At 44.2% G+C, this 66,142-nt stretch overlaps 2 protein-coding genes across 2 annotated transcripts in view; one reads left to right on the forward strand and one right to left on the reverse strand.

Moving 5' to 3' along the window:
• The first annotated feature begins 2,048 nt into the window (after positions 1 to 2,048).
• Positions 2,049 to 55,377, forward strand: CCND3 (cyclin D3). Its single transcript, XM_068269479.1, has 5 exons — positions 2,049 to 2,362; positions 15,319 to 15,534; positions 18,088 to 18,247; positions 24,106 to 24,242; positions 53,621 to 55,377. The coding sequence occupies exons 1-5, from the start codon at positions 2,165 to 2,167 to the stop codon at positions 53,720 to 53,722; spliced, it is 813 nt and encodes a 270-aa protein (XP_068125580.1). The 5' UTR covers positions 2,049 to 2,164; the 3' UTR covers positions 53,723 to 55,377.
• Positions 55,378 to 64,507: 9,130 nt separating this feature from the next.
• BYSL (bystin like) overlaps positions 64,508 to 66,142 on the reverse strand; it is a 16,855-nt gene continuing 15,220 nt past the window's right edge. Inside the window, exon 7 of the mRNA XM_068269481.1 lies at positions 64,508 to 65,193. Within this exon, the coding sequence (XP_068125582.1) occupies positions 64,851 to 65,193 (343 nt within the window). The 3' untranslated portion in view covers positions 64,508 to 64,850. The remainder of the gene's footprint in view (positions 65,194 to 66,142) is intronic.

The following is a 66,142-nucleotide window of genomic DNA, read 5'->3' on the forward strand; positions in this document are numbered from 1 at the left end:
TCTATCAGACCCTCCCGCTGGACAGACGTTTAGCCGACATTAGCACACGTGTATGCGCTGTCGGCAGACTGATAAGACTGTTTCAGCCTTATCAGTCTGCCGACAGCGCGTACACGCGTGCTACTGTCGGCTGACTGGCTGCCCAGCGGGTGGGTCTGACGGACCCGTCGTTGGCGGTGGTATGGTGTGTGTACATGCCTTTAGATAGATCCCTCTCTGATCGAAATGTGATTAGAGAGGGATTTATTACTGCCGTACAGTTCACAGATTTTCTGCAGATTTCCGCATGCAATGTATTGAAAAATCGATGGAACTGCAGTCACCTGTGGTGCCCCCAGGTCTACACCATCTAATGTGCTCCCCTAGGTCATGCAGTGTTGCAGCGGAGAACTTATATGCCTGCTGGTCCGCTGCCAGCCTGTACCCCTTGACCTGGCGTGGTCACATAACGTAGATGCCATCGGGGTACAGAGTACACGGTCACCGTCAGGGATGAAAAGATGACGCAGGAGGAGTGTGCGGCTGGAAAAGTGAGTGTGTGCTTTACTGCAACCTGCTGCCAGCCTGTTCCCCTTGACCTGGCGTGGTCACATATGCCATTGGGGCACGGAATACAAGGTCACCGGCAGGGATGAAGAGAGGACGCGGAGGAGTGTGTCGGTTGGACAGGTGAGTGTGTGCTTTACTGGCTGCCAACACTCTGCACAGCCTGGGGTAAGCACATTTAAAGGGAATCTGAAGCAAGTAAAATTAAAATAAACACATGACGTAGCTGCAAATGAATATTACATACTAACCTCACCGTCAGTTCCTCTCACAAGCTCACCATTTTCTTCTTACAGTGATCCCTTCCAGTTCTGACAATATTTTGTCAGAACTGAAATATACCAGTTGCTGTCAGTTATATATCAGCAGCTGTCGGTTACAACTGAATGTGCAAAGTAATGTCCATGTTTCCCTAAGGCTCAAGTGGGTGATATTACAGTTTAACAGTGTGCTAACCAGGAAGCTGTTATGGAGTAATGGCCATTTTCAAAATGGAGGACGGAGAATTCCATTCATCACAGTGGACAAATGGGATGCAGGAGAGGAGAAAAGAATTGAGGAGCAGACCACACAGGAGGTAAGTATGCCCTGTGTACGGTTATTTTGACTCTTTATTTTCAGTTCAGGTTCTCTTTAAGATTGGGGTGGGGAGACTGACCGGGGGTCTATTGGTCGTCGCAAAATGGAATGCCGCTATCGCAGCATGGCCGACCACCTCCTTTTAAGTGAGATCTTCACAGCTTGTGCGATTGAATATCCTAGGGAAAATGGACTCGTTCATGGGCTCCATAACATAATTTAGGAGGATTTGGAATGATAATGGACATTAGAAAGCTCTCTCTAGCTGGCATACATATGAAAACGGCACCGGTAGACTTGGGCGCAGGATACAGCTGTTATATGGCTCATCCTGCTTCTGCATAAATCCGGGCCATGTTAATTACTATTCCCCCTCCAGGCCGCCATGGATAGTGGGGGAATGATATAATTCGCCTTCCAGCAATTCCAGCAACGGAGCCAACGTTACTTACTGAGCGCCGCTGTAGAAGTGATTGCCATTATAGTCTATGGCGGCGCTGGATGCGCCCAAATCTAGCAGCGCTGAAAAGCACTGCTCCGTTCTAGCTGTGCTCATCAGAAAGGCTATCATGCATTGTGAGAATTACTGGAAAGTTGTCACACTTTTTGAAAGCACTGAAAAGCTGGTATGTAGTATGGTGAAGAGCTTCATAAAATTGTATGTGATTGGAAAATTTGGAAACAATTTGAAAAGCTAGGAAAATGAATACATATTTTGTAATGATGAGGACACAAAAAGCTACTGAAGTCTGTAACGCTTTATGGAGGAGCAGTGAGCATGAGGAACCGTACAATACGTGAGCACAAGAGAAGGTAGCAATGCAAAACTATTGCTGTACTTGAAAATCGGGAACGGAATTTAAACGTTCTTCTCTGGCATCGGACTGTAAAGACTGTAACGCCACAGTGCCTCAGTCAGTATAGCAACAGTCAGAGGCAGAAAAGCACACCCCCTATTCTAGTCGTTGAGTTGTCAGCTGTATTGGCGTCACCCGCCTCCAGCGCCAGGCTCCTCCGTAAAGCATACATAGGCTGCACCATGGCTTGTGAAGAATGGAGCACAGGGCCACGAGTTGTGAGGACCACGGCTGATCTGCAGCTGCTCCAGGACCCCCGAGTACTGTGGAACCTCTTAGCCCACGAAAAGAGGCAAATGGCGGAAAGGGTTTCTCGCCAGTACCAGCAGTGTGAAATAACGGTGGAGATGCAGAAACTCCTGGCCTACTGGCTGCTGGAGGTAGAGCCCAACCTCGTGGTGGTGGCAGAACGTGGCTCGCTACTATTATCAAGTCATTCAGTTAGCAAACAGATAGATCAGAAATGTAGATAAACGTTTCTGGTCGTCTACCTTCAGCTTTTGCTATGCTTTTTACATCTGCTTTGCATAAGTTTAGCTGTAATTGTCCTTGCACTGGTCTGGGTTAGATAAATCTGAAGCCTCATGCACACGGTAGACTACTCTAGTGTGTGTACTGTTGTCCTCCAGGTCACTTAAAAATCTGGCGTATTGAAATTGATGGAGGAATCCATTGTTCCCCAGTCACTTTGTTTTCCAGGCATCATTGTCCCTTTAGTCTTTCCTCTTAGACACAGAATGCGTTGCTCTGCTGTTGCCCAGTGGTGTGTTTGTACGGTATTGGAACACCACCTGCAGGAGTTCGATCTTGGCGGTTGACAGAAGTTTAAAGGAAATAGCATAGTATATGCATCTTAAAGTGAACCCGAGACGAGAAGCGACCCAGGTTCCATACTTACCTGGGGCTTTCGGGCAGCATTGCTGGTGACAGGAGCCACCCGCAGAAACAGCGAGGGACGAGCGGCATTAAAGGGGTTCTATGGAGGGGTTAAAAAAACAAAAACCGACACTTACCTCGGGCTTCTATCGGCCCCCTGCAGCTGTCATGTCCCACACAGTCCTCCTACGATCCTCGGTTCCCCACCGCCTGTCCTGGTCTAATTATGCATCCAACTAGACTGCGGCTGCGCGCATGCTCGCTCCCGCGTGCGCCATTGGGAGCTTACTGCGCAGGCGCAGTACAAGAAAACTTCGTACTGCGCAGTAAGCTCTTGATGACACGCTGGAGCAAGCACTATTCGTCTAGTTAGACGAATATTGGACTGGCGGCGGGGAACCAAGGATCGTAGGGGGACGGCGCGGGACATGATAGCTGCAGGGGGGCCGATAGAAGCCCCAGGTAAGTGTCGGTTTTTGTTTTTTTAACCCCTCCACAGAACCCCTTTAAGGGGGCTTAAAGAGAGTCTGAAGCGAGAATAAATCTCGCTTCAGACCTCATAGATAGCAGGGGCATGTGTGCTATCCCGCGGCTTAACGGGGGTCCCTGATCTCCCAAATCCTCTCCGTGCAGCGGGGGAGCGCTTCCGCATTGGGGCAGGGCTAACCGCCGCAGCCCTGCCTCCCGCGCGTCTATCAGACACGTACCTCCGCCTCTCCCCCGCCCCTCTCAGTCTTCCTTCACGGGCGGGGGATAGACGCCCTGAGAGGCAGGGCTGCAGCCGTTAGCCCTGCCTCCAGGAAGAGCAGAATTTACGACCAAGTTGATCGTTGATTTTGCAGGGGGGCGTTTAGCCGCGGGATAGCGGCGTTTTAGCAGGGGCACACATGCCCCTGCTAACTGAGCTCTGAAGCGAGATTTATTCTTGCTTCAGAGTCTCTTTAAGGAAGCCCCAGGTAGGTATGGTACCTGAGACAATTTAACTTTTTTAAGACTATAAGGCTCTGGCCCCTTTAAGTAAATACTAACCTAAAGAGTGGGAAGTGTCAGGTACATATTGAAGCGTCCCTCGGTGGTTTGGGGTCCCCCATCGCTGAGTGCGGCCTCTCTCCACATCAGGGCCGCGCAGCTCCTCTTCTAGCAGTGCAATAGACACGTGAACACGACCGCGAATATGCAGTTGCACTTGTGGGTGGGCTTGCGCGGCCACGCAAGAAGAATATGATAAGCAACAATGCCTTGTCACTAATCTTCTGGGGGGCTACAGTCAGCGACAGGGACATCAGAGCAGAGTGGGAAGCTTCAATAGGATCCTGAGGCTTCCCTCTCTTTAGGTAAGTATCTCAATTTGTACCTGAGCTTTGGCTCAGGTACACTTTAACAAGGTGATCTACAGGCTTCCCATGTTGTCCTGGACCCCACCACTGCTTGACGAGACCCTCTTCTAATCTGCCCCTGTGTGAGTCCTGTCCATGCCAGCGCAGTAGCAATGAGGAAAAAGCTGTGCATGAGCAGCACTGTGCTACTGTGCAGGCAACAGTACTTGCACAGGCACTGCGCAGCCACATTCGTGCAAGGAGGGGGCAGCAACAACAAGAGCAAATCCAACAAGCTCTTGTCTGATTTCCTTAGAGGGTCCCAGCACTGGATCGGTGGGTTCAAGGACAGTGGGGAAAGCCTAAGGTAAGTTAGGCATCTAACTTGCATTAAAATTTTTCCTTCAGGTACACTTTAAAGGGAATCTGAAAGTTTCAAAAAAACAAAACAGATACTTACCTCAGGAGGGGGAAGCCTCTTGATGAGTTTTCCCCCGTCCTCCACAGCCTGCCCAATCCAACATTGGCATCCCGGAAAACCCAATAATATTAACAATGGCCTGCTTGTGCAGGCACACAAATGGCTTTCCACTCCTGCTCCAGCAGAAATAGCCAAACCTGATCGAGTCTGCTCTACTGCGTAGGTGCAGATGGCTCACTTGGCTATTTCTACCAGACCCTGAGCGGAACACCGCTAGTGCACCTGAGACAGGGTGACGAGAGAATTTTTACTTACCTGGGGATTCATCCAGCCCCCTGTAGTCTGTCAGGTCTTTTGATGTCCTCCTGGACCGATGCTGCTGCAGTCAAATTGAAATCCACGACCCAGGGGCTTTTGCACATGCGCTGTTATGGGCCCTGCATTTTCTTAGTCATGCTCTTGTGGTCAGTAGTGTTCTACATGTGTGTTGTTACAAGTCTACATGAACTGTGCGATCAAGGAGGCGCAACTACATTTGTATCAACTCAAAAATTTGTATCTCAATGGTTATCTTTGGCAAGTAAGTGTGATGTACAGTACAGACCAAAAGTTTGGACAAAGCTTCTCATTCAAAGAGTTTTCTTTATTTTCATGACTATGAACATTGTAGATTCACACTGAAGGCATCCAAATTATGAATTAACACATGTGGAAGTATAGTACATAACCAAAAAAGTGTGAAACAACTAAAAATATGTCATTCTGTGTAAGGGCTATTTGACCAGGAAGGAGAGTGATGGGGTGCCTTTTGAAGCTCATCAAGAGAATGCCAAGAGTGTGCAAAGCAGTAATCAAAGCATATTTTCAGTTGTTTCACACTTTTTGGTTATGTACTATACTTCCACATGTGTTAATTCATAGTTTGGATGCCTTTAGTGTGAATCTACAATGTTCATAGTCATGGAAATAAAGAAAACTCTTTGAATGAGAAGGTGTGTCCAAACTTTTGGTCTGTACTGTATATAAGGAAAAAATCTTGAGGCAAGGATCACACTTGTCTGCAGGAAATGCAGGCGATTCCTCACTAGCGTTGCACCACACAATATTTGTGTTTTGTCTGTTGTAAAGGGAACCTGAGATGAAAGAAGTCACAGGTTTTTATACTTACCTGAGGCTTCCTCCAGCCCTGGGTCGCTCCTGTCCCCTGCTGGATGGCTCGGTACTCTGGCCCAGCTGCACTCCCATGACTGGAGAAAGCCCCAGGTAAGTACAAAACCTGAGACTTCATTCGTCTCAGTTACACTTTAACTCGTTCATTTTTTACAGTAGCCCTTTTGCATGCGATTTTGCATTGCAGCAAAACACTGGGGAACTGCACAAGTGTGGTCCCTCCCTCATACTTTGCCTAATAAAAGGTATTTACAGTGGTTTGCAAAAGTATTCGGCCCCCTTGAAGTTTTCCACATTTTGTCATATTACTGCCACAAACATGAATCAATTTTATTGGAATTCCACTTGAAAGACCAATACAAAGTGGTGTATACGTGAGAAGTGGAATGAAAATCATACATGATTCCAAACATTTGGGGCTCTTTCACAGTGCGACGTTAAAGTCGCACGTTACAACAACATATAACGCACAGTAACTTACAGCAACGAAAAATCAATGGGCTGTTTACAGTGCAGACGTTGGTGTCTAACGCTGCACGTTAAATGAAAGTGCTGCATGCTATGCGTTATACACGTTTTTAGCTGGGTTAGACTGTTTGCACATGCTCAGTAATGTTTTTTTTTACACATGCGCCGTTTTCGTTCTGTCACTGTGTGACAAAAACAGCGCACCAAACGCAGGGCTAAATAACGTCCAAGTTAGAGTCTTTCAATGCGTTGCGTTAGGGGCACGTTATGCGACCTTAACATTGCATCAAACGCAACATCTTACTGTGTAAGAGCCCTTAAAAAAATAACTGCAAAGTGGGGTGTGCGTAATTATTCAGCCCCCTGAGTCAATACTTTGTAGAACCACCTTTTGCTGCAATTACAGATGCCAGTCTTTTAGGGTATGTCTCTACCAGCTTTGCACATCTAGAGACTATAATCCTTGCCCATTCTTCTTTGCAAAACAGCTCCAGCTCAGTCAGATTAGATGGACAGCGTTTGTGAACAGCAGTTTTCAGATCTTGCCACAGATTCTCAATTGGATTTAGATCTGGACTTTGACTGGGCCATTCTAACACATGGATATGTTTTGTTTTAAACCATTCCATTGTTGCCCTGGCTTTATGTTTAGGGCCGTTGTCTTGCTGTAAGGTGAACCTCCGCACCAGTCTCAAGTCTTTTGCAGACTCCAAGAGGTTTTCTTCCAAGATTGCCCTGTATTTGGCACCATCTATCTTCCCATCAACTCTGACCAGCTTCCCTGTCCCTGATTTTTTTTTTTTTTAACAAATCAATTTTTATTTTAAAACATTGAGAAGAAACATATACAGTGAGAAACACTGAACTCCCACACACGGGAGATTACACTAGAGTTGTAACATCACATTTGGGAATACAGTTACAAGTTGAACAGAAACATATTGTTACCATACGTTATAAAGAAGAGTGTTTATACATTCATATGCACATTGTTAATTATCTCACACCGTATACGTATGGTCCGTCAGTGAGTATTTGAGTTCATACGTCTCACAGATGTGATAGTAAATAAAAGAGTTATGCGCAGGAGACCCAGTAGCTTCTCAAGAAGAGAGGAAAAAGAAAGAGAAAGGAGAGAGAAGAGAGAGAAAAAGAAAAAGAGTAGAGGGAAGAAGACAACTCTGAGTCCACCCCCCAGCCACCACACAAAGATCATCAGCATCAATAGTCCTGATTGTGGATCTGTAGGAAGGGATGAGAAATTAACAAGACCCCAAGTTTGAGCCAGTTGTAGAAATATTGTCACACCATCAGGGCCGGCCCTAGACTTTTTGCCGCCTGAGGCAAAATTAGAAAAAATCGCCGCCCCCCCCCCCCCCCCCCAGCCGTGGGGGGGGGGGGGGGGGGGCGCCAAGCTGGAGGGGTAGCTGGCAGAAAGGGGGTATTGGGCCTAGCGGTGGGGAGGGGGGTCGGACCCCCCCTCCCTCGCCTGGGTCCCCCGATCTGCGCTCTTCCTCCAGCGTTAAGTACCAGCCTGCATATGATGAAAAGGCAACGGGCGGGGGAATCACCTCTTCCGCGTTCCATCGTGCGCTCCACTGACGTCACTTCCTGCAAGGCCGTCCACTTACAATACAGTGGGCGGTGTTGCCGGAAGTGACGTCAGTGGAGCACACGATGGAACGCGGAAGAGGTGAGTGATTCCCCCGCCCGTTTCCTCTTCATCATATGCAGGCTGGTACTTAACGCGGAGGAGCGCAGATCGGGGGACCCAGGTGAGGGAGGGGGGGTCCGACCCCCCTCCCCACCGCTAGGCCCAATACCCCCTTTCTGCCAGCTACCCCTCCAGCTCGGCGGGTGGCCCCCAGCATCCATGGACAGGCGGGTGCCACCCCCCCCCCCAGATCTGCCGCCTGAGGCAAAAGTTTCACCCCGCCTCATGAGCGGGCCGGCCCTGCACACCATGGTGCCCATATTTTGTGAAACCTTAGTGGACAATTGCGATTTTTGTATGTCATTTGGTATAATGGAAGAGCTTGGTTGATGGTACGTTCCCACATATTAATAGAGGGTACATCATCTCCTTTCCATAGCCTTAATATTTATTTCTGTGCATAAAAACATAGTATACGGATCAGGTATTGTGTATATTGTATGTCGATTCTTCGAATAACCGCAATAAATGCAAGCTGAGTGTACACTCAACATATGATTCTAGGATTTCGTTTATAATATCAAATATATTTATCCAAAATGTTTTAATTCTATCACAGCTCCAAAACATATGATAGAACGTGCCATTCTCGGCAGAGCAACTCTGGCAGAGCGCACTATTAGTATTGAAATGTTATGCATTCTTGTAGGGGTAAGATATGTTCTGTGTAAAAATTTTACCTGAATTAATCTATCTCTAGCTGAGATGGGAATTTTCACAAAGTCTTCTAGGATATCCTCCCAATCGGTGTTATCTAAGCCCGGGATGTCCATATTCCATTTTTCTTGGCAACAAAGGATTTTTTCGTTATTTTTAGACTTTAGGACTGAGTAGATCACTGATAAGGATTTGTCTAAATGTTTTGTCAGGAGAGTATTTTCAAGATCATGTACTACCAATACAGGTGCGCCGCTAGGGAACTGCGCCGTGAAGGCGTGCCGAAGCTGTAGATAACGAAAAAACATCTTGTTCGCAATGGAGTATGCGTGTTTCATCTCATTAAATGTTAATAGTGAACTGTCTTTGACAATATGTTGCAAGCTCTTGATTCCTGCCTTAGCCCAAATTTTAGGATCCGGGATCTGAGTAAAATGTGGTAGATTAGGATTGTCCCATATGGGAGTATATCGAGATATTTGCTTTTCTACCCCTAGGTGTTTGACCGCTGCAGACCATACTTTACAAACTGTTTTCATTGGAATAGTACACCGCTCATCATTTGTGGTACCTCTATATAACAGAAGTGTAAGCCTTTCATAGGATCCCAAACATGCCGCCTCAGTCACCACCGCAGGGTTATAAGTATCCTGGTAAAGCCACCATCTAGCTGTGACTAGTTTTGCTGCATAATAATATAATTGCATATTTGGAAGTGCCAAACCCCCTTGATCTATAGCTAATTGTAACGTATTTTGGGGAATTTGGCCTGTCCATATAAACGTTGAGATTAAGGAATGAAGGTTTTTAAAGAATTTTTTTGGAATCATCACTGGTGAATTACGGACTACATATAGGAATCTGGGCAAAAAGATCATTTTAAATATATTTATTTTCCCAATAAGTGAGAGCGGTAAGCGTTTCCAGGATTGGGATTTCCCTCGAAAGGCCTCAACAACTGGCTTAATGTTAAGTGTGGTATAATCATACACACAGTTCGTTACCAGGATACCCAGGTATCTAAATTCAGAAACCCACTGTAGAATATTATAGGATGTTTTGGGCTGGGAACCATCCATTGGCATGATGACAGACTTATCTCGATTGATCCTAAGACCTGAGAATGAACCAAAGGTTGTAATAATATCTAAAGCTGAGGTCAAAGAACTCTCTGGGTCATTTAAATAAAGTAAAGGTATCTGTGATGATTTGCTCAGCTGCCTGTGCAGGCAGCCAGCCTTTTGACCATTGTGTAGGTTTGCATGCTGCAGGACTCTGGAAAGAAGAGCTTCTGTCAGTTTTGCAGCTTGTGCTTGCAGAGGAATTTGCATACGTTGTCATGCAAATTGCCTGGCCACATTCATTGGAGGCGTGTACTATAAGTACTATGTCTTTCCCACAATGCTTCGCTGTTCATAAGGATTTCGTCCTATGTAACACTCCTGGTGAGGTGTCAGCCTTGCTCTCTGTTTGAACATCAGCTTAGAGTAATTCCTAAATCTGCGCTAGGCAGATTTCCCTAGTGCTGTTAGGATTGTATTATCTGTATTGCCTGTTCTGTCTTGTCTTGCCTGTTTGCCATTGTCCTGTCCCTATGGTGGTTGACAGGAAATGGTTCTGATCTCTGTTCTTGGAGTATAGCTGGTGCAGCGGTTGCTACCAGCTATCTCTTCTGTTCTGTCTCCTGGGATCGCACTAGCTACTTTTTGCTAGCGCTCTGGATCCTTCTGTTCTGTCTCCTGGGATCGCACTAGCTACTTTTTGCTAGCGCTGGGGATCCTTCTGTTCTGTCTCCTGGGATCGCACTAGCTACTTTTCGCTAGCGCTGGGGATCCTTCTGTTCTGTCTTCTGGGATCGCGCTAGCCACTTTTCGCTAGCGCTGGGGATCCTTCTGTTCTGCTACTCTGTACTTGGATCGCGCTAGCCACTTTTCGCTAGTGCTGTGGATCCTATCTCTCGCTTGTCCCTGTTTTCGTGTGTCTGTCTGCTACGCTTGCTGGAGGCTCGGTGAGGTAACCGTTAAGCAAGCGCTCGCGTCCTCTGTTTCATGTTTGTCTGTAAATGGTTAGTTAGGCGTGCTTGTCTCTATTGTGCTTATCACGTGGAGACCGCGCATAACCGCGTGCACTGTTGCGAATGAGTGCGGTGTTCGCGGTTAGCTAGCATTTGTTATTTTCCGTATCTCCTCATTGTATTATTTGCTGTGCCTTTGCTAACCTCGTATTCTGTTCTGATCTGCCTTGTGTCTCGTCTGGCGATCGCACCTCTCGCGATCGCGTTCCTATTTCATATCTGCTGTTGTGTGTATGCGGTTGCGGGGTGGCGACTGGATTGGCACACACACATACAACCTGTCCCTTTGCTCATTCTCATTCGCAATCGCCTCTCTTGCGATTGCGTTCTGCGTTTCGTACAATTCCTGTCTGGCATTTGTGGAGGTACAGAGGATTGGTTCCTCTGCACTCCCCAGCGCTATCTGCCGACAGGAATTTTCCCTCTACGGGTGCGTAGCACCTTTTGCTGGGTTCCTGCAAATTATACGCTTGTGGAGGATTTCCGCCGTGTCAGCGCACGCGTTGTGCGCTGATCACGGGGAAAGTTCCACAATCGTTACAGTATCGTCTGCGTATAGTGATATTCTTTCTTCGATGCATCCCACTGGAATCCCTTGGATTTGTTCAGAGTCACGTATTAGGATAGCCATGGGCTCAGTTGCGGGGGCAAAAAGGTACGGGGAAAGTGGACACCCCTGACGGGTACCACGTTGCAGTTGAAAGGATTCAGAAATAGTATTTCCAGTGCGGATTTTTGCTTTGGGAGTTTGGTATAAATCTTAAATCCATTTAACAAATTTAACGACAAACCCATATCGACTCAAGATTTCCCAAAGGTAACGTCATTCCACCGAGTCAAATGCCTTCTCAGTGTCCAACGAGGCAACTACCCTACAGCTGGACACCGAGGAGGACAGGAAGATATTATTAAAAAGGTTAATATCAATGCCTTTATTGGGCTTAAAGCCGGATTGATCTCCATGAATGAGGGAAGTTATTACTGGCTTAACCCTATTCGCTAAAACCTTGTCCAGGATCTTAGCATCTGTGTTGAGTAATGAAATCGTAGTAAATACGAAGGAGGCACTCAATTGGCTTCAAACTTGCGTTTTATCAAATCCCAGTAATACACGACATGTTTCGGGGCATATCCCCTTCATCAGGTGTACATACATTGAATGGCACACAGTGAATAAATACATACTTCTAACCACCACACCCTAAATTGGACCACCTCCATCTTGTCAGCTGACAAGTCAGCTGATCACTGACATCACACAGTCCAAAGTAATGAGTAATGAAATCGGCCTGTAAGACCCGCATTGTGTTGGATCTTTCCCTGGTTTTAAGATAAAAATGATTATGGCCTCCGAGAATGACTCAGGAAGGGGATGTCCCTTAAGGACTTCATTAAATAGAGAACGCAGTTTAGGAGCTAGGATGTCAGAATAGAATAAAATTCAGAGGTAAGGCCATCTGATCCAGGAGTTTTATTGGGTTTAAGCTTAGCTATAGCTTCTTGAATCTCCTCTATGGAGATTGGTTTATCAAGGATTATTTTATTTTGTTCAGATAGGGTTGGCATGTCTATATTATTTAGATAGTTATACAGTTCCTCAAGGGAATAGTGGGCCCTGGAAAAGTATAGAGTTTTATAAAAGGCAGAGAATACTTTATTAATTTGTTCCGGGTCGATCTGAAGAGTGTTACTGTGATCTAGTATAGCAGGAATAGCTGTAGGTATACTGGTGTCTTTGGACAGCCAAGCTAGCAGTTTGCTATTTTTATCACCAAATTCAAAGATGCTTTGCGTTTCATGTAGCAGAGCATTCTTAGTTAAAGATATATGAGCAAGTCTCCATTGCCTAATTAGCTGTTGCCAAGATCTCCAGGATTCGAGATTAGATTGTATAAAGACCTATTCAGCGTCTTTGGCCCTATTTTCAAGGTTTAATATATGTGCTCTAGAGTTTGTTTTATATGCCTTGAGTTCAGTCATGTATTGTCCCCGAATGACCGCTTTTCCCGCATCCCACACGACCGGATCAGAAGTGGAACCAGTATTGTGTCCCAATAATTCCGTAGGGCATGCTATATTTGAGGTTAAATAAGAGGTTCAGTTATATAAAAACGAGATATTTTCCACAGTCTGTCTTTGGGTTTAGTGGAAATAGTCACCGTAAATAAAATAGGAGCATGGTCTGATATACCTGATGGTAATATGTCAATGGATTGCACTTGAGATAACATAGGAGGGGTAGCGAAAGCTAAGTCTATACGGAATATGGAGTGGTGCTTCCCTGTCCCTGCTGAAGAGAAGCACCCCAGAGCATGATGCTGCCACCACCATATTTGACAGTGGAGATGGTGCGTTCAGAGTGATGTGCAGTGTTAGTTTTCCGCCACACATAGCGTTTTGCATTTTGGCCAAAAAGTTCCATTTTGGTCTCATCTGACCAGAGCACCTTCTTCCACATGTTTGCTGTGTCCCTCACATGGCTTGTGGCAAACTGCAAATGGGACTTCGCATGCTTTTCTGTTAACAATGGCTTTCTTCTTGCCACTTTTCATAAAGGCCAACTTTGTGAAGGGCACGACTAATAGTTGTCCTATGGACAGATTCCCTCCACCTGAGCTGTAGATCTCTGCAGCTCGTCCAAAGTCACCATGGGCCTTTTAACTGCATTTCTGATCAGCGCTCTCCTTGTTCGGCCTGTGAGTTTAGGTGGACGGCCTTGTCTTGGTAGGTTTAAAGTTGTGCCATACTCCTCCATTTATGAATGATCGCTTGAACAGTGCTCCGTGGGATGTTCAAAGCTTTGGAAATCTTTTGGTAGCCTAAGCCTGCTTTAAATTTCTCAATAACTTTATCCCTGACCTATCTGGTGTGTTCTTTGGACTTCATGGTGTTGTTGCTCCCAATATTCTCTTAGATAACCACTGAGGCCGTCATAGAGCAGTTGTATTTGTACTGACATTAGATTACACACAGATGCACTCTATTTAGTCATTAGCACTCATCATGCAAAGTCTATGGGCAACTGACTGCACTCAGACCAAAGGTGGCTAAATAATTATGCACACCCCACTTTGCAGTTATTTATTTGTAAAAAATGTTTGGAATCATGTATGATTTTCGTTCCACTTATCATGTGTACACCACTTTGTATTGGTCTTTCACGTGGAATTCCAATAAAATTGATTCATGTTTGTGGCAGTAATATGACAAAATGTGGAAAACTTCAAGGGGGCCGAATACTTTTGCAAACCACTGTACCTCAAGGGCATATATCATTATAGACCCCTTGCACTCATAAACTGCATTCATCCAGCAATCAGTACCATAGGCATTAAATGGAGGACATTATTTATCAAAGCACTGCAGTATTTTTCATCAAGCTGATTCACAGAACGTCAAGGTTTTCTCCAAAGTAATTGATTTAAAGTGTCCCCGAGGCAGTCTAGAAAATTGCATCGTGCTTGTGCCTCAGCAGAAGCCAGGACTACCTCCGCGAAACAGTTGTAAGGCTGTGTATCGCAGGCGCCCACCATCACTCTCCTGACCCCAGCACATGAGTGAAGCTAAGTACCCACTTATGCATATGCTTAATGTTGCATAATCACATTAATCAATGCCTTTGTATGCACTTGCACTGAACTCATAATTAAACTGAATTGTGCCAGGCTTATGCCTGTTCTCTTGTGTTTGAAGAGTTCAAATGAATCTGTCTTATACAACTTTTTCTTTGTACTTTCATCTGTATGTCACAATTTATAAATGAGATTGGCTCACAGTGATCAGGTGGTCAGGGGCCAATGAAATCGGCTCCTGACCGACTCACGGAGCTCTGTTGTCATACCGAGAGCAGGGCGAGAGAGCGGTGGTAGCGTGCATCGGGATAATTGAAATCTACGCCCTGGCAGGGATAACAGGTTCTAAACAGGGCATAGATTTCAATTAGCATTGTCCGGAAGCGGTTAAAAAGAAATTCCACACTGGTAAAAAAAAAATCTTTTACCTGGTCCACTGTCAGACAGTATGTATATATATATGCCTCATGAAGTGCATGTCAGAAGGAGATATGGCACTTGAGGGTGTGGCATAATGACATTATTCCATGCTTGCTGTATGGCCAGAAGACCTGACAGAGGCTGTAAGTATATAAGTGCCTGACCTTTGCCTAGGCTCTGCACTGTATGAGGCTTGCAGGCAACAAAACATGCAGTGCAGGGCCAGCACTCCATAATTGAAAACTGTGCAATTGCCCCAGGGCCCTCGAGCACTTCTTGGCACCCAGCCCCCCCCAACTTAATTTTGGTCCCCTGGGGCCCATGCAGAGTAAAAAGTTTGTCGGTTTCTTTACATCATTCACCACATGTGGCTTTATGGCCCTGAATGAAGCAGATCTGGGACCCTGAAGGGTAAAGTAATGGTTGAACATACTGTGACTAAATTGATGGTAATATGATGAATATTGTTTGTTTGTTTTCAGCAAAAAATTTGGCACAGGTCCGATTTTGCTTATATTAATTGTAACTATTACATTTGGATGCTGGGGAATCTTATTTTAGTTTGGGCCATTGCATCTACTTATAACAGCTTACATTCTGAACCAGGAAACATACTGATTAATATTAATTTTGTGCTTTAAATCCCAGGTGTGCGAGGATCAGCACTGTGAGGAGGGAGTGTTCCCTCTAGCTTTGAGCTACGTACGAATGTGCTTATCCTTGTTTCCCGTGGAGAAAAGAAGTCTGCAGCTACTCGGCACAGTATGCATGCTGCTGGCCTCCAAGATGAGGGATGTGGTGCCACTGAAAGTCGAGACACTAGCATTTTACACAGCTGGCTCTGTCCTTGCATCTCAGATCAGGGTACTTTTTCCCTTTTGCTAATTAGCATTGTAATGTACATTTAGCAAGTTTTGGTTGCTGACATCAAAGCAAGCCTTCTCATTCGCAAAACAACCGAATTTCCTGTAAGCATCTGGATTTTTACCAGTATTTCCAAAACATCTCGGTATCCTTAAAGTGGACCCAAACTAAAAATACAAGATTTCAGAAATAAAATCTATTTTCTAAATTATAATAATAAATAGCAGCCTTTTTTCAGCTGCATGATGATAAATATAAAATATTTTACATTTATTGGAGAAACCCCTCCCTGGCAAATAATCCGGCAAACTGGTGGAGTACATGGTGTCCAGCATAGGAGGAATTGCTAGTGGCTGCCCCCAGTATAACCCTAGTTATGCAAAGAGGAGGGTGAAAAGCATGCACTGAAATGCTCATAGGCTTGAAGGAGTGTTTATTTATATTTGTATGTGTCAGAGTGGTGCAACTAAATATTTTGAATTAAAAAAAATGTTTGGTTTGGGTCCGCTTTAAGCATTGAGAATTACTTTCACTGGAACTAAGGGGCCTAGCTCAACCCCTGAAAATAATCCCACACCATAATCCCCTCTCTACCAAACTTCACACTTAGAATAATGCAATCAGGTATACTGTGTTCCCCTGGCATCTGCCAAATGCAGACACCTGTCCATTGGATTGCCAGGCAGAGAAGCACATGATTTTCACTCTAGAGAACACATGCCCACTGCTCTAGAGTCCAGTGGCAAGGCATGCTTTACACCACTGCATCCGACGCTTTGCATTGCACTTGGTGGTGTAATGCTGGGCGTAGACGGTTAGAGCAGGTGGCTCGATTATCTGCCGGATCAACTCCCGCCGTATCCCCGCTTGTCGCCGCGGCTGCCTGGATCGATTCCCGGTATCGAGCGGGGAATCGATCTGCGCGGTGATCGGACCTGTCGGAAATTATCGATTGATAAGCAAACACACCGTCTATATCCAGCATAAGGCTTGGATGCAGCAACTCACCATGAAAACCCAGTCCATAAAGCTCTTTACACACTGTTCTTGAGCTCATCTGAAGGCCATATGACGTTTAAAGGTCTGTAGCTGTAGAAAGTCTTTAACTTCCACATAATATGCGGCTCAGTATGCACTGATCCCATTCTGTGATTTATCCTGGCTGAGTTGCTTTTGTTCCCAATTACTTCCACATTCTTGAATGGACCTATTTCACTGGTGGCCTCCTATCATGGTACCATAATGGAATTCACTGAGCTGAGAGCGACTCATTCTCTCACAAATGTTTGTTAAAGTAATCTGGATGCCTCTGTTCATGATTGTATACACCTGTGGCCATGGAAGTGATTGTAACACCTGAATTCAAAGATCTGGAGAGGTGTCGCAATACTTTTTGCCAAGCCATGTTGGCAGGGCGTCTGACAGGGCTCTTACACTACATTTTACTGGAGGGTGAGTGAGCCACTGCCTACACGAACGGTTAGAACAGTTTTGGTCCGCTAAACCTAGGTGCGTCCTATGGTCTGGAGGGTCTTATGGTCCGAAAAATACAGTAGTTTCCTCACCCAGTGCTTACTGCAGGAGATGCTTCATTCCCAGAGAACACAGTACTGATGCCATGGGGAAGGGAGAGGAAATACGCCACAGCTATACAATCATTTCACAAAGTGGCTATTAACCCTTTCCACTCTACGGACTCGTTTACATCATTAGCGCAGAATGGCTGCGCAATCGGAATGCAATGCACATGATCGCACGCCATATGCACTGCTCTGCTGATCCCATTCACTACATTGAATTAAGAGTTTTGGTTAGAATACAGGATATACAGGACTCTTGGTTAAGAGTTTTGTCTGGAATACAGGATATACAGGTGAAACTCGAAAAAATAGAATATTGTGCAAAAGTCCATTCATTTAAGAAATTCAACTTAGGTGAAACTAATATGTGAAATAGGAACCCTTTGCAGGTGTTTTTGATTAATTCGCTGATTAGAGTCTGACACTTTGAGCCTAGAATATTGCACATTTTCACAATATTCTAATAGTCTGAGATTTTGATTTTGGGGTTTTCATAAGCTGTAAGCCGTAATCATCAAAATGATAACAAATAAAGGCTTGCAATATCTCGCTTTGCATGTAATGAAAAAAACAGGCCTTCAGGGAGTACCCTGTTAGTGAGCGGTAATTCCCTTCTGGCATCCAGCCAAACCGGAAGTTATGCTCACTTCCTGTTCAGCAACTGCGTTACTATAGATTTACATGACTTTCGGTCCGACACAGATCGCTGCAGGTCGCCGCAGAAGCCACACGGTAATATAGGTATTGAAGCGTGTTAGAGCACTTCCGGCGCAGCGCACCACATTGTGGGGAGTGTGGACTCCCTCATAGACCAACATTAGGCTGAGGTGGGATGCGGTAAATTTACCTCACCGCAGCGCCTCAGTGTGAAAGGGTCCTGAATGTAAGATACTAATGCTAGGATTTTCAGATTGTTGGCTTTCTGGGTTTTATAACGTGATTGTTTTAACATGTATTGCTTTCTCTGCCTTAGGAGTGGGAAGTATTTGTTCTTGATCAGCTGCATTGGGACTTAGCTGTCTTGATAGCCCATGATTTCGTTGAGCAGATTTTGGAAAGATTGTTGTTCTCAGCAGATCGTCGAGCCTTGCTGAGTAGCCACTCTAGGACATATATGAGCGTCTGTGCACTGGGTAGGTATCCCAAATACATAAGATCATCCTTAAAATGCAACTCCACTTTCACCAAATCAGTTTCAAATTATTACACAGGTGTAACCGTGTATCTTCAAAAACTGGCCATGAAATGCACTTAAATCACTTCTTGGCAGCTCAAAAGCTGTTAAGAGGGATAAAATGATATTGCATCCTCTTAGAGCAAGGGTGTCAAAGTCAAATACAAAAAGGGCCGAAATTGTACAATGGGACTAAAGGCTCATACACACATCAGACCATAGTATTTTGAAAATGAAAGATCACAGACCCCTTCCATGTAGTGTGAGAGCCATACCTACACAGTCTATTCTATGGAGCTGAACTCCCCATCAGACAGAAATCTTTGCAAGATGCTGCACACAAAGATGCTGTAGACATTTAAAAGATCAGTATCTGCAAAAGATCTGTTCCTGCAAAAGATCCGTTCCTGCAAAATGCATTCATAGTCTATGATATCTGCAGATCCTCATACACACCTTGTTTAACAGACATTCATCTGCAGATCAGATCCACCAGGATGGATTTTCAGATCTGCAGATGATTGTCTGATCTGCTGATGAATGTCTGTTAAAGGGACTCCGAGCTCAGCCAAAAAATGAAAGTTGTACTCACCTGGGGCTTTCTCCAGCCCAGTGCTGGTCGGGTGGTCCCACGACGGCGTCCTGGCTCCTCTCCATGTCCCCGCTCCGGAATGGCTGACCGGCCGCAGCCCGGGCGACACTCGGCCGAGTGTCGGGCTGCTCCTTCCGCGTATGACGCGGCTGACGTCACTCGCCGGCCGCCTCGCGGGATCACGGCGGCCGGCCTGGCAGTACTGCGCATGCGCGTTTAAAGCGCGTATGCGCCGTACTGCCATGCCGGCCGCCGTGACGCCAGCCGCGACGCCAGCCGCGTCATACGCGGAAGGAGCAGCCCGACACACGGCCGAGTGTCGCCCGGGCTGCGGCCGGTCAGCCATTCCGGAGCGGGGACTTGGAGAGGAGCCAGGACGCCGTTGTGGGACCTCCCAACCAGCAATGGGCTGGAGAAAGCCCCAGGTGAGTACATCTTTCATTTTTTGGCTGAGCTCGGAGTCCCTTTAAACAAGGTGTGTATGATGATCTGCAGATCTCATAGACTATGAATGCAATTTGCAGGAATGGATCTTTGGCAGGAACAGATCTTTTGCAGATACTGATCTTTTGTGTCTGTACAGCATCTGTGTGTGCAGCATCTTGCAAAGATTTCTGTCTGATGGGGAGTTCAGCTCCATAGAATAGACTGTGTAGGTATGGCTCTCATACTACATGGAAGGGGGTAAAATTGGTCTGTGATCTTTCATTTTCAAAAGACTATGGTCTGATGTGTGTATGTGGCCTTAGTTGCGGGCCAACCTCAATGTCTAGTGGCCACCTCCATCCCTGATAAAGTTCCTGGGTGTCTAATGGCCCCCCTCCAACCCATATACAGTTACCTGGTGTCTAGTGGTCCTCCCTCCCCTATACAGTTCACTGGTGTCTAGTGACCCCCTCCCCTATACAGTTCCCTGGGGTCTAGAGCCCCCCACCTTCCCCTATAAAATTCCCTGGTGTCTAGTGACCTGTCACGCTCGGTGGTATATTCTCCACGGTCAGCACATAATGCGTATCCTAACGTGAAGGACACACACACACAAGCACAAGGAACCAGGATATCCCCAGTTTAGTGGAGGAGAGGACTAACTCCAATAGGAGATGTGGCGCACAGAGAAGGCGTAGATCTGAACAGCCACAAACAATACTTTCACTGTTAGTGGCTCAGCGCAAGGTAGCGCTGAGTGCATTAACCAGAGCTCAGAAGATCCAGACAGGTAGACAGAATGAAAGCTTGCTTAACTAGTCACTGCTTTAGTGACAGCAAGCGTCCATAACAAGACAGACTGGAATGAGGCAGCCAGTGCGATTGCAGCGATGGCGTGCCTCACAAGGACAGGACAGAATAGTCAGGAAATAGCAGAGTCAAGGCAGGCAGACGCAATACACACAAATATACAATAGGTATGATTTCCTAGCGTATTACGATTACAGCTATCACTGAAACTACAAACGACTGACTAATATATGTATATATTGGCGATGAACCGATATATAACATAAGCAAGGAACACTAGCTAGGAACTGGAGCAATACAACGAACAGGACTAGGAAGGATTCACTACTTCTACGCAGAAATGAGCGCAATCCACGCAAGGTAACAGGAACAGGACTAGGAAGGATTCGCTACTTCTATGCAGAAATGAGCGCAATCCACGCAAAGTAACAGGAACAGGACTAGGAAGGATTCGCTACTTCTACGCAGAAGTGAGCGCAATCCACGCAAGGTAACAGGATCAGGACTGAACTAACTAAGCACCGGTTATCACACTAAGAGCAACCTACCGAAAACGTGCTGGAAACTCACTGACTGAACACAGGATATAAACAGTTTGAGTACGTATATATCAGCGACACTGATGTATTAACGTTACACGAATACAAGGAAAATAACAAACGGGCTAGTATGCGTATATATCGGTGATGAACCAATATATGATGCAAGACCAGCAAATTAACAAATACTGATAAACAGGATCAGGACTAGAAGGACTCACTGACCCCTTCGCAGGAGTCAGTGCAGTCCACACAAGATCTAGGAACAGGGGGGGGGGGGGGGGGGGGGGGCAGACAGAGTAACAGACTGATCTGAAACTATGATAGCCCATGGAGCACTGCAGGAAGCAGTCCTTTATACTGAGGTCATCCAATGGGAGCAGACATGCAGATTCCCACACAGGTGAATGATAATCAAACACAGGCTGACAGCAGGAAAGGGCAGACAATGATATGCAGCCTGCCTGAAAGGGATTGCAGCACCATTGCAAAAGACATTGTTTGCTTTCACAAACGCATCTTAAACCGTCATCAACCTCAGAGCGACTGCAGATGGAATCAACGCTCAGTGTGAGCGAGCAAATGCACGCAAAGAAATCAAAAAGTGCTTGTCTACAGTAAAACTGCAGCCAGCAGTACATGCTGCAGAAGTGATCATAACATGACCCTTCTGCCTCCCCTATACAGCTTCCTAGTGTTTAGTGCTTTCCCCTAACTCGCCCATATGGCTTCCCTGGTGTTCTAGGGCTTCATCTTCAGTTTAGCTTCACTGGTGGTCTAGAGTGGGCCAAACATAATCCAAAGTGGGGAAAACACTCAAGGGCCAAATTTAATGGCCCTGAGGGCCAGATTAGGCCCGCGGGCCGGAATTTGACATATATGTCTTAGAGCTATGAATGGGTCACTTCAGTAAGGCTATGGACACTGAAACACCAAGAATTTTACTTCCTGAATTGTGCAAGGTAAACAGAGAATTCTAGAGTAAAGGGGTGGGAGTGTGTGTGTGTGTGTGTGTGTGGGGGGGGGGGGGGGGGTATTTATGGGATTGTTATAACTTGCATCTGTTATAATTAAATTTTCAATTAAAAAAAACACAAAAAACAGAGAATTCTCAATTCTGATGAGAAGCCTTGTTGCCATGACTTAAAGCAAGCTTGGGTTGTATTTTTTCCACTAGTAGGGTATGTTCACTAGTTCACTGCCAGACCAATTTCCACAGCACATGGAAGCAGACCAAAAGACATGCAGAACAGACCTATGCGTCCCTATAAGAAATCATAGTTCCATTGACACACATCCGTCTCCTCCATTTACAGTTTTGCCGTTTACCCCACAGAATGGCCCTCTTCTGTATCCAAGTCCAGCAGATGCTGCCATACCATGTACTGAGTGGTACAGCTTATTCATGCTATACAGATATGTTGCCATAGCATAGCGTGAACTGAGCCTCAGAAGATTATAGCAACTGCAAACTGAAATAGATTCGTTTTTTTTTGTTTCTGTGTTTTTTGTTTTTTTTACCACACATGAGTAGCATTTATATGTTATATTAGTTTTTAATTGAAGTGGAGTTACCCTTTAAACATAATACTAACCTTGGCATAATGTTCTTAGAGTAATTCCTGTAGTCTTGTTTGCTTGTAATATTTTCAGGAAAATACAGCAACTTCATTTTGCAGTCACTAAAGAAAAACATTGGGTCTCATTAAGGATTCTTTTAGGTGGGCAGCTGACAGTGAATTCACTGGCCTCTCATTTGCTAGGGCTTGATATCAGAGCTGGACAGGCAGACGCCTCATGGAGTTACGCAGTACATGTAAAAAAAGGCTTCTGAGGAAAAAAAGGCGCAGGATGTAGCCAAGAAATGTGATTTAGTTTATAAAAAGGCGCTTGTTTATAGCTGATAAGCGTGATTCCGTTTACAAAAGATGTTGGATTTAGCCACTATTACAATATAGCCTTAACCCCCCATGGTGGATCCTAATCTTAACCCCCCATAGCACCTAACCTTTACCCCACATTCCTTGTGGCGCCTAACCTTAACCTCCCATGGTGGTGCCTAACCTTAACCATCCCCCCTTTAGCACCTAACTCTAACCCTCTATGCTGGTGCCTAACCTTAACCCCGACTCTGGCGTCTAACCTTAACCCTTCATGGTGGTGCCTAACCTTATACCCCATTGTGGTGCCTAACCTTAACCATGGTATTTAGTGAAATTGATGTAACTGCAATTTTTAAAGATATAATCAGTATTTGGTATGGTCATTGTAGCTGCATTTTATGTCCAAGATATAGATGGAATTCAGTGAAATCATTGCAGCCGCAAGACTGGTATTTGGTATGATTGTTGTAGCCACATTTTGGCCCATATGCAATTAACCTTTTCACCTGAGTTTTCACCTAGGTGATATTTTCACACCTTGCCATGAAATCCCTTGTAAACCACCAGCCAGCAAGAAAATACTCAAAATAAAATTAATAGTACTTTTTCACCAACTTTTGGGTACCTTTTTAAATGTAACCTGCTGAAAATTTATTTTATAGAGAAGATTAAAAAGTTAATTGGAAATTGGCCTTTATGTCAAAGGTACAATCACTATTCAATGAGATCGTTGTGGCTGCAAAATTAAGTGCTTATAATGTAGATTGATATTAAATTAGGTCCTGTATTGTGGCCACAAACATTTCCATGAACGCTTGTGTTTTGAGAAACTCTTGCTAATGTAATACTATGTGTAATTTTTATCATATCCCTCAAGTGGGATCACATACATAGCATTATATTAGCAAGAGCTAAGAGGGTGTCTACAATCTTGCAAATAGCAGCCTGTTAGCGTTTCCTACTAAAGTCTGATATGATCCAGGCATGTGTTACAAAACTTAGCCTGTTACAAATTGCAGATAAATATGAATTAACCAAGTATACGTTTTCAGTAATGTTTATGCTCTGCAATAATGTACAACTCTACAGAACCTTAAAGGGACTTTGAAAGTAATGTGGCCAGTTTACCTTATATGAGGTTCCGTCCAGCCCCCTGTAGTCATCCTGGTCCCACAACGTCATTCCACTCTGTTTCATTCAGGCTCTTTGCCCCTCTGAAAGTTGGCCTATTCATTCAGGCTCTTTGCCCCTCTGAAAGTTGGCAGATTGGGCCAGTCGCGGGCTACTGCTTGATCATGATCTCAGGAGCGTCCAACGCATTCACAGCAATTTTCATGAACTGTGCAAGCCACGGGAGCACGATCAAGGAGGCATGCAGCCCAGGGCCCACAAATGCAGCTTTTCAGGGAGGACATCTGCTGAATGAAACAGGACGGAATGACGGTGAGGGACAATGATGACTACAGGGGGTCGGAAGAAGTTAAAGTTAAACTGGCCACATTACTGTCACTTTATGTTCCCTTTAATAAACAAGCCCAGTGATTTATCATGTCTTGCTTCTCCACAGATCGGAGCCTAGCAGCTTTTAGTCCTTCGGTGATTGCTGCAGCATGTATCGCTACAGCCGTGCATAGGCTGGGAATGCATCGCCACTTTGAAGACGATATGATCGCATATTTGGCTGCACTAATTCAAACAGATAGAGTGAGTAGTAAAAATAACTCAAATTACTTCTGTGTGTTGATCTATAGATATCAAGGTAAACTCTTTCACATGGGCAACTGACACCGCCCGCCAGCTGCTCTCCTGCATCGACCAGGCACTTGTTAGCGCTCGGTTCTGGCTTTGCACAAGCGGTCCCTCCACAGAGTCACATATAAGCGTGGCTGCAGCCATCTGCCGCATAGTAACACCACCACATGTCAGTTCTTGACCTGCGTGGTGTCACTTCCGCTGCAATTTGGCTGCATTTAAATTGCAAGCATTCATAGTGTAGGTAAGCATACATGTAATTTGTAAAATTGGGAAATCAAAATTGGATGTGGTTCCAGGCTTTTATATTTAAAAAGAAATCGGCAACTTATAAGGTTTTTCAATAATCCCTAAAATATATGGAGCTGAAGTGATTGGACTGTAATTTGTTAACTTACATTAAATTTCCCTTATATTTTTATGTTGCTTCATTTGAAGACTTAATTCTTAACAGCAGCTGTGACAAATTTGTCTTTCCGAATGGAAACACAAACAGAAATAATGACCTTTTGAAGTTTCCAGCACTTAAACCTTATCAGAAGCTATATTCCACTGTTTCTCAGCTGTTTTGATTTCTCTTTACTTCTGTAAACAGAGTTACATACAGTGGCGTAGCTAAGGAGCTGTGGGCCCCAATGCAACTTTTACAATGGGGCCCCCCAAGCACTCTATACATAGCAATTGATACGGCGCACCAAATCCTGCCAATGGCAACTACAGTGTTAGAGGTGCAAAAAGGGAATTGGGAACAGTTTGTTAAAGGGGCACTATGGCGAAAAATTGTCAAATTTAAAATATGTGCAAACAAACAAATAAAAAGTATGTTTTTTTTTCCAGAGTAAAATGAGCCTTAAATTACTTTTTTCCTATGTTGCTGTCATTTACAATAGGTAGTAGAAATCTGACAGAAGTGACAGGTTTTGGGCTAGCCCATCTCTTCAAAGGGGATTCTCAGCATGGCTTTTATTCTTTATAAAGATATTCCCTAAAAAGGATTTAAACAATGATGCTGGCCAGCTTCCCTGCTCGCTACACAATTTTTTGGCAGTTGGACAGAGCAACTGCCATTCACTAAGTGCTTTTGAAAATAAATAAATCCCTGAGAATCCCCTATGAAGAGATGAACTATTTAAATTTTACAATTTTTCGCCATAGTGCCCCTTTAATGATTACCACTATTCAAAGTGATTATTATGAGCATATGACCAATAGAGAGCTAATACTGTAGTTGAGGGAGGGCCCCCCTGGCACAAGGGCCCCGATGCGGTCGCAACCTCTGCAACCCCTATTGCTATGCCCCTGGTTACATAGATAACTCCCTTTTTACTCTTACTGTACTGGAAAACAGAAAGGAACTTCAAACAATTTCTTTGTAGGGCTAGTACTATATGTACCTTCATTTGTTTCATCATGTTACTTCAGGTATGCTTTAAAGAGACTCTGAAGCGAACAAAAATTGCTATTTTTACCTTCTAGTTCGCTTCAGTAGTCTTATTAGATGTAAACCGCCGCATCCTTGCAGCAAAATGAGGGCTTTAGACCCCCCAAATCCCGGGGCAAACATCCACGACCATCTTGGTCGTGGACTGTGCTGCCCTGAGAGGCAGAGCTTTCTGCTGTAGCTCTGCCTCTCCTGACGTCAATCGCTGTGCGGATCTCCACCTCTCCCTGCCCCTCTCTGTGAAGGCGATTGACATCAGTAGAAGCAGAGCTGCAGCTGAAAGCTCTGCCTCTTTCAGGAAACGCCGGCCGGATTGCCCCCCTGGGATTTGGGGGGTCTAAAGCCCTCATTTTGCGGCGGGGATGTAGCGGTTTACATCTAATGAGAGTACTGAAACGAACTAGAAGGTAAAAATAGCAATTTTTGTTCGCTTCAGTCTCTCTTTAAGTGTGAACCTTGCCAAAATAGGACATATGATTCTGGCAAGATGTCTTATGCTGGGTACACACGGTGCGTTCCCGCATCGAATGCGCCACTCGATTCCCGACGATTCGATTATTTCCGAGCATTTCCGAGCGCATTTCGATAATTTTTAGGTCGAATGCCATGTAAAGTATGTCAAATCGACCTAACGATCCATCGAAATGCTAATCGGACAAGTCGGAAATTAACGAATCGACGGGAATCGAGCGGCGCATCGACGGGAATCGAGTGCGGGAACGCAATGTGTGTACCCAGCATTACACAGGACCGAAAGTGTTCCCATTGTTCTTTCAATGTAATTATACAACTGGAAGATTGTTCAATTAAGATTGTATCCTTGATGGGCACTATAATGTAAATATCTGATGCATAACCTGTGAAATTCTTTGAACTGCACCTTGGTGTGCTTTTAATCTCCATGAAACTACTGTACTACCCATAATGAAGTATGGATATTATGTTGTATTAGGGAGAGTTGGACTATGTGTTGTACCCTTTAGGATTCTTTCACATTACCAAATGCGTGCAGGAGCCGATTTCCTGCACGTGTTAAGGACTTGCGGCGTGATTTCGGGAAGTTGCAGTGGGATGCTGATTAGCGGCAGTAGTTCTAATTTACCCGATGATAAAACGCAGAGGCTGGACGTTACGTTGTAACGTAATGCTCTGGGACGCTTCGTCTAATTTGAAAGTTAACATGAAAGTCAAATTGACTTTCATTTTACCTTTCTAAACGCAAACTAGGAGCGATCAGTCAAAACACTTGGCTCAGCTCCTAGTGGAAAAGAGCCCTTAATACCCATGTAAAAAGGAAACTAATTGCACGCCAGCCTTTTTATCTTTTTAAATAGATATAAGTATTTTCTTCTGAACCGAGTAAAGACCCGTATAATTGTAAAAGTGTACTTTAATCATAAAAATTATAATACTGGTCATCTTCCTTTTTCTGGTATATCTTCATGGCTCAAGGCAGCATACTACTGGGCAGTAGCCACAGTCCTAAACTACTTTATGCACATTGGATTGGTATGGCTCTGTAAAATTAATAGGCTATAGGCACACAGCACATCAGCAGATTTGGATGTGTCTGACTTTTAGGGACATAAAGGGATAATTTGCATATTCAGCAGTGATGCATCATGGGAGATCTTTCTTGATCACATAAAGCTGAATAATTGCAAATTCCTTCTGTTTTAAGGGATGGTTAAAGTATTTATTATTAGTGCGGGGGAGGTTAGTTTTAGTTTTTAGGGTTAGTAGGAGTAGGGTGGGGTTAGGAATTAGGAAGGAGTTAGTGATGGATCTGATATGACACAGGTAAGGTAAATTCAAGGAGAGTCTAGTCCAGGTTTTCCAGGATCACACAGGCTCACCATTGATCTCCAGCTTATGTAATGGCTCATACACACCTAAAAACAATCTGTCCAACTATCTTCCAAACTTGTCTGTTGGAAGATAAGTTGAATGTGTGTACGTTTGGCAAACAACCAAATGACAAACTAATAACCGGTTGTTTGCCAGATCCAACCGGAGGATCAATGAGACCAACTATCATGCAGGTTGGAATGTGTGTGTCTTTTGAACAACTTCGTTGTTTTTGAATGCAGACATGTTGTGCAGTTTGTCATTTAGCTTGTACGCATAGTATTTAAGTGAGTTGGTTGGTGTACTTTTCATGTAAACAACTTTTTGTACCGTTGTTCATGTTGTGTTGTTGGTTGGTTGTGCATTAATTTGGACGTGTGTATCAGCTTTAAATCAGTAAATGTCACCAGCCTGTGATAGTCAGTGTTCTCTCTAGTCTCTTCCACAGTTGGAGGCTGGATTTTTATTGATGTAGCACCAACATCTTCATGTGCAAAAACATACAATAATGAGAAACATACATATATGAGCAGCTCAACATACTATAAAATCAGGTCATCCATTGACACAAGTACAAATACGAACAATTAATGTGTTTTGAAAACATCACCAGTACTAATACATGTTTATTTGTTAAACCCCTTCGGGACCGGCTGCCTACCTCCCCTTAAGGACCAGGGATTTTACATGCGGGGGGGGGGGGGGGGGGTTGGGGGGGTCAGTCAGCCGGATCCCTACTGTGGGCATGTAGGTATGGTTCCCCCCTCGGTGGCCAGGTGTCCCCCATATTGCTTGCAGCCTTTACTCACCTCCCAGGCTCCAGCGATGAGCAGCTGTAGACACCTCCGCTCTCGCTGGCTTCCCGACTCGTACTGAAGCTAAATTCCGGGTCGCGGCTTGATGATGTCATCAAGCCGGGACCCGACACTTAGCGTCAATACAGCAGGGATGACGGCCAGAGCAGAGGGGAGCACCGATCGTCGGGGGAACAGCGGGAAGGTGAGTTGATCCTCTTCTTTTCCCCTCTACCGCCGAAGCTCTGTAAGTGATCACTATGATCCGCTGGCGATCATAGTGATCATTTGATCAGCAGCCATACGTGATGGCTGCTGATCACTGAGGGGAGATGTCAGCTGTCATATGACAGCTTAATCTCCTCTCTTCGGTGCGCACGATCGCGTGCGCACTGAATCAACGTCCAGTGAGGGTGGCAGCACCACCTGCTGGACGTAGATTCAAACTACGTCGGTCCCCAAAAGGTTAAAATACACAGATCAGGAAACACTAGGGAGAAGGTCAACAGTCAAGAGAGATAAATGTGGTTGGCACCAGTTGCTGGCTGACAGAAGACACAATGTGATCGCTCTCAGTTAGTAGCCGTGCTCACAATTCAGATAATTGTCCATACGATAGTAGAAAGAAAGATGGAGCACCAGCTCTTGCAATTTGGATTTATTAGCGTTCACATAGGCATTACAGGTAAACCAGTAGTGAGGGTAGGAGTACCGGCCTGACAGCCGTTTCGCGGCAACTGCCGCTTTCTCAAAGGCACAAAAAGGTACCTTTTTTGTGCCTTTGAGAAAGCGGCAGTTGCCGCGAAACGGCTGTCAGGCCGGTACTCCTACCCTCACTACTGGTTTACCTGTAATGCCTATGTGAACGCTAATAAATCCAAATTGCAAGAGCTGGTGCTCCATCTTTCTTTCTACTATCGTATGGACTAGGGAGAAGGTCCTTGCCCTTGCAAGCTTACAATCTAGAGGGTAGTGGGAAGGAGACACTCTGGGATTAACCACTTAAGGACCACAGTCTTTCTAAACCTTAAGGACCAGGCACTTTTTTTCCATTCAGACCACTGCAGCTTTCACGGTTTATTGCTCGCTCATACAACCTACCACCTAAATGAATTTTGGCTCCTTTTCTTGTCACTAATAAAGCTTTCTTTTGGTGCTATTTGATTGCTCCTGCGATTTTTACTTTTTATTATATTCATCAAAAAAGACATGAATTTTGGCAAAAAAATGATTTTTTTAACTTTCTGTGCTGACAGTTTTCAAATAAAGTAAAATTTCTGTATACATGCAGCGCGAAAAATGTGCACAAACATGTTTTTGATAAAAAAAACACCCATTCAGTGTATATTTATTGGTTTGGGTAAAAGTTATAGCGTTTACAAACTATGGTGCAAAAAGTGAATTTTCCCATTTTCAAGCATCTATGACTTTTCTGACCCCCTGTCATGTTTCATGAGGGGCTAGAATTCCAGGATAGTATAAATACCCCCCAAATGACCCCATTTTGGAAAGAAGACATCCCAAAGTATTCACTGAGAGGCATAGTGAGTTCATAGAAGATATTATTTTTTGTCACAAGTAAGCGGAAAATGACACTTAATGACAAAAAAAAAAAAAAAAAAAAAAGTTTCCATTTCTGCTAACTTGCGACAAAAAAAAAAATGAAATCTGCCACGGACTCACCATACCCCTCTCTGAATACCTTGAAGTGTCTACTTTCCAAAATGGGGTCATTTGTGGGGTGTGTTTACTGTCCTGACATTTTGGGGGGTGCTAAATTGTAAGCACCCCTGTAAAGCCTAAAGGTGCTCATTGGACTTTGGACCCCTTAGCGCAGTTAGGGTGCAAAAAAGTGCCACACATGTGGTATTGCCATACTCAGTAGAAGTACTATAATGTGTTTTGGGGTGTATTTTTACACATACCCATGCTGGGTGGGAGAAATACCTCTGTAAATGACAATCTTTTGATTTTTTTACACACAATTGTCCATTTACAGAGTTATTTCTCCCACCCAGCATGGGTATGTGTAAAAATACACCCCAAAACACATTGTACTACTTCTCCCGAGTACGGCGATACCACATGTGTGGCACTTTTTTGCACCCTAACTGCGCTAAAGGGCCCAAAGTCTAATGAGTACCTTTAGGATTTCACAGGTCATTTTGCGGAATTTGATTTCCAGACTACTCCTCACGGTTTAGGGCTCCTAAAATGCCAGGGCAGTATAGGAACCCCACAAATGACCCCATTTTAGAAAGAAGACACCCCAAGGTATTCCGTTAGAAGTATGGTAAGTTCATAGAAGATTTTATTTTTTGTCAAAAATTAGCAGAAAATTGATTTTTATTGTTTTTTTCACAAAGTGTCATTTTCCACTAACTTGTGACAAAAAATAAAATCTTCTATGAACTCGCCATACACCTAACGGAATACCTTGGGGTGTCTTCTTTCTAAAATGGGGTCATTTGTGGGGTTCCTATACTGCCCTGGCATTTTAGGGGCCCTAAACCGTGAGGAGTAGTCTGGAAATCAAATTCCGCAAAATGACCTGTGAAATCCTAAAGGTACTCATTGGACTTTGGGCCCTTTAGCGCAGTTAGGGTGCAAAAAAGTGCCACACATGTGGTATTGCCGTACTCGGGAGAAGTAGTAAAATGTGTTTTGGGGTGTATTTTTACACATACCCATGCTGGGTGGGAGAAATAACTCTGTAAATGGACAATTGTGTGTAAAAAAAATCAAAAGAGTGTCATTTACAGAGGTATTTCTCCCACCCAGCATGGGTATGTGTAAAAATACACCACAAAACACATTGTACTACTTCTCCCGAGTACGGCGATACCACATGTGTGGCACTTTTTTGCACCCTAACTGCGCTAAAGGGCCCAAAGTCCAATGAGTACCTTTAGGATTTCACAGGTCATTTTGCGGAATTTGATTTCCAGACTACTCCTCACGGTTTAGGGCCCCTAAAATGCCAGGGCAGTATAGGAACCCCACAAATGACCCCATTTTAGAAAGAAGACACCCCAAGGTATTCCGTTAGGTGTATGGCGAGTTCATAGAAGATTTTATTTTTTGTCACAAGTTAGTGGAAAATGACACTTTGTGAAAAAAACAATAAAAATCAATTTTCCGCTAACTTTTGACAAAAAATAAAATCTTCTATGAACTTACCATACTCCTAACGGAATACCTTGGGGTGTCTTCTTTCTAAAATGGGGTCATTTGTGGGGTTCCTATACTGCCCTGGCATTTTAGGGGCCCTAAACCGTGAGGAGTAGTCTGGAAATCAAATTCCGCAAAATGACCTGTGAAATCCTAAAGGTACTCATTGGACTTTGGGCCCTTTAGCGCAGTTAGGGTGCAAAAAAGTGCCACACATGTGGTATCGCCGTACTCGGGAGAAGTAGTACAATGTGTTTTGGGGTGTATTTTTACACATACCCATGCTGGGTGGGAGAAATAACTCTGTAAATGGACAATTGTGTGTAAAAAAATCAAAAGATTGTCATTTACAAGGTATTTCTCCCACCCAGCATGGGTATGTGTAAAAATACACCACAAAAGACCACTTTACTTACGGTAAAGTCTTTTCCAGTAGTCATGAGGACAGCACCCCTGGATGAGACTTGTCTCCCTCCCCACTGTGGACAGGAAACTGTTAAAAGAAGAATTTGCATAAGCAATAGGCAGCCACATATAAGATACTACACCTGCCACAGTACCTCAGTTAATAAAAAGATGACACGGACATTTAATGATGCTTACACAAACTTATTTCTCTTTCCTACCCAAATAAGGGCGGGTTGCAGGGGTGCTGTCCTCATGACTACTGGAAAAGACTTTACCGTAAGTAAAGTGGTCTTTCCCAGAACGTCATTTCGGACAGCACCCCTGGATGAGACGATATACAAGAGTTAAAACCTTAGGGTGGGACCACAGCTTGCAAAACTTTCCTTCTGAAGGATAAACCTGCAGAGACAGATACATTAAGGCAATAGTGCTTTACAAACGTATTGTGACTTGACCAGGTCGCAGCTCTGCAAATCTGATCTATAGAGGCCCCTGCCCTCTCTGCCCAAGAAGTCGAAATTCCTCTTGTGGAATGAGCCATGATAGAATTGAATTGCTCCCCCTGTGTCTGATATGCTAATGAAATAGCCCAGACAAATGTATACCGTAATCTGTGTAGGATTTAATTAAGGAAGATTTCTCCCAATTAATGATCCAACCTAGATCTTGTAGTAAGACTACTGTCGTAACAATCTGATCTCTTACCGAATTGGGAGATGTCCCCCAAAACAGAAAATCAAGATAACCCAAAATGTTAACCTTTCTCTGTCTAAGTGTAGCCAGAACCCCAGACATTACCTTCATAAACAACCCTGGAGCTGAGGATAATCCGAAGGGCAAAGCATTAAACTGATACATTCTTACCTCTTCCTCCATCTGGATGGCAAACCTTAAGTATTATTGAGAAGACAGATGTATCGGTAATTGAAGATACGCATCTTTTCAGTCTAGAAAGGCTAGGAAATCGTCCTTCTGTAAGAGATGAATAATAGATCAAATCCATCCTGAATTTTCTGTATTTTACCTTCTGGTTTAGACTCTTTAAATTTAGTATGAACTGATAATTTCCCTGTAGCTCCTTTACTAGAAAAAAAACACAGGGCAATAGAATCCCTGTCCTCTGACATTTCGGTACTTCTCGAATTACCCTTTTTTTCTAAACAGGGAAAGGACTTTCGATTGTAGGGCTGAAAACTTTATTTGGTCCTGCAAGCGGGGAGTAATGCAAAAGCTCTTAAAAGGAGGCTGGCTGAACTCTATTCTGTATCCCTCCAAAAAAAAAAAAAAACACCTTAAGGGCTCTTTCCCACTAAGACGTTGCGTTAGATGCGACGCTAAGGTCACATAACGTGCCCCCAACGCAACGCATGTGAGCTTTGAAGTTGGATGCTATTTAGAGCCACGTTATGCGTCTCCTGATGGGTCTGTGATGCGTACTTTTTGACGCATACTATCGGACGAAAACGGCGCATGCGGCAAAAGACTGTGGAGAGCACGTGATCGGAAAACTCCGCATCACGTGGTCCTGCCAGCCAATAAGCGGCCGCTCCAGGAAGTTAATACTGCAGTGCATATTAATTAGTCATGTGGCTGGCCACAACAGCGGACTCTCCCCTCCTCTCCTGCAAGAAAAAACAAAAAACACACATTATTGAGCATATGCAAACAGTCTAATGCGGCTAAAACCGTGTATAACGCACAGCATGATGCACTTTCTTTAAACGTCCAGCGTTAGAGTGTAACACAGCCTGGGCACTGTGAACAGCCCATTGATTTTTCATTACTGTGAGCTGGGCTGCGTTACAAGCTGCTCTAACCTGCGCCCGTAACGTCCCACTGTGAAAGAAGCCTAAATAACCAATATTTTGTGCACTGTAGTTGCCATGTTTTGAAATTTGCAATTCTCCATCTCACTGGAATACTAGCGTCATTGCTTATCTGACTTCTTGGTAAAAGTGAAGTTGGACTTAGGGCCGGTTCACATTACAAACGCGGACGGCCACGCATGCGGAACGCAACGCGTACGAACGCACGCCATCCGTGTTTGCATGCGTTGCGTGGCTGATCCCATCACTGAAAAGTGAATGGGACAGCCGCGCGTTTTTGCTAAATCTGCGTGCAGCATGCGTTCCCGGACCGCACAGGTCTGGAACGCATGCAGTGTGAACATCAGACAGTGCACTCTATGAATTCTATATTTGATCAGTGCGCTCCTCAATAGATATTCTAAATATTGATAAATCTTAATAAATCTCTGTCTGGTCGGATCGCTATTTTTCAATTGTGTGTGTCACACTACGTACAAAATTTCTATTCTATGGAAACAGCGCTCAACAACCCACATATTAATACACAAGATTCCACATTTAAAAAGTCCACAATGCCCTCAATAGGTGTGATCCACAGGTATCCAGTTAATAGTCCAAGCAATAATTCTTCATATACAGTTCATAGCAGTAATGATATATTCTCACCGGAACAATAGGCCAACCACTAACGATTAGCAATCACGTTTTTGGACCATGCCAGCACACAAACTCCTCCACTGATATAGGACTCCTCAGATGTGTGTATACATGTCATATGAAAGAGAGACACAGCAATAGTGTAATACCGTTTACAGAGCATACACTATCCAGCACCACCAGTGCTCCCACTCCACTCACGGGTCACCCTAAAGTGCCTCCACCAGCTATGCACTCAAGCCTCTCACCAGATAATATGGCCGACCCTTCACAGACCAGCAGCTCTAGCTTGTTGTGATGACTTTCTCTTGTGTCAGCAAAGAAATGATCTAGGGCTCAAACAGGTGTACCATAGCGTAATTCCATTTAATAAAATATATTAAAAAGAGCAAGTGCACTTACAAACATCCAGTTAAAATGCGCATATAAAACAATCCTCGAGGTGATCCAGCGTCTGACCGGCTCCTACAGCGCCGCCCGACTAGTTTCGTCACTTGGACTCATCAGGAGCTTAGCTACTAGGAGCCTGCAGACGCTTTTAAACAGTTTTCACATCACATAACCATATGATTCAGTGAGCACCATTCGCTGAGCTCTTTAGCTCGTTTCTAACCTCACTGTCTATTGGCTCTACTTTGTGTGTTATCAGGGACTACATTACCCATCATTCCCTAGGATCAGATCTATCCCAGGCTGTCCAATTGGGTGGTTAGGGTCACAAGCCCCTCAGGGCTCCACCCCTCCAAATTCCGCCCTAAAATCTGGATTTCTGTAACTCCTATCAGACGGACTACAAGTGGCAGCATGTTGAACGGATTTCCGCATTCAAAAACGGAACTCCGCATTCAAAAAAACGGAATTCCGCATAAAAAACGGATTTCCGCATAAAAATTTAAAAAAAAAAAAAAAATTTTTTTTTTTTTTTCCTTTTCCCTCTCTTTCTCTTTTCCTTCCCCTTCCTTCCTTGATCTTGCGATCCGGAATTCCGCATCATAAGAGGGCAAAAAACCTCAACAGACTAAAATCATGGGTCCAAGGTAATGCTTCCAAAAAAGGCTACACCAGCTACCATAGGAAAGGGACAATTGCTCTACTTTTACCTCTGTTTCTAGGCGCTCACTTCCACATATGTAACACCATGTATATTACTACAAATAAACCCCTTTCTGTCCATAATGCCCCCACCCCTTAATACACATATTCACCAATTACAATAACTGAATTGAATACAATTTTACCTTCACATTTGTGTCCCCCATCATTATTTATATATACAGCTCCATTCAATCCTCCCTTCAATCATCAGCTATATGACAATTCAGATCAAGCTCAACGTTCAATCCACCCGGCTGCATTGTTTTAAGATCATAAATCCATTTTGTTTCCATCTTAGATATCTCCCTAATTTTGTGACAGCCCCTCCACCTTGTCGTCAATTTTTGTACTGTCGTCACTCTATGCACTGTCTGATGTCGTGCATGTTGGCCTTCTGCACGCGTTTCCAAAACGCAGCTGGAAACGTGTGCAGTCTGAACAGGCCCTTAGGCTTCTGTGACTTCTAGAGAGCCCATCTCCTGCCCTAGAGGACTAGGGATCTGACTTATTCTTAGAAGGAGGGACGAAAGGACCGTTTACTTTGAAAAGGTCCTTTCTTAAAGGAATACTATCGATACCCAAGTGTTCTAAAATGACAATGTACAAATAATGTCTAAGTTGCTGTGTAAACATTTTCCTACCTTTCATGTTAAATATCAGAGGCAAAAGCTGTAATTTACTGAGGGTAGGATTAGCTATATTGGGACAATCAATTGCAGAAGGGGTGTCTACTTCAATGCACAGCCAGAGTTGCATATCGGACTACAGAAAGCAAATATCAAACAAACTCTGAAAGCAAAAAACAGTATGAAAAGCTGTAACAATTAGTTACATTTCCTCTGCTCTCTACAGACACTTCAGTCCGAAACAGGACACAGAAGCTGCAGCTGTTCTCTCTGTCACACACAGTTACACAGAGTTATCTGATCAAGTGTGAGGGGAATTTCCCCTTTCCTCATGGCTCAGAGTCAGTTTTGTCAGTAAAGTTTGAAAGCATTTTGATAACAGTAAACAAAGAGGTTGCTACTAAAATGTATACACCAGTACTTAGCAACACTTCCCAAACAATTCCTGTGTCAATTGAAAATATGTGAATCGATAGAATTCCTTTAACAGGAATTTTTTTTTTTTTTTTTTTTTAATGTGTGTCTGCCGTTCTGTTTAGAGGGTTGTCTAACTGACTCAAACAGCAGACCCCCTCCACAAGGTACACCACATAACTTGATTTTGAAGAATTGTCATCATTCCAAGTTTTTACCCATACACCTCTTCTGGCTGAATTAACTAATGCCGTAGTTCTGGCCATAAGTTTAACCGTATCATCTGAAGCGTCCACTAGATAATTGGAAGCATTCGAATCTAATTTAGGCGGGGTTCCCCAAAACCCTGATCTTCAGGAGAAAAACAACATTTAGATAATGATCTGGGCCAAAAAAAACTTTTCCTAGATTATCCCACTCCTTAATCCTAATCTTAAGAGTAGAATGGACTGGAATAAGGCGAGAATGAGGATCCGCCAAACTCTCATACATTTGATCCAAAGGTGTCAAAGATTTCTGCTCAGACTTAATACCTATTAGTAAGTCTTTCATTAATTCAGGAAAAAAACATTGCGGTTAGGGCTCTTTTCCACTATGAAATGCGATCGCAACCGCATTTGCGATCCCAATCGCACTTCAATTTCCACTATGCGATTGCGCTACTATACTTATAGTACAGCTCAATTGCATACAATGTAGGAGGATGACGATTGTGCTTTGTCCAAATCGCATCGCAATCAGATTGCACTAATGGAAATTGCTGCTGCAGTTTCCATTGGTTTAACGTACCTCGTGATCAGAATCAAATCGTAACTCGCAGAGTAATGAAAAAAAGGCCCTTAGTCAGTTTTACTCAAATCTTCCTCCTAGTTTGATACATTTTCTCTGTGCAGAGAGAGTTACTATAAAGGAGGCAGCCCCAGCATTCCTTTACATGTGCATTTTTGTTTAAATTGCCTCTCCTTGCCCTGAATCTGTCTAGTTCTTTTAAACAATCTATTTAATTGCTGCAGCTTAGAAGAACTTCAAGAATGTTACACATGCAGGTTTTCTAATGTGAAATTTATCTGAAAACAGGTACCCAAGGGGTTAAAAACACAGCCTGGGTATTCTGGGATGCAGTTTGTTCTGCTCTCACTGCAGCTGCCTGGGAGGTCTGTCTCTCCATTAGCTTGCCTGTTATGGCTGGCTTATCGCCTTCTCTAAACAGCCAGGGTTTCTCTGCTCACATTTGCCTGCTTTAATTTTTATGAATTAACCTTCAGTGACCTGTGTTGTGATAATCTCCGCACAAGTTGTTAATTTCCCGCACCTGCTCAGGAATTATAGATTTTCATGCGGACACAGGTTTTATGAATGCACACTTTACTAAATGGTGGGTAAAGTCAGCTGTTTTGAGCATTACCGCATGCAGGAATGCTCAATAAATAGAGGCCTATGTCTCTTGGAAGCAGGAGGCATAGTTAGAGGTGCAGACAACATAGGAGATGATGGATTAGCTATAACAGGTAGATAAGCCATAGCAGTACTAGTCCCAGGCCCATCTGAAGCAGCTGAGGCGGTAGAAGCAATAGCAGAATCTTTAATTTCCTATTGCTGTGGGCCTTCTCTGTACAATACTGGCACAATTTCCATTCAGAGTTGCCAATCCATGCTGACTGGACTGAGTAGAAGATTTTTCAGACTTTTCAACCTTCTCAGTCTTATGTCTTTTGGGGTATAAAACATAATAAACGATAGCCAGCCATTAGACAAATCCCTCTATACATAACATACATCCAGCCAAGCAGAAGAAACATAATCACATCTACTTGCCAGAGAGGGATCCTGGGCAGATTCAGCAGATTGTGCAGGAGCTGACCCAGAGGCGTCCTCCATGATCCCAGCCACAAACCAGAGTGCATCATGGACTCTACAAACTTATACCTGTGCTGCTGATTTGATGCAGCTGATCCAATTATGCATGCGGCCCCTGCCGGCTAAGCATATGCTTAATCAGCTTCTTACCTTAAGGAATCAGCTGTATGCCGATTCCTAATCACCGCCGCAGCCCCTGCCGCCCGGCTCAGACTTCAGATCACGCGGGACGCCAGCGCGTGACTACCTCCGGTTCAACTGGAAGTGAACTCTCTCCAATGCACGCACCTGCGCGCATAAAGTTGCTGCCTCCGATGGAGAAGCCTCCTCCACGCTGCAGGGCTCCGACTGTTCACTGAACAGTGCTGCTTGGAGCCCTGGAAAACGCTGCCCCTGCCGCCTGACATGGATGGCACTCCTGGAGACCTCTCCCATGCATCCCGTCCGGGACAGGAAACTAAACTGAGGTACTGTGGCAGGTGTAGTATCTTATATGTGGCTGCCTATTGCTTATGCAAATTCTTCTTTTAACAGTTTCCTGTCCACAGTGGGGAGGGAGACAAGTCTCATCCAGGGGTGCTGTCCGAAATGACGTTCTGGGAAACACATTGTACTACTTCTCCCGAGTACGGCGATACCACATGTGTGGCACTTTTTTGCACCCTAACTGCGCTAAAGGGCCCAAAGTCCAATGAGTACCTTTAGGATTTCACAGGTCATTTTGCGGAATTTGATTTCCAGACTACTCCTCACGGTTTAGGGCCCCTAAAATGCCAGGGCAGTATAGGAACCCCACAAATGACCCCATTTTAGAAAGAAGACACCCCAAGGTATTCCGTTAGGAGTATGGTGAGTTCATAGAAGATTTTATTTTTTGTCACAAGTTAGTGGAAAATGACACTTTGTGAAAAAAACAATAAAAATCAATTTTCCGCTAACTTTTGACAAAAAATAAAATCTTCTATGAACTTACCATACTCCTAACGGAATACCTTGGGGTGTCTTCTTTCTAAAATGGGGTCATTTGTGGGGTTCCTATACTGCCCTGGCATTTTAGGGGCCCTAAACCGTGAGGAGTAGTCTGGAAATCAAATTCCGCAAAATGACCTGTGAAATCCTAAAGGTACTCATTGGGCTTTGGGCCCTTTAGCGCAGTTAGGGTGCAAAAAAGTGCCACACATGTGGTATCGCCGTACTCAGGAGAAGTAGTACAATGTGTTTTGGGGTGTATTTTTACACATACCCATGCTGGGTGGGAGAAATACCTCTGTAAATGACAATCTTTTGATTTTTTTACACACAATTGTCCATTTACAGAGTTATTTCTCCCACCCAGCATGGGTATGTGTAAAAATACACCCCAAAACACATTTTACTACTTCTCCCGAGTACGGCAATACCACATGTGTGGCACTTTTTTGCACCCTAACTGCGCTAAAGGGCCCAAAGGCCAATGAGTACCTTTAGGATTTCACAGGTCATTTTGCGGAATTTGATTTCCAGACTACTCCTCACGGTTTAGGGCCCCTAAAATGCCAGGGCAGTATAGGAACCCCACAAATGACCCCATTTTAGAAAGAAGACACCCCAAGGTATTCCGTTAGGAGTATGGTGAGTTCATAGAAGATTTTATTTTTTGTCACAAGTTAGTGGAAAATGACACTTTGTGAAAAAAACAATAAAAATCAATTTTCCGCTAACTTTTGACAAAAAATAAAATCTTCTATGAACTTACCATACTCCTAACGGAATACCTTGGGGTGTCTTCTTTCTAAAATGGGGTCATTTGTGGGGTTCCTATACTGCCCTGGCATTTTAGGGGCCCTAAACCGTGAGGAGTAGTCTGGAAATCAAATTCCGCAAAATGACCTGTGAAATCCTAAAGGTACTCATTGGACTTTGGGCCCTTTAGCGCAGTTAGGGTGCAAAAAAGTGCCACACATGTGGTATCACCGTACTCGGGAGAAGTAGTACAATGTGTTTTGGGGTGTATTTTTACACATACCCATGCTGGGTGGGAGAAATAACTCTGTAAATGGACAATTGTGTGTAAAAAAATCAAAAGATTGTCATTTACAGAGGTATTTCTCCCACCCAGCATGGGTATGTGTAAAAATACACCACAAAACACATTGTACTACTTCTCCCGAGTACGGCGATACCACATGTGTGGCACTTTTTTGCACCCTAACTGCGCTAAGGGGCCCAGAGTCCAATGAGTACCTTTAGGCTTTACAGGGGTGCTCAAAATTTAGCACCCCGCCCACTTGCCAGGACAGTTAACAAACCCCACAAATGACCCCATTTTGAAAAGAATACACGCTAAGGTATTCCATGAGGGCCATGGTGAGTTCATAGAAAATGTTATTTTTTGTCACAAGTTAGCGGAAAATGACATTTTGTGAAAAAACAAAAAAAAACCACAAAACCACAATTTCTGCTAACTTGTGACAAAAAATAAAACATTCTATGAACTCACCATGCACCTCACGGAATACTTTTGGGTGTCCTCTTTCCAAAATGGCATCATTCGTGGGGTCTGTCCTGGCATTTTAGGGTCTCTGCAATCATTACATGTATGGCCAGTATTAGGAGTTTCTGCTATACTCCTTATATTGGGCATAAGGGTAATGCACTGTGGGCTGAAAGGAAAAATTAACGTCAAACAATCAATCAATGTGGATGAAAAAATATCTGCCAAAAAATTTTGGAGAAAAAAAAAAAAAAAAAAAGAGGAAGGCGTCTGCCAGGACATAGGAGCTGCCGCCCCAAAAATCCAAATCCACCAGCTCGTATGCCCTGGCAAACCTGATTTATCCATTCACACCGATCGATGTGGATGAACAAATCATTGCCAGAGTTCTTTTTTGATACAAAGTGTTTGCCAAAGCATATGAACCCCCAACACCACTCCTCGGCCCATATGCCTCGGCAAACGTATCTTTTTGACTGCGGAGGAGAAATCTCGTCCTGCAGCGCTGCATGCACCGACTTATGTGTAAGCTGACAGACGCGCATTGTTCTGTCAGGATGCACCATCAGTGCTGCAGCTGATTGGTCGGTCTGGATAGAAAAAAGAGAGAAGAAAAAAGACAAAACAATACAAAAAGGAGGAGAAGGCGTCTGCCAGGACATAGGAGCTGCCGCCCCAAAAATCCAAACCCACCAGCTCGTATGCCCTGGCAAACCTGATTTATCCATTCACACCGATCGATGTGGATGAACAAATCATTGCCAGAGTTCTTTTTTGATACAAAGTGTTTGCCAAAGCATATGAATCCCCAACACCACTCCTCGGCCCATATGCCTCGGCAAACGTATCTTTTTGACTGCGGAGGAGAAATCTCGTCCTGCAGCGCTGCATGCACCGACTTATGTGTAAGCTGACAGACGCGCATTGTTCTGTCAGGATGCACCATCAGTGCTGCAGCTGATTGGTCGGTCTGGATAGAAAAAAGAGAGAAGACAAAAGACAAAACAATACAAAAAGGAGGAGAAGGCGTCTGCCAGGACATAGGAGCTGCCGCCCCAAAAATCCAAACCCACCAGCTCGTATGCCCTGGCAAACCTGATTTATCCATTCACACCGATCGATGTGGATGAACAAATCATTGCCAGAGTTCTTTTTTGATACAAAGTGTTTGCCAAAGCATATGAATCCCCAACACCACTCCTCGGCCCATATGCCTCGGCAAACGTATCTTTTTGACTGCGGAGGAGAAATCTCGTCCTGCAGCGCTGCATGCACCGACTTATGTGTAAGCTGACAGACGCGCAATGTTCTGTCAGGATGCACCATCAGTGCTGCAGCTGGTTAGTCGTTCGCTCGGTCCACCTGGAAGGTTATTGGATGGAAAAAGGAAAAAAAATACAAAAAAAAAACAAAAAACAGGCAAGCAGCAAAGCAATTACTTCATTAACATTAATAAACTGAACTTTTTTAATAAAAACCTTAACATTGCAAACTAAACATTAGCTTCTTTGCTTACCTGTTTTTTGTTTTTTTTTGTTTTTTTTAACTTACCTCCCGAGGACAAACCTCTCCTCCCCCATGGGACAATGTGCGAAGTGCAAATCGCACAGAGTTGTGGCGAAGTACATTACGCATTTTGTCCCAAGTGAAAGGAGAGGTTTCTGGCAGCCCTGTGTATTACGCTCTCTCAAAACCAGATGTTTGGTTTCACACTGCATATTGACATATCCGGTGGGTCGAGCCCGCCGCACCGTATCGTCCAAAACAGACCTTCAGGGAATACCACAAGAGTAGCATTCGGCCTAGTAATGAACTGCGTCGCCATAGACTAACATGACTTCCGGGCCGATCGAAATTGCCACAGAAGCCACGCAGTAACGTAGGCATGCACTAGTGTTAAGTCAAGCACTTCCGGCGTAGGGGGGGACCGCAAAGTGTGACTTTCGCTAGGCATTTTGCCCTAACGCATCGCAGCAGTGTGAAATAGCACTGAGAGACCCTTGTGTGCCTACCGCTGTGTCTGTAGTTCCCTACTCTCTAATAGTGTACCTGCTCATGGTACCTCTCAAAACACTCCCCTAGGCATAGTCCAGGCTGGTCAGGGCAGCGGGGACAATAAACAGTGGTGTCACGCCTTGTTCCAGCCCTGCTGCAGACACGACAGCGTTTTCTTCGGATTCGGTGACCTGGGGTACTTGGAATCGGATAGGCGTAATGCCTTCCATGCAGCCTGCTAGTTGCATCTTGGGGTTGGGCCCGGGCACCTCCTGGATACAGGAGTTCCATAGTGATCTGTCTCTGAAATTGTAGAAACGATCCAGTTCTCCCAGCCTTACTGTAGAGAACAAAGCTGTTGTAAACTGCCAATTGAATTAAATAAAAGGACACTTTTTTATACCAGCGCCTTGTTTTGCGGGAAAGTAAATAGGGCGCTAACCTCTGGTCATTGAAGTCCACCCCTCCCATGTTGGTATTATACTCGTGGACGACAAGGGGTTTTTCAATGACCTCAGTTCGCCGTTGAATTTGGACTGTCGTGTCTGCGTGAATGGTGGACAGAAAGTAAACGTCCCTCTTGTCCTTCCATTTCACCGCGAGCAAGTCGTCAGCACTCAATGCGGCCCTCTGCCCCCGTTGAAGTTTGGTGGTAATGAGCCGTTGGGGGAAGCCCCGGCGACTATGCCGCACGGTGCCACAGCATCGGATTCCTTCTAACTTTAAGTGCTGATAGAGGGCCACACTTGAGTAGTAATTGTCCACATAAAGATGGTACCCCTTCTGGAACAAGGGTGACGCCAAGTCCCACACAACCTTTCCACTGCTCCCCAGGTAGTCAGGGCATCCGACCGGCTCCAATTTGGAGTCTTTTCCCTCATAGACTCTAAAATAAGATGTATAGCCTGTGGCCCTTTCACAGAGCTTATACAGTTTCACCCCATACCGGGCGCGCTTGCTTGGGATGTACTGTTTGATGCCAAGGCGCCCGGTAAAACGTATGAGGGACTCATCTACGCAGATTTGCTGTTCAGGGGTATAAGCATCTGCAAATTTTGATGACAGGTGGTCTATGAGGGGCCGCATTTTGTGGAGCCGGTCAAAAGCAGGGTGGTCACTTTCATGACAGGTTTCATCATCATTGAAGTGCAGGAAGCGCAGGATGTTCTCAAATCGTGTCCTGGACATGGCAGCAGAGTACAAGGGAACATGTTGTGATGGGTCTGTAGACCAATAAGACCGCAACACATTTTGTTTGATTTGACCCATGTTTAAGAGAAGGCCCAAAAAAATTTTAAGTTCGGAAACTTGGACTGGTTTCCACCGAAATGGCTGGGCAAGGAAGACATTCGGATTGGCGGTTAGAAATTGTGTGGCTTTACGGTTGGTCTCTGCCACGACTAGGTCTAAGAGATCCTGGGTGATGAACAGATAAAAAAAGTCTAGGGGCGATCCTAGATTATCTGTCATCACCTGGACTCCAGACTGGGCGGTGAAAGGGGGCAGTACGGGTGCGGCGGTATCAGGGGATTGCCAATTTGGATTTGCCAGCACCTCTGGTAAACTAGGGGTAGTACGGGCCCGTCTACTTGATGGCTGCGACTGGGGTGTTACTACACGTGCCACCGAACCAGTTTCAACTTCCACGCTGGTGCTCGCCACTTCACCAGGGTGTACGGAAGTACTGGTTCTAGGTCCAGGAGATGCTGTGCTGCCTGCCCCACCATGAAATCTCAGACCAGCACGAGCACCACTCTGCTGCCCTTGAGGCTGATCCTGCGCCACCTGCGGTCCAACGACATGGGGTGTGGTACGGCTGGCTCTAGCCGGGACCTCAACCTCGTCATCACTATCGGTCAGTGAGCCACTGCTCAATTCAGGTACAAACTCTGACCCAGATGATTCGTCGAATGGTTCGTCCCAATCGTCCTCATCCGACTGGGCCATGTACCTGAGAACCTCATCATCGGAATACCCCTTTTTTGCCATGGTGGACTGCTAAATTTAGGGGGTATTCCTCTGAGACTACCCAGAAAAAAGAGCACCTACTTAGCGAAAGGGAGTATTTGAGCGGTAGAAAGCTGTGATCACTGAGTTTTGATTAAAAAAAAAATCAAAACTGATGTTTACAGTGCACAGCTAGTGTACAGTGGTTTTTGCAGTGATCAGAAAAAAAAATTCTGTCACTGCGGTGGGGTGGGCTGAACGCAAGTGCAGGCGAGCGATCAGACCTGATCGGGCAAACACTGCGTTTTTTAGTGGATCCTAGTGACCCTAATAGATCTGACTGCGATCAGTAATGATCACTTACAGATACTATATAGTAACAATGTTGATTAGCGACAGTGATGACGCTAATTAGTGACTGTGGTGCAGTGGGCTGAGCACTAACTGACACTAACAAAGGGGCCTAGCTAACTGGCCTAACTGCTAACACTAGTGATACTAAAAAAGTGACAGTTCCCACTGATCACTGTTTTTAGATCACTAGGATAGTGACAGGGGGGTGGTGGCGAGTGGGGAATCAGAAGCAATCAGAAACAATCACAGGCCAATCACGGGACAATCAAAGCCAATCACGGGACAATCACAGGCCAATCACGGGACAATCACAGGCCAATCACGGGACAATCACAGGCCAATCACGGGGCAATCACAGGCCAATCACGGGACAATCACGGGCCAATCACGGGCCAATCACGGGCCAATCACGGGCCAATCACGGGCCAATCACGGGACAATCACGGGCCAATCACGGGACAATCACAGGCCAATCACGGGACAATCACAGGCCAATCACGGGACAATCACAGGCCAATCACGGGACAATCACAGGCCAATCACGGGACAATCACAGGCCAATCACGGGACAATCAAATACAATTACGGGACAATCAAATACAATGACAGCACAATATGACAGCACAATCAAATACAATGCACTGGGAAGGTGATTGGGGGGGGGGGGGGTCTGAGGGCGATCTGAGGGTGAGGGGGGTTGATTAGGTGCCCGCACGGGGCAGATTGGGTCCTGATCTGATGGGTGGCAGACACAGGGGGTGACCGATGGGAGGTCAGTGAGTGATTACAGGGGAGAATAGATGTAAACAATGCACTGGGGAGGTTATCAGGGGGGGGTCTGAGGACAATCTGGGGGTCTGGGTGGGTGATCAGGTGCCCCCAAGGGACAGTTTAGGGTCTGCTCTGATGGGTGGTGGTGACAAGGGGTGATAGACAAGTGACAGACAGGTGATAGACAGGTGGTCAGTGGGTGAGGCAGATGCAGTACAGTATACAGTATACAGGGGTGGGGGGCTGGGGGGGGGGGGTCTGGGGGGATCTGAGGGTAGGGGGGGGTGATCAAGGGACCCTAGGGGGCAGTTAGGGACCTAATCTAAATAATAGCGTCGGCAGATAGTGGCAGGGGGTGATTGATAGGTTTATTAGGGGGTGCTTGGGTGCAAACTTGGGTCTGCTGGGGTGGTCAGGGGGGGTTCTGAAGGCTGGGGTGGGCGATCGGGGGGTCTGTGGGTGTAAAAAACCTGTTCTGTGCTTGCTCTAACAGGGCTGCCTCCTCCTCCGAGATCCGTGCGAAGATGCGTGCAGAGGAGGAGGAGGCAGCCTGTATAATACACTTTGTTACGTAAACAAAGTGTATTATACAATACTATTGGCCAGATCGTATTTTTAAACCCCGCCGGCGCTGCTAATTGGCCGGCGGGGTATCGGGCAAGGTGGGCGGGACCTTTCGCCGCGGGGAGCGCGCGTCATAGATGACGCGATCGCTCCCCGGACACGCCTTAAGGACCCGCCGCCGTCAGGCGTATTGCGGTCCTTAAGGCGTCCACTTTGCCGCCGCCCATGGGCTGTGGGCGGTCGGCAAGTGGTTAAACAAAAGGGTTAGCTATAACACATTATAAACTTGTCTGAATAGGTGTGTCTTAACCTCCTTGGTGGTAATCCCGAGCTAGGGTCGGGGCGGAAAACCGCAGCTCAGAGCGGTAATCCCGACCTCTGCTCAGGGTAGCTGCCTGAGGCTGTGTGCAGAGCAATGCGCGCAGCGGGCGTTTTTACATACCTCCCGGGGGATCCCGACGTTGGACGCCATTCTTCTTCCTCTCGTCCGGGGCTCTGCTTCCTCCTGGAGAGATCGACGGCTGTCGTCATGTCATCAATTTCACTTTAGAGTTGCAGCACCACCTGGAGGATGGAGGCATAACTGCAGCGCTGGAGCCAGGGTGGTAAGTTATTGTAAAAAAACTGCTGCAGATCTCCCTGGCAGCCTGATTTTTTCCAGGTTTTAGGGTCTGAAAGGGTGCAAAAAATTTGCACCGCTTTTAGACCCTAATAACCAGAAAGAATCATACTGCCAAAGGGGTTAAAGGTTAATACCGATCAGTAGTGATGAGCAAAGTTTTTTTCCAACTATACAAATTTCTAGTGATCCAGGGTGGAAATTAATTTGGGCTGCTATCAAAACATGTAACTGCTGGTCGAATTACCATCTTTAGCAAACTGATCAGCAGCTGCTGGCTTTGTTTGGCTCATTTTCTTTCTAGGGTAGTGGAAACCACCGATTCTCAATGAACCGCAACCGCCACACACTGAGACGCTACCCACACTACTAGGATCAACAACTGCATCTCCCATACTAAGTTGCCTTGCGTATGCCCAGACACACCTGCAGCTGGCCCACAGGTGCATCCACGCATACTTGAGTATGCACAGGCGCAGCTGCTCGTTGCACACCACAACTGCTGCATGAAGCTGCTGCCCACAACTGCCATGCCCACACTAAGCCACCATCGCACTAAGCCGATGCCCCCACTCCGCCTAAACTGCCGCTCACCCTAAGCCATCGCCCACAGGTGCTTCCATGTCCATGCATATTTACAACCTTCGATTAGTGTGTACTATAGAAGTTACCTTGTTACTGCAAATCAATTAAGGAATCAAGTGGAGTTTATTCCTCTTTCTGTACCTGGAGCTGGACTTTAAGGCCACATAAACATTTTTAAATATGGAATTTATTTTGAAAATTACTTTCATACAATATAAAAAAACTGTAAAAGAACAGTAATGCTGGTAGCGCTTCGGTAGAAAATGCACATATGCACAGGAAAGTGTGGCTTGTACAACCATACTAAGCTGAGTCAACTAAGAATACATTTGCATGGGAATTGTTCTTTCTCGCAGTCATTAGGGAGGATGAATCCAGTTTTCCACACATGCTGACAGAATGGGAGCAATCCTTGTTAAAATACTTAGCTGAGGCAGGCCAACAAGAGGCACACACTGCACTTTTCTGTTAAGAAATGTGCTGAGTGTTAAAGTGGAATTGCAGTCACAATTTATCCTATACTCAATCGTTTCTAAGAAAGACAACAGGGTAAAAACAATATTTCTTTAAAATTGATAAAATGAAGTAGGTAGCGGTGGACTTACCCCTCCAAAACAGACACCAAAAGTTGCAGTTTTAAGCAAAAATCAGTTTATTTACATACTCCGAACAAGGTGCAATGCGTTTCGCGGGTATATCCCACTTCCTCAGGCAATAAATAGGAGCATATCACCAATGCGGTCCGGTATGTAGCCTGGCGCCTCTGTACAGGAGTATGTAAATAAACTGATTTTTGCTTAAAACCGCAATTTTTTGTGTCTGTTTTGGAGGGGTAAGTCCACCGCTACCTACTTCATTTTATCCATTTTAAAGAAATATTGTTTTTACCCTGTTGGCGCCTCTGTACTACTATTGCAGTTGTTTCCACCCTTGGTGGAGGGGAATACTTCCTTTTTCCCGATCTACAGAGAGTGACTTCTTAATCCTGAGTGGGGACAGGTCTAATCTCCTCACTTGCCTTCATAGTGGTTACCTGGACGGTAACCCTTGTTTGTGAGCATAACCTACCTATACTTACCTTCCATACCCAATTTACAGTACATACTACACTATACTGGGCTCTCGGCGTCTTCCCTTATAGTTTCTAAGAAAGAAATTGTGTTGAAATGGTTCATACAGTGATGTTAAGGTGCCCATACATTACCATTCAATTCGATCATTTTGTTGGATCGTTGGAAGATTAGATCATGTTCCATTCTGCTCGATCGATGGAGCATGGAGGCACAACATCTTCCAGCTGGATTAGTAAAGGGGAATCGCATAGGATATCGCAGTGTGTGGGCCACTAGTTGATCGACTTTTGATTACCTCACTTTTGTTGATCGCTCTAGTCGATTGCTTAATCGCTCAATGGAAAATATAGTAATGTATGAGCACCTTCACTTTAATGTTTTCTTTGAGCCATATACCGTGATTGTGCCAAATATGACAGCTCCCGCCACTGTGAAAAATGTACCTTTGTATAGAGAACAGGATATACCATTTTTGAAGGGGCAACCAAAGCAGGGAGCCTGTTTGGTAATGCCTGGTACACACCATGCAATTTACCATCAGATAGCCGAATTGATTATTTCCGACACATCCGATCTGATTTCTGACACATATGAATCCGCAGGAAATTGAACAGGAAAATCGATGTATGGCCCACTTAAGAATGCAATCACAAAATAAATTCAAATTATTTGTTCTTATCAATTTACAAAATGCAATGTGGGCTAAGGGAAGAATAATCTATGACAAATCAGTATTTGGTGTGCCTACATTTTGCTTTAAAAACAGCATCAGTTCTTACGGGTACACAAAGTCAAGGATGTTGTAGGATTATAGTAAGGTGTATGATTAACCAGTTACACCAGACAAGTCATCATTTCCATATGTAGGCTGAAACGTTGTCATTAACAGAAACAAAAACAGCCTAGTAGGAGGCTTAAAGTGAACTCAAGGTGAAAGTGATATGGAGGCTGCCATGTTTATTTTCTTTTCAACAATACCAGTAGCCTGGCAGTCCTGTTGATAGTCTGGCATCAGGAATGTTTGTGTCACAACTCTGACACAAGCATGCAGCTAACTAGTCAGACTAGAGTCAAGGCACCCACCTGCCTGCTTGTTCTGGGTCCATGGCTAAAGGTATTAGAGACAATATTAGGGAGAAAGCCAGGCAACTTGCACTGTTTAAATATAAATAAATATGGCAGCTTCCATATCCCTCTCACCTTGGGTTCCCTTTAATGCAGGGTGACGAACAGCCAACTACTGCTACCAAGGTGAGGTTGCTGAAGAACGTTTCATATCACAGGTCACATACCACGGCTAGAAGACACAAGGTAGTTGTAGGATACATGTAACCACCCAGGGAAGAAAAAGTGACATACTCACCTAAGATGGACTGCTCAGGATCCCTTACAGCCTTCCCGGTCCTATCTGTGTTCCCATGTCCCTCTGCCAGGGCCCACTGTTCCACTGTACAACTTTAATGTCAAAGAAGCCTTCAGAGTCTCTTCAAAAAATTACTTAGTATTTGGGTCTACGAGTACTTCTGAAGACTAGCGGCTTCGTAATGCATATTGATGTACTCGGAGCCGAGTCTGGTGGAAGACCAAGGAGAATGAGCGAGGAATGAAAAGTCTCTAGGGATCCAGAGTTTTCCTTCTTAAGGTGCCCATACACTCGTCAGATTGGCAGAAGATAGATAAGAAATGCATCTGATGATCTATCTGATGCGTTTTTAGAACATTTTTTTACCAGGATAGAATTCCAATTGATTTCAGTTTGAAATCTATTGAAATTCGATCTGATGGCATTTTTTTGCCATCAGATTTCCATTAAGGCCAATGCAAACTGATAAGCAATCTCATCAGATCGACCTAAATTTTCCACCCTGCCAGTTCGATGGAAATCCATCGAAATCGATCGAAATCGGCCATCGATCGGTCGATTGGCCAACCGATTTGCAAACGATCAATCGATCGATCGATCGGGATCGATCGGTCGGCCAGAAAATCGGCTGAGTGTATGGGCCCCTTTAGGTGAGTATGTAACTTTTTCTTCCCTGGGTGGTTACAGATATTCCTTTAAACTACGTCAGTAAGGTTTCTCCCAAGCAGAGAATTAAAAGCAGACTGGGGTTTCAAAATGTACTGTTCCAGGTATTTTAAAGCTGCAGAAAGAAACAAGCAACTTTTAAGACCATTAACAGTGTTTGGCTGAGAAAACTTAGTGTGGCAGAGAAAAAACACATTATTCTTAATTGTAAATTGGGGTTTTGGGGACAAATGTTGCTGCGGGGAAGCAGATAGAGATGGTAAGATGACCTGGACAGATTACATTCTATTCCATGAAGCACTCTGTAAAATAGGATGGCAACGCAACCATGATGGAAAGTTGCATTGCATATTTCCAGGGGTCCTTTCACATTCTGCACCTTTTGTTGCAATACAATCGCAACGCTGCCATTATACATGTGGTGCTATTATTCAGTGAAGCACAGTGAGCGCATACAGTACAATGACAGTATGCTTCATTGCCACAGTAAACTTACACGTTACCTGGTTAATGCACAACAAGCTGTGCATTACTGCGTCAAAACCTGCAGCACTGCATTTTATGTAAAAATCCCATAAGAGTATCACTGCAACACATTGCAATGATATTGTCCATTGCAACACATTGATTTGAATGGTCGATCGTACAGCCAAATTGCTAGATGTATGGCCACCTTTACTGTACTGTACTCTGGATTATTGTTTACAAAGGTGACGTTATTTTAGAGTAAAGAGCAGGTAGGATGCTGCATGGGCAACAAGTTAATAAACAGGATTTTACAGTAAAGTATGTTATACCAGCATACAATTGCACAACTTCCTCTCTGCTCTAAAAAAAGATAAGCATCAGCATAATAACCTTTAAAGAAAAACATTTCCTTGTTACAGCTTATAGAGCTCCTGTAGAGAAGCTGCAGCGTGGCTACTTTCTGGTTTGATGGGAGCACAAAAAGGGTTAAACTCCTGTGCTAACATATTAGCTCAGAACATGGCAGACAGCTGGGAGCTCAAATTACACTAGCTCTTTACTTGCTGAGAAGGGAGAATTAAACATTCTATTCCCTATAAATACACACAGGGTGTATTTCTCTGTATTTTTCATCCATCCTATCCTAGAGTTCAGGTCCACTTAAACTACTCTAAGACCGCACCATGCCAATGGGCGTGGCCGCGGCGGCAGCCCCAGGACCGCCTAACGCCAATTGGCGTCAGGTCCTGGAGCCGGCTACTGAAGGAGATGCGCGCACAGGGTGCGCGCATCTCCTCGGGGGGCGGAGCTCCGCCCCCTCTTCCGTCTCCGAGCGGCAATTGCCGCTGGGGAGACTGTTAGACAGCGTGATCGCCGTCTATTTACACAGTGCAGTGCTGCGATCAGCAGCAGCGCTGCACTGGGGACAAGAGAGCGATCGGCTCTCATAGGCAGAAGCCTATGACAGCTGATCGCCTGATTGGCCAGCTGGGGGAAGGGAGGGGTTTTCTAAAAAAAAAAAAAAAAAAAAGACATAAATAGTAAAAAAAAATACGAACATAAATATTGATTAAAAAAAAACAAACAACTGGGGGGCGATCAGACCCCACCAACAGAGAGCTCTGTTGGTGGGGGGAAAAGGGGGGGGGGGAAATCACTTGTGTGCTGTGTTGTGCGGCCCTGCAGCTTGGCCTTAAAGCTGCAGTGGCCATTTTAGTAATAATTAGCCTGGTCTTTAGGGGGGTTTACCACTGTGGTCATCAAGCGGTTAAAGCATATACAAACTTTTGCTTGTTGAAACAGCTGTTTGATCATTGCCGCTAGCAATTTCATGTCTGTGCCCATCAAAGGAAAATTTCAGTTGTGTGAAGTGGTGGATAGGTGTCCTTTTATTTTGTTGGGTACAAATGTATAAAAAGTATCAGGTACAATCAAATTGCTGGTGTCATGGTGTGCTTATATTTGTTTTTTTTTACCCACAGATTCATGTATGTTTCTAGGCTAGGTATTTTGGCAAAAGGATTTAGGCCATGTTCACAGTGACCGTTGTGTTGCATTTCCTGTGACAGCAGGTACGCAACCCACCGGATCAGGAAAGAGGAGCCACACATTACACATATGTTGTGGCATACAGTGAAGCATATGGTCAATAAAAAGTATGTGTCACTGTAACTGTTAATGTGTGAATTTTGCAGTAATGCACTGCATGCGGTATGTTACAATCCTGCACTCAGTTGTACAGCCATGCACCCGTTGCACTGTGGATGTCGCATAGGTGTTGCAGTGCGGCGAGCCACGTTACAGAGCAGCCATTATGCCGCACCACAAAGTACCACTGTGAATGTGGCCAAACAACCAGTAACTTGTACTTCTTTTATAATCTTGTTTGGAATTTTGTTGATTTAAAATTGTAGTCCACCTAAATCGGTTCATGACAAGGGCCAAAATTCACTAAGCTTATCTCCTGTCTTTAATAACGTTTCTAGAGTGATCACCATGGTGATGAGGCATGTAGTATTCAGGAAACCTTTTAACTCAGGCAAACCTAAAGTTAACTCTTCTGTCTTTAAATTAACTCTTCAATCCTTAAAATAACTCCAGAATTATTAAGTTAAAGGCAGGCTGTTAATTAACTACGTGTGAAAATATGTACAGAGGAGGTAACTTAACTACAGAGGAGGTAACTTAAGGAATGAAGAGTAAGATAACTCTCTCACTGTGTAGTGGCAAGTTATCTCTTGCCTAATTATCTCCAGCATGATCTTAGTGAATTGAGGCCAATGTAAGTGTTATTAAAAAGATTGATTGACTCCTATTTCACCACCTTTCCACAGGAGGAATTGCAGAATTGCAGTAGTAGAATTGAGCCTGCATTGTCTGAAGCTGCGCAGACCTCTGTATACCAGTACTGCAGTGGCCTTCCTCACGCATCGTAAGAATTACATCATACTTTCAGCTAAAGTTTCCTGTTAAGAAGAGGCAGACTGTTGGTTGGATGCCACAGAACGTGCAAGTCATCTCTCAGTTTTTCAGCCCTACTAATACAGACACAGATATACAAGGGAAAAATTAATCTGTACATATTGAGTGTTAGCTTGATCTCTGTACAGAGAAAATGGAAGGGTCTTTGGCAAGGTGCCAGATTGGGCTCCACCTGCTTCCTTCCTAGATCTTTTTAATAAGGGCACTTGTTGAGGTAGGGCCATTAGAGGTGGTAGTATCTGCTTATATTGTTTATTGACCAATCAGGCAGATATACATACAGCATCTCATCCAACTGGTGATCGTGCAAGGTAGCAATCTGGCTTGTATGCATTTTCACTGCTGTCCAGGGCTGAGCTCTATAGAAAATGGATTTGTTTGTATTATCACTATTATATATCCCTGCAGCAGGACGTCTCAGTCGGCTCTTGCAACGATCTATCATTTTAGTTAGGGCCCATTTACACTTAATCAGTTGGTACGCATTAGTGTACGTTTTTCTATAGCAATGCATTGTGAAAAAGATTTCAGTTAAAACACAGTAAGTGTGAAAGGTGCCATAGGGAAACATGGGAATTACCTTTTGAAAATCAGTTTTCTTTCAGTTATAACTGAGAGCAACTGATTAAGTGTAAAAGAGTCCTTAGTGTAATTCAATATACAAGGTAAAGGGATCAGCGCTCAAAGTCCAGTCGCTACTGCAGAAGGGCTTTATAATTGTACTTCAGCACATGGGGGGTAAATGACAGAACTGAACTGCAGTGTCCCTCCCCCCCTTTATGAATAGACTCACCAGATTCAGTGGCCAACGGGCCCGACAGCGCATCAGGGGTATTGGCCACCCCCCAGCCTTACTGTCACAGTCTACTGGGCCCTTGTCACTCCGCTATAAGGATTCACCTCCAAAGAAAGACGCTTCACATAGCGTAAGAGTGTAAAGAACAACCTCTGCATTTATTTAACCCTTTCGGGACCGGCCACCTAACCCCCCTTCAGGACCAGGCATTTTTGCAGAAGGGAGGGCGCATTTGGGGGGGGGGGTGTCAGGCAGCTGGATCCTTGCAGGGTCTGGCTGGACTGTCTCCCCCGTGTGGCCAGGTGTCCCCCCTTGTCAGCAGCAATCACTCACCTTCCAGGCTCCAGCGACGAGCCGCAGCGGACCCCTCTGCTCTGGCCGGCATCTCAGCTCCTACTGCCGCTCTGACGTCAAAATGAGCAGAAATGCCGGCAAGAACGGTGGGGGGGGCGCCGATCGTTGCGGGAACGGCAGGGAGGCGAGTGGATCCTTCTCTTTCCCCTACTACTGCCGCAGCTGTCAAAATGATCACTACGATCCGACGGCGATCGTAGTGATCACGTGATCAGCAGCCATACGCGATGGCTGCTGATCACTGAGGGGAGATGCCAGCTGTCATATGACAGCTTAATCTCCCCTCTCCGGTGCGCACAATCGTGTCGGGACGGTTCGTTAGCACGGACGTTGAATCAATGTCGAGTCAGAACGGTAGCACCACCTGCTGGACATTGATTCAACATACTTGGTCCCCAAAAGGTTAATAAAAAGTTCACGCTTAAAAAAGTGTTTCCGCCTATTACAGAGTTAAAAAACATGCGGCTGCTAAGTAAGTGGAGAAAGCATGCAGCTCTATGGTATATAGCGTGTCAGCATCTACCGTTTTCCACCAGGCCTCTAACCTGAAGCACCGCTGCTGTAAGTCCTTGTGTATCAAACGTAAAGAGCGCCAGATGACGTCGCACGTAGCGCCGCTACGTAAGTTTGCCCCTACAATTTTTCGTTGGCAACTCCTTAGGGGCTACTGAGCTTCTGGAACAGCGAGTTTAAGTAGCACCACTCTTTGTAATCTCACAAGCATTCACAGAGCTGCATGTTCACCCAGTCAAAAGCAGCGCTTACAGTTAAATGGCACGAATCATTTTTATAACATAATCAACATTAGTACATATAAAGGGTATTCCTTCTGTATTTCCTAGGTACAAAGCCACTTACAAGAACGTTATAGGCACTTATGTATGTTTTATCCATTAATACAATATATAGCACAAAAATACCTAATTTAACCACAAGATGGCATACTCTCTAGTGGTAGTGAACCTCAATTCACCACTGTGCAAGCAAATTTATCCTACTTCTGTCATAACTTCAGTAATAAGCAATAAACCCATACAATTTCCAAACAACATCAAATTATGCACTTATCGTGCAAAACTGTGGATATATAAACACCACCTCCCACATCAACTATTATTAAAGAAGCAATTAAGATCAATATTGATGTTTAGACCCATTGGATCCAGGGTCTCCATCCTTGATAATTCACGTGTGCGGTTGCACCCCCTCCAGTTTGTCTTGACCCTGTGAATTCCACATATCCTAAGACCATCTGAACAAGAGTCGTCATGAGTTGAGAAATGCCTCAATACACTGTGCTGCTGGAACCCCTTTCCAATTTTGTATATATGCTCCCCATTTTTTATGAAGAGCTCTGGTTGTCCTGCCTATATATTGGAATCCACACTCGCACCACAGCACATACACTGCATAAGCCGTGTTGCAGGTTATGAACTCCCTAATTCTAAGGGCCCATTCACACTAGAGCGTTTTGCCTGCGATTTCGGCAAACCGCTCAATCGCTAGTGCAATAATACCCTATGGGCCCGTTCTCACTTGGGCGATTTGCGTTAATCGCCGGCGATTAACGCAAACGTGTAGCCTGCACCATTTTCATGCGATTTCCCTGCGATCACGCTTCAGTGCTATAGAAGCGCTAAACGTGATCGCTAAAAAAAAATAAAAAAATAGACAAGTGTAAATGGCGATTTTTTTCGCGTTCAATGCAAAAAAAAAAAATCGCCTGAGCAAAACGCTAGCAAAAGCACTAGCGTTGTGTTCAACAAGGGTGAATGGGCCCTAAAGTCACTACCATTTGCATGGGATCTCACCATAAGGCCCTCTGGACATGCCTGGCAGTCCCTGCAGGGTTAAAATCCCGCTGTCTGCCAGGGGTTAGTCAGTAGTCGCGGTGGATCAACACAACTAGGTGCCAAAAAATCTTTAAGATTTTTGGCTCGTCTAAATGACGGTGGGGCATTCAGGGATGTGAAATTTCAACACTGGGTCACGCTGCAAAATACCCCAATGTTTTCTAAAAATGGCCTCAACCTGTCTAGATTGACGGCTGAAGCCGGACAAAAAACTAAAATCCATTTTTTTGTACCTTCCGGACTCCAGTCATGAACATGTTGGCTCTATCCGTCTTGACTACCATATTTCTCTGTTGGTGTATGAGAGTAGGGTCATAACCCTTCTCTATGAATCTACTAGCCATCACGTTAGACTGGGAAACGTCATCTTCCAGATGGGAACAGTTCCTACGTTTGGCCTCTGGGAAAACCTTTCAACCAATTGAGATGATGGCAACTCCCAATAGGAATGGGCAGTGCTACGTGTGACGTCATCCAACGCGGTTTACATTTTATACACGAGGACTTACAGCAGCGGTGCTTCAGGTTAGAGGCCCGGTGGAAACCGGTAGATGCTGACACGTTATACCATAGAGCTGCATGCTTTCTCCACTTATAAGCAGCCGCATGCTTTTTAAATTTGTAATAGGCGGAAACGCTGTTTTTTTTAAGAAGGGTTAAATATTGTTACACACGGAACAGTATTGATGGTTAGCATGATGCTTATAATTCTGGAATGCAAGCAGCTTGAAAATGGAGCAATCAGATTCGACAGGAAGTCCAGTGCAAAGCTGCATGCAAATGGAATTACTGTTATTGTATCTTACTAAATATCTCTGGTGAACAGAGCTGTCATGTTGCAGTAAGAGGAGATGGGCTGGGTCATGGGATCTGCTATTTGCTGCAGAGGAACTCCCTCTCTACTGGCAATAAGGAGTCACTGGATGCTGCCAGGCATCAAGTACAGATTTAACATACACTTAATATTGTGCATTGCCAATTGATATACATTTATTGTACTGCATAAAAAAATGGATGGCTGATCTAGAGCTTTATACAGAAGCCATATATATATTACCTTTTGCATGGAACTAAAATAAGGCTTGCCTAGGATATACATCCTTGAAAGGGTTGGCATAGATTTCATGTACCCCTTGACACATATTTTTTTTAATATTAAAAGGAACCCGAGCTGCCATATTTATTTCCTTTTAAACAATACCAGTTCCCTGGTAGTGCTGCTGATCTTTATGATCAGTAGGGTTTATATCACACACCTGAAACAAGCATGCAGCTAATCTGATCAGATTTGTCAGACATCTGTGATCTGTATGCTTGTTCAGGGTCTATGGCTTAAAGCATTAGAGGCAGAAGATCATCAGGACAGCCAAGCAATGTGCATTATTTAAAAGGAAATAAACATGTCAGCCTCCAATACCTCTCACCTCAGGTTCCCTTTAAAGGGAACCAGAGACGAAGCACCTTCATGTATTTTACCATATATATCAGTGGGAACATTAGAGAAAACACCTGCCCTGCTCTCCGTTTCATTATTTACTGTTCAGATTGCTTCTTATCAGCCCTGATAAAATCCCCGACTGAGCATTCAGTCTGGCTTTGTTCAGGAATCTTTATAGCTGAGTCTGTCTTCTGTGCTGTCTTTTCAAGCCCAAGCCTGCCCCCTGCTGGCTCTGCTCAGGAATCATTATAGCTAAGTCATTATAGCAAAGCCAGACTGAATGCTCGGTCGGGGATTTTATCAGGTCTGATAAGAAGCAATCTGAAAAGTAAATAATGAAACAGAAAGCAAGGTAGAGTTTTCTCTAATGCTGGGTATGGACGGTGCGTTTCTGCAGCTCGATTACCCCGCCAGATAGATTCAAGCGGGCACCTGGATCGATTCCCGCTCCTCCCCGCGGGTGCTTCTCTTATCTTCTGCTAGTTTTTTCCATTGTCCCGCCCACGGTATTTAGCACAAAATCGATCTGGCGGGTGAGCGGACACGTCGCAAATTATCAATCAAGCCATCTAACGGCTCGATTCAGCCGCAGAAACACGTCTATTCCTAGCATTATGTTCCCGCTGATATATATGGTAAAATACATGAGGATGCTTCGTCTCTGGTTCACTTTGAGTATTTATGATCGTAATTTCAATCTAAACACTGAACCACAAAGTTGTTTTTTGGTCGATCATTAAAGGACAACTGTAGCGAGAGGTATATGGAGGCTGCCATATTTATCTCCTTTTAAGCAATACCAGTTGCCCAGCTATCCTGTTGATCCCCTGCCTCTAATACATTCAGCCATAGACCTTGAACAAGCATAGAGCAGATCAGGTGTTTCTGACATTGTCAGATCTGGCAAGATTAGCTGCATGCTTGTTCCTGGTGTGATTCCAACACTACTGCAGCCAAATAGATTAGCAGGACTGCCAGGTAACTGGTTTTGTTTCAAAGGAAATAAATATGGCAGCCTCCATATCCCCCTCACTACAGTTCTCCTTTAAGGACAGAAGAGAACATTGTATAGAGTGTGGCCAGCTTAATTCAGGGGACCCAATGGGATATTACCATGCTACAAAGAGACCCATTGAAACTCTGCTCTGCAGTGATGTATGGGGAGATCTTATAGCTTCTGATTGTTTGTGTCTCAGTGTTGAATTTCAAGCCTGGATGCCTTTTTTAATGGTCTCTCCATGTGTTACACAATGATGTGACTAGCTATCGCTTGTGACTTTAAAAGTGTACTTGATGAATACCACTCTTGGCAATATATGCACCAACAGACCTGTAAGCATCAATTGTAATACCGGTATGCGGTGATTGTATGGTTGCCTGTATGAAGTGAAGTGTGTAGCGTGCTCTACCACCACCTGGTGGTGATATGTAAGTTATGCATGTAACATATGTGAGATGTGGAGAGTTTTGAGTTATTAAAGAACAGTTGTATTTTTTTTTTTTTAATCCTGCGCAAGCATCTGTGTAGTATTTGGTTTAGGGATGCTTTGGCTCATACAGCCTACATAAATTAAAAATAAATTCTTGTTATTGATTAACAAATAAATAAGCTTTGTTCCGGGATTTGTCTTGTACAAGTTATTACTTAAAATACGCCAGAATCCAATTTTTTCCATAAGTAGGCTGTATTGGGAATTGTTTCTGCTGGTCTTTTCAGGGCTTCTACTAGACATATACATAAAAGCATTGATTAAGAAGAACAGTATAATCTTGTGTTGGGTATTGTGAACTACCTCTCCAGGTCTTGGCCAATCTCTATTGTAATTGTATAGGAGCCACGCCTGCTATACCAAACCCAGATATAATAAATCTTTGGGTATCGTTAAAGTTATTTGGCCCCTATGTCTGTCTCTGGCTATAGTAAAAAGTGGGCGAAGCAGTTGTCAGTGTGAAAAGAATGGTCGCCTGCTTTGTTCATGCTGGTTAATAGGTGAGCTGAGGCCTAATAAAATGTGTGTGGCCAGTGGCGATTTGGGGTTGCAATGATTACCTATGCAGTCCAACCCGGAGGTATGAGAGCCACTCGCATTACAGAAGCGAGTGGCTTATTATTGGTTGCATCTTGGCCCAAGCATGAGCAGACGGTTTTGTTTAACCTAATTGCAGGACACGTGCAAAGTCCCGCCTGAGAAGGTATCAGAGCTACTTGCAATGATGGCTGCAATTTTCTAAGTAGCCCTGTAGACCTGCAATTTGTCCAGCAACGGATTAAGTGTCACCTAACTATGCAGCCTAAGGTATGTTGAACTTTGTAGTCCATCAAATGTGCAAGTGCTTGTACCTCCAATGGGAGGACAGAGATGCCTTCAGCCAAAACTCTGTATGTACTGTATAGGCACATTATGGATGAATAACATGCTCCTTTGCAGCAGAGAATGTAAAACAGTACATAATGTTAAGTTTACATTTTTGCCATTAAAAAGAAAATTCTGTAAAACAGTTGTTTTAGGTTTGCATTTTCAATAAATGTCATTAGAAAAGAAAACTATGACTCAAAATTATTGACTGTATTAAAACACAGTGTTATAGTATACTTTATGTGCTTGAGAATGACAATTTCTGATATAGTAATCCACTTTTCCTAGTCCCTTGGAGTTTACCATAAAGGGGGGAGAGAAAGACACTAGTGCAGGCTGATACAAACCTGCGTCCCTCTTCAATTAGATCACTTTTCCTGCAAAAGATTGTACATAGACTAATATGGGCGAAGCTTATTACATCTGACATCACATTTTTGCATCCTCACTAGCTGGTTTGGAGGTGGACAGCCACGGGCTCTGCAAGATGATGCATGCAGCGACATTAGTGGATACTGTTTGGAGCAGATGACCATGCTGTTAAATAAATGAAGCGATAAACTCCCAAAAGAGGACTTCTTTAAATACGCCCAACTCTCTCACCTCTTCCCCAAGAAACGGATTACAATTCCCTCTCTGCCCAGATCACTCCATGCTCACCTCCATTCCACCCTGCAGCTCAAAAGAGGCATTTCACTGTGGTACGACTTCCTTATACATATTAACCCCTGCCCCCCTTCAAAAAATATGCTACCCACTGGTCAAAAGAAATAGGTCATAACATAGATATCAACCAACTAATTAAAGCCAATCACATCATCACTAAGATCTCCTCCAATATTCTACATTGGGAAACGCTACAAAAAATCATCCTTAATTGGTACCTAACTCCAACTTCCCTCGCCAAATTTACACCCCAAAACTCTAGCCTATGCTGGAGGAATTGCAACTCTCCAGGTACCCTTTTTACATATTGTGGGAGTGCCCCCTAACGCAAACTCTATGGGGTAAAATAAGTAAACTAATAGAACAAATTACGGGATATGCATTTATAATCACCCCCGAGCTTGCTTTGCTCCCCTTAGATCTTAACTCAATCCCAACATCTTCCCGCACCCCAATCTCCCACCTAATCTGTGCCACTAGACAAGCCCTCCTACAACATTGGGGAACCCCCACAATCCCACCTCTTTCTAAAATTGTGTCGCTCTCTCTCAACAATTTAAAGCTTCAACTCCTCTCCAGGAAAAACCAAGACACATATAACTCCATTCATACGATATCCCTCTTAGACCTGTCAAACCTATAAAACTCATCCAAGGCAGCATTCACAACTTACCCTTACAAACAGTTAGACCTGAAAATCAAGAAACTAAATTATCTTATACACGGTGACAACTTTTCAAAGACAATCTTCTGCTAATGTACTTTGAACTTTAGTTATTTTACACAGTCGTTTAAATCCTTTTTTCCCTTGTTCCCTTTGTTTTCCTCTTGTCTCCACTTGGGTATACCTGGTTCTACTTCCCTGGTATATCATAATTACCCCAAATCCTCCTCAACCAGATCTCTCTTAAAAGCAACATAAGCAGTCACTTAATCTCTCATAGAGCTCATTAGGAGCTCCCAAACTGTCTAAATCGCCCCATCCCCTTTAACCCAAGCTGTAGATGGATGGCTTTGCCTCTACAGCCAATAGATAATAATTCCCTCTACAAGACTATCATAACCAGAGGTCTGACAGTCTGGTCACTCCTTCCCCTCTCACTATGCACCAATAAGCATACTATTAGAACCTTTCATTAGACACCTGCTAATCTAACTCAAGACTCTGGTTGAGAACGATCATAGGTTATCTCAGCATTTAAATTCTCATTACCATACTACAATAACCTATCACCATACTCTGTTATAATGTTATTCTTTGCTACACTGCTATACTATACTATATACTAGTTAACGGTTACCTTTCTCACAACAAATCTATGATTGTTATTCAAATTGTAAATAATCGCAACATTAAGCTGTATTGTTATAAAATTCAATAAAAATCTATTTGGAAAAAAATAAATAAATAATGAAGCGATTATTCCACTACTTGAGCAGTGGCATACTATTTGGTAAACAGCCTGGCTGTGAGGGTGTGTGCGGCAGGCGCGACAATCACTTCTCTGGCGGAGAGGCTTGCAGTTCCTGGTGGTGGCAGTAGCTTAATGGACACCTGAATTTAGAGAGATATGGAGGTTGCCAGATTTATTTCCTTTTAAACTGTTGCAAGGCAGTCCTGCTGATCTTTCTGGCATCAGTAGTGTCTGAATCACACAAGCATGCAGCAAATGCAGTCAAACATATCATATGCATGCTTAATCAGCATAACAGCTAGGCAATTTGCATTTTGTTAAAAGGAAATAAATATGGAAGACTCCATATCCTTACTTCAGTTGTACTTTAAATCCAATATAAACAAGACACTTCAGGAAACCCAAACTAAATGTGGGTTGTTAGGATATCTAGCAGGCCATTATTTTTGTCTATCCAAATCGGAAGATATCTCTTAAAAGGAAACGAGAGACATCGAGGCTGACATACTGTAATTATTACCTTTTAACCACTTAAGGACCACAAGCTTACACCCCTCTAGTGAGCAGGCGATTTTTACAATTCAGTGCTCTGCAGCTTTAATAGCTCGCTGCAGCGCCATACAACTTGAATCTGCCCCCCTTTTGTTGCCACCAACAGAGCTTTCTGTTGGTGGCATCTGATTGCTGCTGCAATGTTTTTTTTTATTATTACATTTTTTTTTATATAAATGTGGATTTTTATTTGTATTCCTTCCCTCCCTCCCCCCTCGAGAGCCAATCAGTGTGATCGGCTCTCATAGGCATTAGCCTATGAGAGAGATCACTTCTTGAACCTCTCCTGGGGACTGCTCAGTGACAGAGCTGTCCCACGTACAGCGATGCACTAGATCGCAGCACTGTACAAACAAATACCGGCTGTTTTTTTTCTATTATACAGCCTATCAGCCGCAATTGTGGTTGGCAGGCTGAACATGGAGCTCAGTGTCTCGGCAGGGAATGATCGCGCATGCGAGTGTTCCCTGCAAATTCCCGCCCACCACTCTTGATGCCGATCAGCGTTAGGCGGTCCTGAGGCTACCACCTTCCAGGGGGTAAACAATGCAAATTGCCTGGCTGCCTTGCTGATCCTCTGCCTCTAATGCCTGCTATACACCATCAGATAGATGGGTCGAATCAATCATTTCCAACAGGTCCAATCTGATTTTCTAAATGATTTTTTTCGATGACTTCAAAATAGATCAGAAATCAGATCTTAAATCAGATGATACCTGTCGGAAATAATCGATTTGTCTCATCTGATGGGAAATTGCATGGGGTGTACCAAGACATAATACTTTTAGCCATAGACCCTGAACAAGCATGCAGTTGCTGATGAGGTGTTTGACTAAATTTGCAGCATGCTTATGTCAGGTGAAGATCAGCGGGTCTTCCAGGCATCTGGTATCGTTTGAAAGGAAATAAATATGGCAGCCTTCATATCCCTCTCACTTCAGGCATCCTTCCTGTAAGGGCAATCAGCAATGTAAGGAAAGTTTTGCCTTTAGGAAACAAACTTCAAACAGAAATGATAGCTGTCCAAATTTCTCATTCTACTGAAAGTGATTGGGAGAAGTGTTTTGTTAACTGGAAAACTCCAACAAATAAAAAGCTTGTAAGATTGTCAAGCTTCTCATCCATCCCATCCCTCCATGCCAAAAATACAGCAACATCCTCTTACATCTGCATCAGCCTTCATGCTATGTGCAGCAGATGGGATTACTCTGTTTTTAATTAGAAAGCTTGCAAATAATTAAGTCTTCAACTGTTTCTGCAACTGCATACCAATACAATTAAAATTAGAAGGAAAAGAAACACAACATGGATGTTTTAAATATAACTGTATTAATAAATCCTTTTTCACAGAAAGCTTTACAGGTTTGACCACAATCTATAATACAAATACACTGCATGGCTGTTTTGCTTTTAAAGAGATATTAGACAACAGTCCCACAGGTTATGGTTGCAATACAAAGCTTTGCAAGTCCCCATAGAGGAGCCGAATCAATGCAATGTATTTTAATTAGGGATCAAGATCGGCAGTTATCCTTTAAAAAAAAGTAAGAAAAACCAAGCTATTGTGTGGGGAAAAAGCTAATCGGAGACTGCTAATATGGCAGCTTTCTGTGTGCACATACTCCTAACAGTCCCCTCAGTCACACAATAATCAGTCCATGGGCATTGCAATCTCTATATCGCGGGATTTAGAGTTTGTGAGTTCTCGATTAATTTCATTAGATATCTGAGGGTGATTGTGGATTCTCAGTAACTCCAGTAAAGACTGCTTCTGTTTTAACAACATATCTTCCTTATACCTCTGACAAAGTGTAAGAAGACATTGATGCCACAGCACAGGCAGCTCTCTCTGGTCTGTGCGGAATGCCAGAAAGTGGGCGACAAGGGCATCAAGTACTCGAAAGGGAAGAGCATACTTCTTATCAATCAGCAGTCTCAGGAAAATACTGTTGGCTCCATTGTATTCCATCTCTGCTATCTTCAACATCGCAGCGCTAGAAGTAGAGAAAGGAGAGTTGTCACATTTTCAGCATTTCTGCAAACAGATGTTCTTACATGAAACATCTTCAAACACAGATTCATTTTAGAAGAACGACGATGGCCAACCTGATTTTCATTCCTGAGCAAAGGAGTGATATTACATGGTGACTACTCTTAGAAGAATCAAGTGGGCCCAGCTGATTCTATTCCCAAGTTGGATAGTGATGGCAACCTCTGCTGTATTTGCTATCTTTGTTCTTGTCCAGATTACACTTTCTGTTGCTGGAGACATAATTCTAATTTGTATAGTGTTTTTCTCCTCTCGGACTCAGAGAGAGCTACAGCCACCAAGAGCGCACTCAGTAGGCCACCTTGCAGTGTTAATGAGTCTTGCCCAAGGACTCTTTACTGAATAAGTACTGGCTTGCAAAATAAGATTAGCAGAGCACAATTAGGGAAAGAGATGCCCTGGTTTATATAAAACCTTTTAAAAACAAAATAAGGGCTGGTGCACACCAAGAGCATTTCTGAGCTTTTTTAAAACGCTTGCGGGGTGAAAACCGCTTGGCTAATGAATGTGAATGGGATGGTGCACACCAGAGCATTTCGTTTTTTCCCCAAACGCAAACTCGGTTCCTGCAGCATTTATTAGATTTCTGAGGCATTTCTACCTCAAAGTATAGGAAAGTGGAAAATCATTCTGAAAAGCGCTAGATCAGAGCGATTTTCCAAGCGTTTTTGTTACAGAACCCTTTCAGTTACAGCTTTACTGTAACAAAATATAAAATCTGCTACACAAAAACGCTAAGCATGTTTAGAAAATCTCTGGACATGCCTAGAATCGCTCTGAAAAAACCGCTAGCATTTGTGGATCCGCTAGCAGTTTTTGGTGTGCACTGGCCCATAAATAGAAAAAAAAAATTAAGGTGGCTTACCTCAGTGCCGAGAACTTTGTATACACAA

Source organism: Hyperolius riggenbachi, chromosome 2 (genome assembly GCF_040937935.1).
Source record: "Hyperolius riggenbachi isolate aHypRig1 chromosome 2, aHypRig1.pri, whole genome shotgun sequence".
Lineage (NCBI taxonomy): Eukaryota > Metazoa > Chordata > Amphibia > Anura > Hyperoliidae > Hyperolius > Hyperolius riggenbachi.

Bases quoted from the DNA above. Each gene is read 5' to 3' on its own strand.
- CCND3 (XM_068269479.1), top strand. From the start codon at position 2,165: ATGGCTTGTGAAGAATGGAGCACAGGGCCACGAGTTGTGAGGACCACG. The intron at 2,363-15,318 runs GTAGAGCCCAAC...TTTAAATCCCAG, and splicing joins TGGCCTACTGGCTGCTGGAG to GTGTGCGAGGATCAGCACTG. The intron at 18,248-24,105 runs GTAGGTATCCCA...GCTTCTCCACAG, and splicing joins TATGAGCGTCTGTGCACTGG to ATCGGAGCCTAGCAGCTTTT.